The 72,089-nt window shown below is 41.6% G+C and overlaps 2 protein-coding genes across 3 annotated transcripts in view; both read left to right on the forward strand.

The window, feature by feature from the left end:
• Positions 1 to 17,792: 17,792 nt before the first annotated feature.
• Positions 17,793 to 50,751, forward strand: Znf131 (zinc finger protein 131). Its single transcript, XM_055595847.1, is given in 9 exon segments — positions 17,793 to 17,987; positions 18,887 to 19,025; positions 20,280 to 20,381; positions 30,383 to 30,527; positions 39,683 to 40,040; positions 40,143 to 40,365; positions 46,702 to 46,832; positions 48,961 to 49,581; positions 49,583 to 50,751. Coding segments are annotated over 8 exon segments (1,767 nt in total). The 5' UTR covers positions 17,793 to 17,987; positions 18,887 to 18,901; the 3' UTR covers positions 49,646 to 50,751.
• A 7,236-nt stretch (positions 50,752 to 57,987) lies between these two features.
• The window catches only part of Nim1k (NIM1 serine/threonine protein kinase), a 48,921-nt gene continuing 34,819 nt past the window's right edge, over positions 57,988 to 72,089 (forward strand). Inside the window, exon 1 of one of the 2 annotated variants that reach the window (XM_055595819.1) lies at positions 57,988 to 58,141. The gene's annotated coding sequence lies outside the window, so the exon portion shown is untranslated. Of the gene's footprint in view, positions 58,142 to 71,989; positions 72,050 to 72,089 lie in introns of those variants that run through there. The other variant, XM_055595820.1, reaches the window with a different exon arrangement.

Consider the following 72,089-nt stretch of genomic DNA (forward strand, 5'->3'; position numbering starts at 1 on the left):
CAGTAATCTATCTATCTATCTATCTATCTATCTATCTATCTATCTATCTATCTATCTATCTATATCTTTATTTAAAGACAGGGCCTTACTATGTACCCTTGGTTGGCCTGGAACTCAAACTCAGAGATATACCTCCGAAATCCTGGAATTAAAAGATGTATACTACTTTACCTAGATCTTTTTATTTTTTTTGAAACAGGATCTCATTCTGTAGCTCAGGCTGATCAGAGGTTCACCAAAATCCTCCTGCCACAGCCTCCCAAGTGCTGAAATTATAGGCATGAGCCATCATACCCTGACCTTTGTTTTCTTTAGTGTCTCTCTGTTTAGCCTTGACCCTGTTCTCAGATAGCAGGTGTGGTGGTGCACACCTTTGAACCTAGCCCTAGAGAGGCAGAGGCAGAGACAGGCAGATCTCTGTGATCTCAGCCAGCGTGGTCTACATACGGAATTCCAGGACAGCCAGGGCTACATAAGCAGTCTCTCTCAACCAGGTGTGGTGTCTCTGTGAGTTCAAGGCCAGCCTGATCTACAGAGTCCAGGACAGCCAGGGCTATACAGAGAAACCCTGTCTTGAAAACCCAAAAAAGAAAATAGATCTGTCTCTCTCTCTCTCTCTCAATGCTTTTTTTATATTTTGCACAGCAGATTCAAAACACTGTAGGTTGGTTTTGGAAGGGACCCTCACACTGTAGAGTGATACAAATGTTAAAAACTTGTATTGTTGTGTATGTATGTGTGTATGTGTATATATGTGTGTATGTATGTATGTGTGTATGTGTGTCTATGTATGTGTATATATGTGTGTATGTGTATATGTATGTGTGTATATGTGTATATGTGTGTCTATGTAATGTGTATATATGTGTGTGTATGTGTATATATATATGTGTGTAGGTATGTATATATGGTATGTGTATATGTGTGTATGTGTGTGTATATATGTGTATGTATGTGTGTATGTGTATATGTGTGTACTGAAGGCAGGTATGTACATGCCACAGCAAATGTGTGAAGATCAGAGGACTTCTAATAGTTGATCCTGTCCTTCACTTGAGTTCTAAGGACTGAAATGAGGTATCAGGCTTGCACAGCAAATGGCTTTACCCACCGTGCCACTTCTGGGCCCAAAATTTTATAAAGTACAAATGATACTAAATGGTACAGAAATACAATTAAAGATTTAATTAAATGTCCTCTCCTCTCCTTTGATCTTTTTCTCAGAAACAGGCTCTTGTAGAACTGCTCACACTGGGCTCAGACTTCAAACTCCCCATCCTCCTGCTTCAGCCTTCTAAATACCTAGGATTACATTACAGGCAAAGACCAGTTCGCTTGGCTTTACAATGCATGAATTCTTTTTGTTGTTGTTTTGTGTTTTCAAAACCCTGGAACTCACTCTATAGACCAGGCTGGCCTTGAACTCATAGATCCATCTGCCTCTACCTCCTGAGTGCTGGAGTAAAAGGCAAGTGCCCACACTGCCCAGCCAACGCATGCATTCTTGAAAGCCAATTTTAAAAATTGTTTATTTAATTATCATTTATAGTGTTCTGCTTGCATGTGTACCTGCATGCCAGAAGAGGGCACTAGATCTCACTATAGATAGTTGTGAGTCACCATGTGGTTGCTAGGAATTGAACTCAGGGCCTTTGGAAGAACATCCAGTGCTCTTAACCTCTGAGTCATCTCTCCAGTTCTTGAAAGCCAATAAAAAAAAAAACAAAACTTTTTATTGATTCTTTGTGAATTTTACATCATGTACCCTAGTCCCACAAATGTCCCTTACCCATCATATTTGCCCTTCACACTTGTAACCTCCTCTCGAAAATAAGAAACATATACACAAACAAAAACCAATAGAAAACTTCTCAATGTGGGAGCCTGAGTATGTCACAGTGTGTTCCACAGTATATCTCTCTGTGCACACTTCTTCACTTGCAATTGTTCACTGCAATACGTCCTTGATCTCTGGCTTCTGTGACCACATCAATATTGGATCCTCATCAGGACTCTTCCATGTTATCCTGTTCTTGACCCGTGTCCTGGAGATCCTGAGGCTTTAGATCATCAGGACTGACTTTTCACTTGTCTCAGATGATAGAATTTGAGATTGGCCGACTCAGAGCTCTTGCTTACCCAGCTCACCAGGGTGAGCTCTCCAGCACTGCTCAGGTTAGGCCGACCTGTGGAGGCCGGGTCAGTGCTCCTGTTCTCATGCCCTCTGGCTAGCTAAGCCACACCTACACCTCCAAAGCCAGCCCCCCCCAGGTTCCATTCCTAGCACCCACATGGCAGCTCATGGCTGTCTGTTAACTCCAATTTCAGTGTTTCTGACATCCTCATACAGACATACATGTAGGCAAAGCACCAACGCATAAAATGAAATAAAACCCTGTGTGTGCACTGGGACTCCAACCAAGGTCCTTTGGAAGAGAAGATACTGCTCTAAACTGCTGAACCATCTCTCTAGCCCTTGAAATAAATAATTAAAACATTTTTGTTTTGTGTGTGTGTGTGTGTGTGTGTGTGTGTGTGCGCGCGCGCGCGCATTTGCACAGGTACATGAAAGTACCTTTAGAGTCCAGAAGAGGGTATCATTGGATCTTTTGTAGTTTTAGGAGACTGTGAACCACCCAACATGGATGTTAGGAACTGAACTTGGGTTATCTGCAAGACCAACAAGAGCTCTTAACTACTGAGCTACCTTTCTAGCTCCTAAAGTAAGTAATTTTAAGTCCTGGTTGAGGGCTGGGCACATGGGAGGCAGAGGCAGTTAGATTTCTGTGTTCTAGGCTAGCCTGGTCTACAAAGAGGGTTTCAGGACAGCTTGGGCTACACAGAGTAACCTAACACACACGCACACACATGCGTGTGCGCGCGTGCACACACACACACACACACACACACACACACACACACGCCAGAGGAGGGTGTCAAGTTCCCTGGAAATGGGAAATTAGAGATGATTTCGAGGTACAGTCTGGAGTTACAGACAATTGTGAGTTGCCAGGTGGGTGCTATGCTGCTAATCACACCTAGGTCTTCTAGAAGAGCAGCCCGAAGATCCAGGTTATGAGCCATCTCCCTAGCCCCGAGATGTATATTGTTAAATCAAATTATGAAAAACAAAACTTGCTGTGTGCCACATGAACACAGATACTTGTACAAAGCAGCCTGGTTGGTGGTGGGCCCAGAAAGCGCATTTCTGCAGTCACTCAGGAGGCAGAAAGCCAGTGAGGGTTCAGATGTTGTCGTCACCTCTTCTGGGCCAGCCCCTGGCTCCTGCTGGGTCAAGCAGATGGTCGGGTGCAGGTGGCTCTCTGAACTTTGGGCACACAGTTTCTAGAGTGTGCTGAGAACACGCAGGGGACTAGAAAGCATGTCTCAGCCAGACTCTTGACTGTCCCAAGGGATTTTGCAGCAGGGGTGGAGTGGGGCTAGGGAGACAGAACAGGAGAGTTCAGAGTCAGAATCACCTGGGGTCTGTTTTGGTGAGTGTCATGCCCTGACACAGTCATCAGAATTCCAGGCCCTCAGCACACAGGGTAGAAAGGTCTGCTGGATTTCATTGATCTCCCACCAGATGACACTGGGATCTAGTCAGAAGGCTCTAGGTGCCATCTCGTCCCCTCCAGGTTGAGTAATAGACAAGGGCAAGCTGGGCACTAAGAGGAGCCTAGGAACTGAGTCCATCAGAAGAGGCACCACATTTCCCAAATCTGACCGATGTAGGTAAAATTTTTCCTGTGTGAATTCGTATTAACCCAATGAGATAGAATTAAGAGTGGGAAACCAAAATACCACCCTTTCTGAAGATGCCACTTTATATAACATTGACTATTGCCCTAAGCCACTATGTAGCACTGTAGTGGGGACTAATATCCAGATCTCTGGGGGAGGGAAGGGTGCCCCTAAAACACTGGAAAGTGGGGAATGCAGAGACACAGGTCACCTGCTTAGAATTAGACCCCCATTGTAATAGTGACTTTTATTTGCCTGTTGTAACTATCCTCTGGAGGCTTACTACCTGTTAACCTAGTCTTAGAAGCTTCTGGCCTCTGTACCATCTAACCTAGGCCTAGAATGTTTTCAGTCTCTGAGACTTACTGCTTAATAAACTCACCCTTTCTTGTTCATTTTGAACTCATAGCTGGCTGGTTCAACTCAGCTGTTCTGACTCAAACTCCTCTCTTAGTTGACTTATTCAATCTGGCTTCTCTCCCAGCCCCTAAATTGTTGTGATTGGCCTCAAACTATCTCAAGCAATCTGCCTTAATATTCTTGCTCCTTCTCATTCCCTGGCTAATTTTGCCTTCATCTGTGTCTAGCTTGTTCTCTCATTCAACTTCTCTCTGTAAAATTCTCCCAGGAAAACTGCTTCATCTCTCTCATTGTCCCTTAAGTAGCTTCCTTTTCCTCTCCTCCTGAGAGTTGGAAGTATCCCATTCTTTCAAATCTCTGATTTGTCATTTTTTTCTCTCTCTCAATTAGACAAACATGGATTATCCCTTCTACAAACTAACTTTACCTTCATTGTTTGAGATTAAAGGTGTGTACCTTTTCTTTGCCTGAAACTTGCTTTATAACAGGCTGGCCTTGAACTCAGATCTGCTTGCCTCTGTCTGCTGGATTAAAGGTATGTTTGTATTCCAGCCAGATCACACAGACCTAGGTCTTTGACTGTGATCTCTTGCCAGATTAGTCATGTTCTGAATTAAAATTCCTCCACACCCCATTGTCAAATTTTTGTTCTGGGAACTGCTCATTTCTGAAGGCTCTGTGTTCCCTGAGGAGCCAAGCTGTGGCAAGTAGCCCCAGTAGCTGTGGGGAATAAGACCAATTGGTGAAAATAAGAATGGGGACTGCAAAGTTGTGGCTCCAGTATACCACACAGGGTACAGGAGAGTCGGTTCATAATTAAAAGATAGATAACATTGACTGGCATACACCACATCAGTTTCACCAGTCCCAAGACTTTTTCTAGAAATCAGTTTCTTTTTCCTTAGGGAAAAAGTAGATAAAGAACTTCATGAAAGTAAAGACATTTCAGCTCCTCCCAAATTATGAGCTTTTTCTGAAATTCCATTTTAATAAAAATCAAAAATAAAAATTGGGAATCAGAGGAAAGAAAATACAGAAAGGGTTGAGGGCAAGATATAGCTCTCAAGGACAAGCCCCAGTGACATCTATGTCCCCAGTGACACACTTGGCCACTAGACACGTCTCCCTCCCACCCCAACCTTCTCAATAATGCCATCATACTGTGAATCTTTAGCCAGAGCCCTTGTGATCTAATTGTCTCTGGAAATACTGTCATTGACAGACAGGAGTCCTTAGGGACCATTTTGTTGTTGTTGTTGGTTTGTTTGCTTTGGTTTCAGTTTTTGGGGTTGTTTCATTGTTTTTTCAAGACAGGGTTTCTCTATGTAGCCTTGGCTATTCTGGACTCACTTTGTAGACCAGGGTGTCCGCAAACTCACAAACATCTGACTACTTCTGCCTCCCAGAGTGCTGGGATTACAGGCGTGCATCACCTCATCCAGCTCTTTTTGTTTTCTGGAGACAGGATTTGTCTGTGTAGTGCTGGCTGTCCTGGAACTTGGCTCTGTGGTCTTGAATTAATAGAGATCCATTTGCCTCTGCCTCTGCCTCTGCCTCTGGAATGCTAGAATTAAAGGCATATGCCACCACCTCTCAGTTCTTAGGGACCATCTTAAAGGCACTTTAAGGGAAGAAAAGTTACATTTTTTTTTTTTCTCATCAGTGACAGCTTCATGGCTGGGACCACTAAAAAATAAAGATTACAAACTGATTTTCTCTAAGTTCATGTGCCACAAGGTACCTTCAGAAATGAAGACCCACAGAAAAGGGGAAAGTGTGTGATGTATGTGCACTATCCAGAACACAAGGGGATGAACTAATGGTAACAAATGAAGCAGGACTTTGCAGTAGAAATTTGATCACACTCTTCTTGGTATTTTCCAGGTACAGTGGGGGTACCTGCTTCAGGAAGCAGAACTCTGTCATGGTTTCTCTCAGGGTAGAAAGGCGGGAAACATGCCAAGGTGCAATATTTTGGAATAGTGCCCTAAGCCCCATCATTACCACCCTAATAGGCCAGGTTCTGAGGCTAAGCAGTGTGGGAGAGGATATACAGAGACTGGTGCATCCAGGGCCAAGTGTTCCGACATGCAGGTAGATCTTCTCTCCTCACTGAGAACATTCCCCTGACGTGCCAAGAAGCATGTTTCCTAGATGATTCCAAACCAAGTTGAAAATGAGATTAAGCATCACAAATGGCACAGAACCTTGGTTATATATGGAGGGATTTGAAGATTTTTATTCAAAACCAGAGTGTGTCTTGGTGCTTAATAACACAGGACATGTAGATTCCATGTAGTGTAGATTGTCTTTAGCCAGCAAGTATACAATTGGTCCACTGGTTCATCTCTGATGAGGCATTTGTACCATAGACTCAAGAGTGTCTCTGGGAGAGAAGCCATGAGAAATACAAAACCGGAACCTCCTCCTAAGCATTGCTTGTTAACATCCCCTGAAGGCTATCTTAGTTTAAGGAGTAGAACCAGTAGCATGTAGGGCGGCCTGGGGTTGTATCCCAAGCACCAAAAGCAAACTACAAAACCCCGAAGATCTGAAGGCGAAGACCAGAGTGATGGCACATTCTACTGCTTGGATGTGTGTCCGGGGGCCAGAAGGCAGGCAGATCTCTGAGTTCAAGGCTAGTCTGGATTATACAGAGAATTCCTTAACACCAAGGGTGTACAATGAGACTGTCTAAAAATAAGGGCAAACCAAACTGCAACTAACCTGTATGTTTATTGTTGTTGTCTATTAAAGACATTACCGCCATCATAAAAAATTACCTTCATTTATAAAACTATAAAACGACTACGGCTTTGGGTCCCTGCTGGGAAACCCATTTTGTCCACATCCCTTTCTGTCTTCTTTTTGCATACCCACAGAGAACCAGACTATAAGTTTAGCACGCAGATTTTGCACCTCAGGTGAGGTCCTAATAATTTCTCCTTCCCATTTCCATGATATCTGAGCCTTGCAGGCCGGGCAGTGGACTTGGATGGTTTCAGCAGCCGTCATTTCAGCCGCCTCTTTCTTGGCTGTGATGTTTGCTGACACCTGCTGGCGGGAGAAAAGCGACAGTCCGCCGCTCTAGACAGTAGACCACTAGAGGGCAGCAGCGAGCCAGGCTCCTGAGCACATTGTGTGGCTCCGAAGGTACTGTGAAGACAGGTTCTAAATTCCGACGAATTTAGTGTGGAAAGTAGTGCTGCTTTCCACAACAGAAGAGGAGAAAATGCATTTGAATAGGCAGACCCAGTAAGGGCTGTTGGGAAACATGAAAGGAATGGCCAGAGCACAAAGCCTTTCAAGGTCTGGTAGGAAAACACCAACAGTTGGATAAATTCAGTAGGTGTGTCTACTGTGATTACTGTAACTCATAGGCAGTCCAACGGAAAGAATAAAGAATAAACAGTATGTTAAGGGGCTGGAGAGGTGGTTCAATGGTTAAGAGCAGTGGCTCCTCTTCCAGAGTAGGAGGATTCTATTCCCAGCACTCAAAATAGAGCTCACAACTCCAGTTCCAGGGTATTTGACACTCTTACACAGACACAATGCAGGCAGCATACCAATGCACACAAAATAAAAATGAACAAATCACTAAAAAAAACCTAAAAAGGCATTTAAAATATTTAATAATAAAAGTGTATGTTAAAATAAAATACCCAGCAGCTGCTACCATGGTGGCACATGCCTTTAGTCCCAGCACTGGGGAGGCAGAGGCAGGCGGATCAGTGAGTTCAAGGCCAGCCTGGTCTACAAAGCAAGTCCAGGACAAGGCAGAGAAACCCTGTCTGGAAAAACAAAACAAAACAAAACAAAAATCAGAATGGAAGAAATGTAACCTTAATGCGTATTTTACCTTCTTATTATTTGTATATTACGTAGATTCATTCCATCAGCAAATATTTACTGAGCAGGTACAATTATGTAGGAATCACGATTCCTTTATGGGGCTTGCATTTAGTGATAACGTGTGTCATGTACACATGTAACATCTGGAAAATGCAAAAGCTTTTAATGAAGGAAAATAAAACTATCATTTAAGCACCATAAGATGTCAAGTGTTAGCCAGGTCTGGCATCCCAGCACTGGGGAGGCCAAGGCAAGGGACTGCTAGGCTTTCAAGGACAGTCTGACTACACAACAAGACTGTGGTCTCAACAAACGAAGACAGAAATACAGAAAGGGAAAAGAAAGTGTTTAGATGTTGATGTTTTTCTGCCCGCTTAGTTTCGTCCCTGTGGTATTGAAGATTGAACCCAAGGCCTCCTGCATGCTAGGCAAGCACTCAACCACTTCTAAGCTATCACTTAACTTCTTCAGCTTTTTACTCTGAGGCAGGAGTATGACAGGTTGCTCAGGCAGGCTTTGAGGTCTGGATCCCCCTACCACTGCCTCTCTTGTATTTGGGATTACAGACTCGTACACCAGGACTTCTTGTATTTTCCTATTCATTCTCTGTTCCACCTGTACTCAGACATCTGTACAGTGCACCTTGTTTTATATACAGTTTGTGTCAGGCAACTGTTAGAGTTGTCTGCTCCTCTTCACAAAAATTGTCAAGCAGATTTAGACAAAGATTGTTAGTCGATCATTTTGAAGTTATTAAAAATTCCAAAACCAGACTTGGCAATACAGGCATATACCACTTAACAATTGGCAAAAAGTGATTCTGCAATTATACAAACATGGAATACACTTATACAAATCTAGATGATATACCACTCATGAACCAAGTTATATGATGCATTTGTGCATGTGTGGTATATTTCTGTGGTATAAAATGCCTTGCTCGTGGGGATTTAAGACACAAGGTTATTTTAAGCACAAGAGAAAATTGTGCAATCTGGGAACAAGATAGGCATGAGATATATGAGGATACTGCACAGTTTTATAATAAAATTTTAATATATTTGGGTATGTAAGTAGGCACACATAAAAAAAACCAACAGCAAGTACAATATAGTATATAAACCAGAAACAGTTGCTCACTACCAAGGATCACTGCTGGTAGAATGTTCTTGTGGAATGTATACAATTCACCCTTGTTCATTCATGTGCTGATTTCTCTATCCCAGCACCTGGTTTCAATCCTGGCATTGCCTTGTGATTTTGTATTCTAAGCATCACCTGTCTCAAGTTTGTGTAAACATGCCACCATTTGTTCTCTGTATTGCCAATGAAACAACCTGCCAATGCTGAGCAATGGAAAGAATAGGGTGGGACATCCTGGTCCAAAGGGGAGGAGAAGGAATTTAGTGGGAGGAAAGGCTGGGAGGAGAGGACCTGGAAACACCAGGAAAGATGAACCAGACCTAAGATATGACTAAAAAGCAAGTATAATGTGGGAAACCTGAATAGGAGGAAGCTATGCGGGCTTGGAGATTGAGGATGGAGTAACTATTGCCCAGCATTGTGCTCTAGGTTAATTAAATAAATCTCTGTGTGGTGATTTGGGTATACAGCTGGTTTATGAATAACCGCTATTTAACTAAGATAAATCAATAAGATATTAATAATCAACATATCACACAATAATATGCACTGTATCTTGATACTAGAATTGCAGGTTTGCAACAGCATAACCACAAACACGTAAGTTACATAGTACTCTAAAATGTTAAGAAAGCTATGACAGAACTGGACCATGGGAACTTTCCAGCTGCATTATAGTCTTCCTGGAGCAGAGCTTGTGAATGTGGCTATCCTGGACTACAATGTTATTTTGTAGGGTATGCGCATATGCTGGCTGGATGTATATGTGTGAGAGAAAACAGGAAAGGAAAAGGAGTTCTACAAATAAGCAAGTTTGGGAATCAAATGTATGACTTGGGTAGAGGATGTGAATTTGATATACTCACAAGATGGGGTGTTAAGGTGGCTGAGGTACCCAAGAGAGTAACAGGTCCAGACATCAATGTCTGAACTGGAATGATCAGGCTTGATGAAGTTTCCATTTTAAATGGCCCCCAAAGCCTAAAGGATCATGGAGCATGTTGGTGGGGATAATCTTTAAGAGGTTGCCCAGTAGGAGGCTCTAGGTCTTTGGGAATGAGCTTTTTAAGTTAACTGTGAAGTCCTGGCTTCCTCTTCCTATCCACCAGGTTTCTGGCCCACCCTCATGATGTATTGCCTCACCATACACCATAGCCCAAAAGCAATGGGGCCTATCAACCACGAGCTGGTACCTCCAAACTATGAACCAAAACAATCCTTTTCACAATATGTCAGTTATCATCGGTGTTTATTATAGTAAAATGCTGTAGAACACAAGGTCTCTATGTTATATCAGGCAAGAGCAAGGGGAGATTATACTATTGCAGTAAAGAGAAGAGATGCTGTGCTGCAGAAAACTTTCTCCCTTCCGAAGACCTGGCCTTTACCCTTCTGCCCTAGGGAAGCTTGGGATGGCTAAAATGTTCTGGATCTTCCTAGAGCTTCCATCTGCTTTAACTTGGGATGACTGGAGAGTCCTCTGTGGAGTTAGCTCCTTCTTTACCCCTGGTATAACAGTTCATGGCATCAAGAGTTGAGGTAGAGACTTCCCTGTTTCCTCGCGTGGCTGCCCCTACATACACACACATCCCTTTTACTTTACTTTTTTCCATATAAGAAGTTTGAATCATCTTACATAACTGTGAAGGAAAAACATGTACTGAAACCTGTACTGGAACTACAAAGTCTCAAAATCACGTGCAAAATATTCTGAGCTCCAGGAGTCCTAGCAACTGAACAGCAAACTAATTTTGGGGTGTATTTTTGACTCTCCGAAGTAAAATGAATCATTCTAAAAAGAGTCTATTTAAAAACAAATGTGAACAAAAACTTTCTGATTATCTGGTCTGACCCAGTCAGCATTCAGGGGCTGTAAGACAGAAATGAGTAAGATCAAACCTAGAATCCAAGAGAAAACAAGACATATATCGGACTCAAGATACATTAACCAGTCAATAGTTTCAGTCAAGAGCTACACTGACAGCAGTGGAAGACAGCATCTTGCACCTTGCTCTGCAAAGGATACTATTACACCCAGCATGTTTTAGAAATACTGAGCTTCAGCTATGAAAATTGTATTCTGATTTGTGGAAAAGCAGACATTAAATGTAAATATTTATTAAATGCTGAATCCATTACTATGTTTTTAAATGTATTAATGTATACATGTGTATATATACATGTTTGTGTGTGTGTGTCTTATTTCCGAGAATCAGCTTCAATTTATTGACCTTATGTAGTGAGTGCATAGCCCTCTGATTGGCTCTATTTTAAAATTTTCTGTCATTCAAATTCAGTTCTAAAACTTCTAGTTGGGAATTAGATTTTCTTCCTTTTTGTTTCTCTGTGCAGCCTTAGCTGTCCTCGAACTAGCTCTGTAAGCCAGGATGGCCTGAAAACCGTGACATCTGCCTGCCCCTGCCTCCTGAATGCTGGGGTTAAAGGCGTGCACTACCACCTCACAGTGGGAATTACACTTCAATCTTCTATTTGTCGAAGCTTCTATTTTTCATTGAATTTATTTGTTCTCTTTACATCCCTATCACAGCCTTTCTCCTCTTTTCCCAGTCCCACCTTCCCATTCCTCTCCCTCTCCCCTTCTCCTCAGAAAAGGACCCCCTTAATCCACCCAGCACATCAAGTAGCATCAGAATTAAGTGCTTCTTCCACGGAGGCCAGACAAGGCTAGCCCAGTTAGGGGAAAATGATCCCAAAGCAGACAACAGAGTCCATGTCCCTAGCTCCACTTGCTAGGGAACCCACATAAAGACCAAGCTGTCCATTAGTTACATATGGGTCAAAGCTTCTGTTTTTCTTGTTTAAATCTCACCCATGTTAATAGTTCTTAGAGTCATTTTACCATGGCTGATTTTTTTTTTTTTTTGGCTAATCCTAACATTTTTGTCATTTTGTTGTGGATGTATGTTTCTTTTCTTTGACAATTAGTTTGGGAATCTTGTACTCTTTTATGTCTATGAGTTTGGTTTTTTTTTTTTTTTTTTTCACCTGTTTGTATGTGCATGTCTGGTACCTACAGAAGTCACAAGATGCCATTTGGTTCCCTGGAATTACAGTTATAAACAGCTGTGAACTGACACGGGGGGGGGGGGATGGGAATAGAACCCAGATCTCCTGCATTTTTGAGCCATTTTTCCATTTATAACTTGTTCCTTGTTATAAAACCCAGTTTTATTTAAATCCCACATTTAACAGTCTTTTAGGACAGGGCTTCTGCAGAGGGAGCAGGACCCCACCTTATTACTGTCAGACAGATGTGGAAGCCCAGGTTCCTTAGCCTCTATGGACACCCAGGGAGAGGCCTTTCCTGAATACTGGGCAATAGCAGGTGTTCTGGATGCTCAGGTGGTCGACCCTGAACCCACAGGAAAGATGTTCTTTTTCTTGTTGGGCAAAGAATGTCCTGATTCCCACTGGACTTCTGTTGACATCACTCCCAGAGGAGAGGGTCCTACTCGGCTGTTCGGCAGTACCTGAGAAAACAGGTGGGAGTCTTGGCCCTGTTGCAACCCAGAGCTGAAGGCAGAAACTTCACTTTACACTCTGCATAGGTAGAGCCAAGTCTTTGTTTATTTTCATTTTTCTATGATGCTTGGCCTGAGCAATCTAGGTTTGTTTTTTTTTTTTCTGAAAGTTTTCAATCCTCCTTCCCTGCTCTTTTGGCCAGAGGGGCAGACTTTTTATTAGTTTTCTTTGTTTTGCTTTTTTTGGCTGTGCTCACTGGTACCTCTGGCTTAGTTGTTACATAGTCTGGATATGTGAAGCAAACAAGCAAGCAAGCAGGAAACCTAATTTCAGGTTCTGAGGTTCCTGGTATCACTTTCTTCTCCCTACTTGACAGCCCCTCTTTATGCTTACTTGTTTATTTTATACAACACCCCAGGTTTCCAGTTGTTTTTCCTGGGGTGGACAATAATCTACAATTCTCTAGAAGTTTTATATTATTTTTGCTCTTTGAAAATAATTCAGTAGGGGCTAGAAAGATGGCTCAGTGATTAAGAGTGTGGCTGCGCTCTCTAGGACCCACATTTTAACTCCGAGCACCTATGTCAGGTGGCTTTTAACTACATAGCTGCCCTTTTGTTTTTTTGTGGACAGAGGGACACACACACACATCACACACATAATACACACAGTATACACAGATACATGTACGTTAGAAAAACTATACTCTCTAAAAAGAAAAAGTACTGCATAAGAATAGTATTTATCTTGTATTCTAGATTTTTAGCAAACCAAGTAAACAACTCATCCACCCCATCTAAAGGTACTGTTTAGAAGACATGTTTAAGGCTACTATCGTAGACTTTTTTTTTTTTTTTACACAAAGTTTCCAGGAAAAAAAAAAAAACATGCAAAAGTTTGTCACTGTTACTTTTTTTTTTTTTTTTTTTTAAAGCCAGTGTCTTATTGTGCATACCCAGCTGACCCAGAACCCACTTACAGACCAGGCTAACCTTGAACTCACAGAAATCTGTCTGCATCTGCCTCCCAGGTGCCGAAATTAAAGATGTGCGCCACCTTGTTCAGCTCTAAAAACTATCCTAAAGGAAGTACTAAAAATAATTTTCACATAGAAGAAAAGCCATCAAATTTGAAATACAGATTGAGACCGAATGAAGAACCAAAAAGGTAAACTAGGAGCAAACTTTGAATCTGAAAAGAAATCTGATTGGGTAACTACCCACATGAAACAGTAAAATATTTATAATATTGAGATTCAAAAGTGAAAGACCTGGTTCAGAGGAGAGTAAGGAGTTAGAAGGTCCCTAGGTTATATGTAAAGACAGAAGTTACATGTAAAGACAGAAAAAGTTCCAAGTCATTTAGATGTTTTAAGTCATGGACTAGGTTTGTAGCTCAGTTGAAGGAGCATTTGCCTACAATGCATGAGGTCAGAGTTCAATGGCCAGTGCCACAGAAAACTGTAGTTACACGATAATGAATGCCTTTCAAAGCCATTTGGGAGTTGGAGGCAGGAGGCTCAGAAGCTCAAGGAGATCCTTGGGATGACAATAGAATGAACAATACACAGGCACACAACCTACTGAAAAGCTGGGGTCTGGTGGGTACTTCCAAGCAACCCAGACCTAAGCCTGTTTATTACGTACATGGAGTAGTGGAAAGTCGCTGTAAAGTGTTGCATAACAGATCCTGCCAAGACTGAAACATTTCATCTGGCTGGGAAGCTCCTTGAGCAGGAAGGTAAACAGTTCAAGATAGCGCCCTGAAACACAAGGCCCCTCCCTGCCACCGTAAATAATAAAAGCCAAGAGTCCTTCTCAGAGGAAACAGGCTGCAAAGAAGACTGTCAAAGCACTCCAGACCAGCTGCCTCAAAGAAGCAGAAACCAGCTGAGCGGCCTCCAAGACCAACTGAGGCACCTGGAAAGGACACAACCTGTTGAGCTGCCTGCAGGCTGTGCAATGTGCTCCAGGTTTCCCAGCTTCTGTGAGCTCTGTCCCACGCTGGAGGGAGCCTGGTAAGCGCTGTTTCTAAGTCATTCTGTCTTTGTCCTCACTCATACTCCTGTAAGCGACCCCCATAAAACTCATTGGTTAGCCAAGTTGGACTTTGCTGGTCTCTGTACTTTTGGTCTGTTGTGGGGTCCTTATCTGGGGTGAGTAGATATTCAGTGTTGTGTCCTCCCCCCAAAAAGTTTCATCACACAACATCAGGCAGCAGTATCTGACTGTAAACACCGGGAAGGAGAAAGATGCAGCTGCTAGTCTGTTCACACTCATCAGTCATTCAGAAACACTCATACTTGCACATACTGTCAACAATTACACTCAGAACTCAGGAAAGATTTGCCAAGTCCAAACCTGACCCATATAGGAGAAGGCTTTGCCAATTTCCCATGAGCCTCGGTCCCTAGCATGGCCAGTTCATGTCAAACAATACATTCACTCAGTCCTACAGTCTCTGTCCTGTCTGCTTCCCAAGCTCTCAATAAATTATCAGATACTCCACTAACTCGAAATTTCCAGTGTTGAAGACCAACACCCACAAGCTGAGGAGGTAACCCCACCATGAAGATTACCTCACTTCAGGACCCAAAGCAATGGGGCTAACCTGGATGTGAGTCAGCATAAACATTTCTCTTCCTAAGTTCATCTTCTTAGGTATTTCTTTACAGTGATAGACAGCTCACTGAACAGCTTTTAAGACAAGATTTGACATCTGTCTTGTTCCTTCTTGCTTTCTCTGCTGGGATCTAACTGTCATGTCTTTCAGAGAGCCTGAGATGAAGGGAAGCTGTGTAAAGAGCTGAAGTACTTAGTCTAAGTCGATAGGGGAAACTGAACTCTATAACGAAACTCTTGTATGACCTTAGACCTGTCCCAGGTGAGCCCTGGGATGATAGAATGGTTTGGATGTCAATAGCCCTCCAAGGCTTCCATGCTTGAACTCTTGGTCCTTGGGTGGTACTGTCTGAGGAAACTGGAAACTTTGGGATGAGAGGCATGCTTTTGCAGGCAGGTCACAGGATTGCATTCTGACCAGTTTCCAGCATAAGTGTTCTGTTTGCTGCTATGACTGGACCAGAAGCCTCATGTTCTTCCTGCTTTGGAAAGGAGCCAGTCCTACCTGACTCACCCCACCAAACCTGTAAGGCAAAATAAGCCTTGATTCCCTTACCTTTTCTGTTATGTTTCCATATGATAGAAACATAGTGACAACGAATGTTTAAGGAGCTGGAGCTGACACCTTGACTAAAGCCAGTGAGACATGATGAAAACCCAGCTAAATGACAGCCAGTTTTCTGATTCACAAAAAAACAGAGTTTCTCTGTGCAGCCTTGGCTCTTTCCTGGACTCACTTTGTAGATCAGACTAGCCCTGAATTTAGAGATCTGCCTGCATCTGCCTCTCTGAATGCTGGGATTACAGGCATAAGCCACCACACCCAGCTTTTGAGATTTATTTTTAATTAGTTAATAATTAATTTATTTTGAGACAGGTTTCTCTACAGAGCCCTAGCTGTCCTAGAACTAACTTGGTAGACCAGGCTGGCCTTGAACTGAAGAGATCTGCCTGCCTCTGCCTCCCAAGTGCCAGGATTAAAGGCCTAACCCTGAGGAATGTTAATTCAGAACGTGATTGTTCTGGCAAGAGATCACATCCAAAGACCTTCTAGGTCTGTGTGATCTGGCTGGAATACAGACCTAGGAGACAGAGGCAAGCAGAGCTGAACTCAAGGCCAGCCTGGCCAGCAAGTATCAGATAAAGAAGAACTGAAGTCCAGGTGTGGCGGTACTAGCCTTTAATCCCAAACAATGAAGGAAAAGTTTGGTTTGTAGAAGGAAGCACCCATGTTTGAAAGTGATATGGCCAACTTTCAAGAAAAGGGAGAGGAAAGGGAAGCTACTCAAGGGGACAATGCAGAGAGATGTTGCAGAAAGAGAACTCGGGTGAAGATCGAATGAGCCAAAGAATGAGAAGGAGCCAGGAGATTAGATTGCTTGAGTTAGTTGGAGGCCAAGCTGAGCAATTCAGGGGCTGAGAGAAAAGCCAAATTGAATAAGTCAACTGGGAGAGGAGTTTGAACCAGAACAGCTGAGTTGAACTATGAGCTATGAGCTCAGTAAGAACTAGAAAGGGTGAACTTATTAAGCAGTTAAGTCTCAGAGGCTGAAAATGTTCTAGGCCTAGGTTAGGTTGTACAGAGGTCAGACGCTTCCAGGACTAGACCTAGGTTAGTAGCAGTAAGCCTCCTAGACAACATCTGAACCAGACAAATAAAAGTTCCTTTTACAGTAGTAGACCAGTTTAATCTACAAGGCACAAAACGGTCACTCTTGCAGATTCTTCATAAACTATCATACATTTTCTGGTTTTTTTTGAGATAAGATTTCTCCCCTTGGCTGTCCTGAACTCAAACTATGTAGATCTGCCTGCCTCTGCCTCCCTGACTGCTCCGACTACAGGAATTCGCCAACACAGCTTGCACACTTCTGTCTTTAGTATCAATTGTGTGCCAACAATTTCCTAATCTCTAAAGCTAGCTCTTTCCCCCAAAGACACTCATACAGCTAAATACTTCCATATCATGTCCACTTAGTTGTCATATTCCTCTCATCGCCTTCTCTTCCTGTTGGACCTTCAAAGATTCCACTCCTAAAATGGTAAGAAAATCTTACCTCTTAAACACTTAAAAAGGCCGTTGTGTGCCTGTCCCAGCAAACAGGAACACTCGGAGCTGCAAGTCTGCATGTGCTATGTATGCATGGCGAAGAACACGCACCGCTTGGTTGGTTTTCCTGGACTCTCCAGATTGCTCCTGCTTAGTACTGAGCGATCAAGTTCACTGCTGTTCAGACTGAAGTCAGATCGGAGAAAGCACGTGTGCTCAGCCACCGAAGGCGTTTTTAAAACACAGCTGTCGCTGTGATTGTATCTACTCTCGCACACAGCTATTTGACCTTCCATTAACGACCACTACACCTCAACTATTACAGCATTACCCTCAACCGAGCTTTTCTTTGTATCAATGAAAGAGCCTGCCATACGCAACCCATTGGCAGTCTCCAGCCTTTTTAGGGCGAAGGAGGCAGGTGCGGAGAGCTCCGCTGAAGGAATCCCAACTGGATCTGGAGTTGACCGGATCTCAAGAGTCTGCGAACACGTGCTGCAGCTCGCAGGGCGGACCTTAGGGACAGGGATCCCGGCGCCCGAGCGTGCTCGCGCCCGCGGCCGCGGCCGCAGAGCCCGGGACGCACGTGCGTCGGCAGGACCCCTGCGGACCGAGCGCCAGGGCTGCGAGGAAGAAGATGGAGGGCTGGGCACCAGCAGCCTGGGCACCGGGCCGGCCGCGCCACGGGAGGGGAGGGCGTGGAGAGAGAGGCCCGAGGCCCTGGCGCTAGCTAGGTAAGGATAAGGGCCCACCTCGGCTCCGGAAAGGGGGCGGGACGGGGCGGGGCCGCGGAATATAAACGTCGCGGGCCGCCGGGCCAGTTTTCTCGGGAGTTCGCGGTCGGGAGTGCTGCTCCTTAGGCCCGGTGGGGGCGGACGGGCTGCAGGCGCGCCCGAGGGCCCGGAGCTTCTCAGTCCCGACCCTGCCGGCGCCATCGGGAGACGCCGCAGCAGCCTACGGGAACTTCTGCACGCGAGCGCGGCGGCTGGGACGCCGAATCCCAAGGCCCCCACCCCGGGGTCTCCCTCCCCTCCCGACGGGCGGCGGGGGCGTGGCCGGGCGTTGCGGGGATTGGCGCTCTGGGAGCGTCCGCGTCCGGCGCGGTGACGCAGCACGTCGACGTAAGTGACGCGCAGCCCGGGCCGCTCCTCCTTCCTTGAGTGAGTGCCGGCCGGGTCGGGGTGGGGGGGTGGGGGCGGAGAGGAGGGAAGACAGCGGAGGGAGAGGCGACCCGGGAGTCGTTGTGGGCCGCGGGCCGGACCGGGGTCGGGGCTGCGGGCGTCCGGGCCGGACGGGAGTCTTGGCGGGCCGTTGGGAGGCCGCCGAGGCCGGTCGGTGTCTTCCCCCGGCCGGACTTGCGCTCCCGGGCGCCCGGAGCCTCCAGCAGTGTGCCCACCCCGCTCCCGCTCGCGTCTCCAGACTCCAATTAGGTCAGGCTCAGAGTCCCGCGGCTGGGGCTCCGGCCCGCGACGCGCGGCGGCCCCTTGGCTCGCCTTTCTTCTTCCCCAGCCTTGCCCTCCGCCTCCCCCTCCCCCCTCTTCCCCCGTCCCTGGGTTGTGTTTTGTTTTCTGCTGGAGGGGTTTTGTGTCAGCCCGAGCTCATGGGTGTACATTATCATGCTCCTCTCTTGTAGAGCACCCCGACGGCCATGGAGGCTGAAGAAACGATGGAATGCCTTCAGGAGTTTCCTGAACATCATAAAATGATTTTGGACCGATTGAATGAACAACGGGAGCAGGACCGGTTTACAGACATCACCCTGATCGTCGACGGTGGGTAGGGGTAGTGGGCAGAGGAGAAAAATCGGAGCGTCAGTTTTCTCTCATTGCCCGCCTTTTTGTATCCACCCTCTCCGGGCTGTCTTCCAAAAGTCTGTGGAGGGCTTGCATCGGAACCGGGAGGGCGCTTGTCAGAGTTGCTCACGTAGACCATGCTGCAGAAAGCTGGTTGGCTAGTCTTGGTTTTAATCTAGTCTGCTCTGCACCCCGTTTTAACTTCTTGCAGCTTGTTCGTTTTCTAATTGCACACTCGAGATGGTTGGTAAGACAAGGGAGGCTGTCTCAACGTTTTGTTAATAAACTTCCTCTTAGCAAGCTGCTTTGAGGAGTCCAGTACAAGGATGGTTTGGGAAGTTTTCACTCTAGTTTTCCAAAATGGTGTGGGAAGGGAAAATGGAAGAGAGGCGTTGGCTACACTCGTACTACTCCCTTTAGGTGACTAAAAAGTAAGTTGGAGTCTTTACCAGTCTTGTAGAGGCAAATCCAGATTGGGACCCTTTTCTATTTAATGAACATTGGATTTCAAGACAACCTGTTCTTTACTATAAAAGTTTGTAGGTGTGTTGTGCCTACAAATATATTAAGCATATTGAAACATTGTCCATACTAGACAAATCAAGCTTTGTACTTAATTTTTTTTAACATCTCTTTCTAAATGGTACATGAACTCTTGCATTTTCATTACATTTAGCAGTTTCTTTTATGTGTATGAGTGTCTTGTATATATATATATATATATATATATATTTATCCATTACATGCCTGACTGGTGTTCCTAGAGATCAGAAGAGTGTGTCAAATCCCTTGGAACTGGAGTAGCAAACAGTTGTTAGTTGCCATGTGGGTGCTGGGAATTAAACCTGAGTCCCCTGGAAGAGCTGATGTTGTTCTTAAGCACTGAGCCATATCTCCAGCTCATATTTAGCAGTTTCAGTGGGATTAAGTATACCTTGTTATTTAATTACAGGGAACAGAAAGTGCTAGAAGAAATTTGTTACTTAGTGTAAAACTGACTTTTATAAATATCAACTTTTAAGCCTTTGAAGCAAAGATTTAGCTCCTTGTCTAATTAAACTTAAAAATTCCCAAGATAATTGACAGAAGTAGTTTGGCTTTCTTCTAATAATATATGTGGACATGTCTTTATATTATGAAGAAATGTTTTCTTGTTACATTTCATGGTTTTAACTTTGATCTTGACGCAAGTGTGTGATTTCTTTTTCTCCCCACCTCCCACCCTTTATTCAGGACACCATTTTAAGGCCCACAAGGCTGTTTTGGCTGCCTGCAGTAAGTTCTTCTACAAATTCTTTCAGGAGTTTACTCAAGAACCTTTGGTTGAAATAGAAGGTAAGTGGCATTTTCCATACAGTACTTAGCAAAAATAATTGGTTGATTTAGCAAGACATCCTGGATAATAAATACCAATAGTTGCTGGTAGATAACTAGACACATTGTTTTTTCTTACTTGAGAATTCTTTGAGTAAAGAGTAAGTGGTACATAGGTACTGGTTTCAAACTTATTCTGGCCCATTGCTGAAACCAGGGCCCACTGTTGTTTTCAAAGCATGCATAAATGGAGACTACCGCCTTTGTTCTAGTGACCTTATGATTTAGGGATATTAGAAATGGTAGTGATATTTTAAATTACTGGACAGACCTCTGTACTATCAGTAATAGTGTCACTAATGGGTACAAATGAAATGGACTACCATAATATAGGGAGTACTTGGGAAGATGAGCTAGTAAAGTAACATGCTGATGAAATTTGGTGATTATAAAAATGGTTAGGAGAGAAGGGATCATCAGTTAGGTATTGCTTTTAAAAAAAAGCAGTTGACATTTTTCCCCATAGAGCAGGCCAAATTTGTGCTATGTAGTTTGTGTATTATCTGAGGCTCATATTAATCTTTTGGAAAGTAAGTGGTGTTATTTCCATTTTGCATGTGGAGACCAGGCTCCTAAAGTTTACATAACCAAGGTTTGCCCAGCTAGGAAAAGATTTAGTTTGTACTATTAATTATCATGATTTTATCTGAATTTTCTTTCAGAGTTTCTAGGTCTTGGTTTTGTGTCTCTTTTACTTAGTACGTATTCTTTATTATGATTGGGTTGCCTAGAAACTTGTCTTGGGGAAAAATTGATACCTAGAGGGGAGTAAAGAAAATAACTATAACTATTCTTTAATTTTGTTAAATTTCAGTTAATGTATTAGCAGGTGAATTATTGACTGTGCATGTGCTTACTGGACATACACAGGAATTGCTAAATAAAACTCTGGCTTCCTAGATGGTACTGTTTTTGCTACAGGCCAAATCCACCACCTTGAGGCTTGATAAGTAGCTAACAAGTTACTTCTTCTCAGTTGCGCATTTGTCTTCTCATCTAGAAGCAGGGTAGTAGGCTTGTAATGATTAGTTAAAATAAAGCACATATTTGTCACCTGCCTGTCACCTGCCATATTTGGTGTATTGCCAAACTTAGGTGAGAGCTATTCATCGTATTGATTGCCAGTGGTATGTAGTGTGCTAGATCCAAGAGCTGAAGAATTTTTGAGGGGCTTGCAAATATAATGGCAACAGTCTAAGAGGAGTGCAAATTAGAGAGACCTTTAGTAAGGTTGATATTGCTGATGAGGAAGAATGGGGTTTGGTTTATTTCCGGCAGAAGTCGACTGTGCTAGGTGAAGGTTATCAAGAAAAGTGTATGTGTGTATTTGTGTATGGTGGTTACTCCTGTGCCAATGCACACTCAAGGCCAAAGGCCAACATGCATTGTCTTCACTGATGGCAGTCTACTCTTTGAGGCAGTGTTTCACAGTTGAACCCAGAGCTAGCTAGTCCTGCTAGCCCTGTCACTCTTCCCAAGCAGATCACACTGCAACTCCTCAGGATTTGCATGGGTGCTGGGGATATGCATGCCAGTGTGCATGCTTGCCACCTCCCCACACCTACCAGCTTAAAACCCTGGCCCAGGTTAGAATACTTTGTTACTGACTGAAAAAGCAGCACTGAAGAAAGGATTTTTCTTTCTAAAAATTGCAGTACAATTTTCTTTTGTTTAATCTCTCAGTACCTCTGACCTATACTCATTATAAAGTATTATAATGTATTATAAAGTGTTATAAAGTAGTACAATTTAAATGTTTAAATTGCAAAGTGGAAAATACTTTTTGTTAGTTGGCCAGGTTTGGGTTAAAAGTACGGGTTTTATTTATTATCATTTAACCCTTAACTCTGATATTGCTCTATTTTCTCCCAAGGTCACCTGGCTGTAAAGAAAGTCCTAGACATATTAGAACACCTGAGTTTTGGTCTTGGTTTTACTGTTTTAATAAACCTTGAATGTTTTTCAGACTATAAGTGGTTTTGGATTATGTCATAGACATTTGGTGTAGGAATAGGTGCTCTTATCTTTTAGAGAATGCTTTTCTTTTTGTTTGCTTCAGCACGAAGCCAACTTGTCTGGATTCAGACATCCTCTATGCATCCAACTTGAATTTAATTTCAAAATCTTTATAGTCCTGGCAAGGTGCTAATCACAGTTGTAATCCCATCAGTAGGGAGACAGGCAAGAAGATGGGAAATTTGAGGTCATCCTGGGCTACAGCAAGCTCTCACATGCATGAATATCGTACTGCCATCAAAGTACAGGACTTAGAATTACTACTTATTTTGCATGTTGCTGAGAGGGGGGAAAAAGCCTATCTACCCTCCACCCCATTCCCCATACCTTTTATTACCTTGCTTGGTTCTCTAGAAATTTCACTGGTAGCCTTTACTGTTTGTATCCATTGCTCAGCTGTGGGGTTTGAACTTTCCTTAAGTCTAAGCCAGGATATTTTGAAGGAAAAGTAAGAACCTTAATACTCAGTGCTGTTTGAGTTTGATTTAACTTTCTAGTCATCTCTTTTCAGAGTCCTGCTTAATTTCCTGTTTATTCTTTCCAGGAGCTTTAGTTTTAGTCAGTGGACAAAATAAGGTGGGGCATGCTTGTGCTTTCTGTTTCAGCTATAACTAGAATCTTCAACTGTAAATTGTGAACAGTGACTTGTGCTTTCCTGATGAAAATGTGAAATCCAGCCCCCTCCAGCTCCCCTTTGGCTTTGAGAACTATAAAAATTGTTGCTCCTATAGCTTTATGACTTGGATTTTAGCCATATATAATCTTCAGGAGACATCTAGTCCCTAATTCAAAACGAAGACTAATTTTCTAAGTTCATTCCTTTTCTGCTTCTGAAACTACAGATCTAAAATTGATTTCTCTTCTGACAATTCTTATCATGTCCAGAAAATTTCATCCCTAATTGTTAAGGACAAAAGAGCCAAGGGCCTGTTTTTTTTTTTCTCAAGACAGGGTTTCTCTGTATATCAAGCCCTGGCTGTCCTGGACTTGTTTTATAAACCGGGCTGGCCTCGAACTCACAGAGATCTGTCCTGTCTGTGACTTTCAAGTGCTGGGATTAATGGCATGCACCACCATACCCTTTTCAAGGACATGTTAAACATTAAACATTTTAGGGTTTTTTGTTGTTATTTGTTTGTTTAAAGACAGGCTCCCTATATACCTCTGCTGTCCTGACCTCAATTATAAGACCAGGCCTTCTGATTGCATTGCTAGGCATGTGCCACCATACCCAACTTTTGAGTATGGTTTTTTTAACCCAGACTAGAGGAATGTCAGAAAAGTGTCCCCAGGAGACCATTGAGGTTAAGTGCTCTTTAGCATTTTTCTTAGATAATCACTTAGAGAAAATTTGATTTTTTTTCCCCATCTGAATATTTCTACTATGAGAGGAGTAAAGCAGTGATGAGAATGTTTTAATCCTAAAATACCAGATTATATTTCTCACAACCATACTATCTGCCGCCGCCTCACTTACCTGGCAGGAGTTGCCAGGTTGATTTCTATTAGATAGTATTATCAGTGGTTTGTCCTAGAACATTACCAGGCTGGTTTCATAAAACAAACAATAAACAACGAATCCAGAAGTGCTTGTATTAAGTAAAACAAATAACATTCCTGGGTTTGAGTCAAAAGATCAGAGGACCTTACGTGCAGCCCATAGGCCAGGTGATTCTGATTAATCCAGATTAGGACCAGGCCTGGAGAAAGGGCTCAGCAAGAGTAATAAAAATGCAGAGGAAGCTCTAGAAACAGTAAACATTCCATTATATTTCTGAAACTGCATTTCCTAACTTTGATAAACAGGTTTGTTTTTCTGAATGTTAAATGTGTTAGTTGTTATGTGAGAAAAATGTTTGTAGGCTGTTTTTAATATTTTTTAATTTTAACTTTATTCACTTTGTATCCCCCTGTATCCCCCTCCTTCCTCCCCTCCCAATTCTACCCTCCCTCCCCCTTCTCCATGAATGCCCCTCCCCAAGTCCATTGATAGGGGAGTCTTCCTCTCCTTCTTCTGATCCTAGTCTATCAGGTCTCATCAGGAGTGGCTGCATTGTCTTCCTCTGTGGCCTAGTAAGGCTGCTCCCCCCTCAGAGGGAGGTGATCAAAGAGCAGGCCAATCAGTTCATGTCAGAGACAGTCCCTGTTCCCATTACAATGGAACCCACTTGGACACTGAACTGCCATGGGCTATATCTGTGCAGGGATTCTAGGTTATCTCCATCAATGGTCCTTGGTTGGAGTATCAGTCTTGGAAAGGACCCCTGGGCTCAGATTTTTTGGTTCTGTTGTTCTCCTTGTGGAGCTCCTGTCCTCTCCAGGTCTTAATATTTCCAACTTCTTTCATATGATTCCCTGCACTCTTGTAGGCCAGTTTTTAAGAGGGCAGTGTGCCAAGTTAATTTTGTAGGTCTTGATAACTTTTTCCGAAAGGATTTATTTTATTCATTTTTAATTATATGAATAGTTTGCTGTATCTATGTCTGTTAGCTCCATGTGTGCAGTGCCCACTGGAACCAGAAGGGGGTGTCCCCTGGAACTGAAATTATAAATAGTTGTGAGCTGCCACATGGGTGCTGGAAATTGAGTCAGGCCAGGTGGTCTAGAAACAGATAGTGCTCTGGAAACAGCTGAGCCAGCCCTCTTGACAGCTTTAAACAGCATATATGCCTTGCGGAGTTTCTTACAGATGGCCAGCCTTCTTAGCATAATGTTCTTGTGGACTGTGTACAGTTTTCCCTTCTTTATTCATATGCTGCTTTCTCTATCTACCCCACTGTGTAGTTTCAGTCTGGACATCATTGTGATGTTTAGTCTAAGCATTCCTGTCTGAGTGTGTAGCATGCCACCATTTGTTCTCTGTGTTGCCAATCAAAGCCAACTAACCAATGCTGAACGATACAGAGAATAGGGTGGGATATCCTGGGTCTGGTGAAGGGAGAACGAATAGGAAGTGAAGGATATAGGAGAGGACCGGGGAACCATCAGGAGAAATGAAGTGGACCTAGAATATGATTAAAAAGCAAGTATAATGTGGGAAATCTGAATGGGAGGAAGCAGTGGAGCTTTAGGATGGAGTAATTATTGCACAGCATTGTGCTTTAGGCTAATAAATCCCAGTCTCTGTGGTTACTTGGATATGTAGCCAGTTAGGGAGTAACCGCTGCTTTACTAAAATATAAATCAATATTAAATATTAATATCTTTCAACACAAGTCTGTGAAATTGTTCAGTAAAGCAAAAGAATAATTTAGTGATCTTACATATAGCTGGTGCATTTTTTTTTTTTTCTCTCTCGATCTTCCTTTCTTTCACGGAATCTTACAGGCTGGCCTAACACCTGAGTGCTAGTATTAAATGTGTTCACTACCAGGTCCAGTTTATTTGAGATTCTTACTGGTACTAAATATTTGTATTTGAAATAGTGCAAGTACCTAATATGTAAGAATCCTCAAGGGTTCAGTAAAACCTCTCTGATAAAAGCCATTAATAAAGGTCAAATTGTAAAGCTGAGACTGTAGTAGGTAGAATACTTCCCCAGCACATTCATACAAGGCTCTGAGTTTGATTGACATCATCTTCCACCCCCATATCTGTGACAGGGGGAAAAAAATCAAGATATTTAATTTGAGAGAATGAGTGATTCAGTTATCCTACTTCTGAAAGTAACATGGAGGGTGTTGATTTATGAATATGATAATGTAGACCTGCAGTGAATAAGACCAGGGATGTTCAGACTTTCAAACAACAGGAGAAATCTTTTAAATCTTTTTTTTTTTTTTTTTAATAGACTTAGGAGTCATACTGCTTAGGTTTGCTCCTAGTTGTTTGGTTTGTTTTGGTTTTTATCAAGACAGGGCGTCTCTGTGTAGCCTTGACTGTCCCAGACTTTGTAGACTGGGCTGGCCTTGAACTCATGGAAATCTGCTTGCATCTGCCTCCCTGAGTGTTGGGTTTACAGGTGTGTCCCACTGCAACCAGCTTTAGTTTGCTTACCTAGTAGCATATAACTCTGTTTTATAGTAGTGCTAATATTCAGATTGCTTTGAGACATTTTGAGGATGAGTCAAAATGAGTTCTAAAGGTCTGTCTTGCCCCAGATCATAGTTTCAGGAACAGCTGGGAATAAGACATAAAATTTTGAATCCCCTGAGTGATATACCCCCCCCATTTTTATAAAAAAATAAGTATTTTTGCTGCATTAAAAGTATGTGTTAAGTGGGTTTAAAATTATGTGTTATGTGCTTTTCTCTATGTGTGAATATATGCATGTGTATGTTTGTGGGGCCAGAGGCATCCAGTCCCTCTATCTGGAGCCACATGCAGTTTTGAGCCATCTGATATGGGTACTAGGAACTAAACCCAGTCTTTGGCCAAGAGCATTAATCAATCTTTACTGCTGAGCCATTTCTCCAGCCCCAATACCCTTTCTTTATACAAATAAAGATTACTGTTTTGAGCCAGGTGGTAATGTTGCCTTTAATCTCAGCACTTGGGAGGCAGAGGCAAGTGAATCTTGAGTTTGAGGCCAACCTGGTCTACAAAGCAAGGTCCAGGGCAGCCAGGACTGCACAAGAGACCCTATCTAAAAAACAAAAAGATTACTGTTGAATACTTGTGGCCAGGCCACATTTAGATGTGTAAAGTAAATGAAACAAACAACATTTTGTGATTAACAATTGTATACTGTTTACAGTTTAGACTTGGGCATTTCTTGGTCTGTAAATAGTTAAAAATTTGTTAAGTTTTTCTTTGTTCCTTTAAATAGCCTTTTATAGTTGTTTCTTACTTTGGCTGATTAAAACATTAACACCTAGCATTAAGAGGCATACAGAAATCGTGTCATTTTGTTATTAAATTTAAACACAAAACTTGAAAAGGAAAAATAAGATTCATAGAAACAGGGTTTTGTTTTGAGACAAGTCTCATGTCATGTAGTCCTTTGCTGGCCTGGAACTCACTTTGTTAGACTAGGTTGGCCTCTAGCTCATAGAGAGATCCTACTGCCTCCTGGGTGCTTGAATCAAGGGTGTGTGCCACCACACCTGGACTAGACACTTAGTTTCAAAAGTAACTTTATTCTTCTTGTATGTGCCTATATGTTGGAAAGCTCTGTTAGATACTCTGAGGTCAATGTACAGATGGAAAGTTATTTCTCTCAAGTAGGTTACAATGAAAAGAGTTCTACAAACTAAATTACCAGGACAGTTGCAGAATCCAGCCTGTGGGAAATACTAAAGGTTTTACTAAACAATGAAGAAACAGTATGAAGGACCTGCTGTAGAGATAGAATCAGTTGTCAGAAAACTTCACAGTAAAGAAAAGTGTAGGATCAGATGGCATTTAAAGAATTTATACCATTTAAAAAAAAATTGAATAAGGGCCTGGAGAGAGGGCTCAGCAGTCATGGGTACATAACTGCTCTTTCAGAGAATGTGAGTTTTCATTCCCAGCACCTGTGTCAAATGACTCAACTGTCTATACCTCCAGTTCTGGAGGATCTGATACCCTCCTTAGGTCTCTGCAGACACCTATTTGTGTATACATATACAGATACACATAAATGAAAATAATTGCTTAGAAACAATTTGAACGCTTCCAAATTCACTTGAGACCAAATTCACTTATGACTGATACAGTAGCAAGATGGGCAAATAATTTAAGAAGAAAACTTTATGAAAATAGATGTAAGAATTGCCAGTAAAGTATTAAGAAACTTGCCAAGCTTTGTAGTGGCACCTGTCAGCCCCTTGGGGGTTAAAGCATGAAGGCTGTCACAGGTTCAAGACTGGCTATAAAGTGAGACCTTATTTTTTTATGATGGCTCAGCAAGAAAAAACACCTTGAAAAAAAACCCTGACTTCCTCAGTTTTATCTCTGGAACCCACCAGATAGAGCAGCAAGCATTTGTAATCTCAGCACTCCAGTGGGGAATTGGCCAGCTAGCCTGGAGTGCCCAGAACAGTAACAGAGACAAAAGAATGTCTCCTTCAAAACAAGATGTAAGGAGAACAGCCTAAGAAATTGTCCTCTGGTTTCTGAACTTGTATGCTCTCTATACACAAACACATACAAAAACTAGGAAACCAAATCCAGTATCATATTAATTAAAAAATAATTTACTACAACCAAGTTTGATTTGTTCCTGTGATGCAAGGATACTTCTGTGCAAAAGTCAGTGTGGTACACCATGTTGACTCTCATGTAGAGTAAGACTATCTCAGTAGAGTAAGACTTAGGCGAAGGATTTCATGACTATGACATTAACGTGATAGGCAATAAAAAAGTAAAGGGAGCAGTGAGAACACAACCCTTGGAAAGGAGAAAGTGTTTGCAAATAGTATCTATCTGAAAGGGAACTCAGACAACTCGGAATTAAACATTTATAACTACATTATTTAAAAACAGCAAATTTAAGTAGAAATTGCTCCAAGAAAGAAATACCATTAAGTAAATGAAAAAAATGTTCCACATCATTACTTGTCAGACAGGTCAAATCTGGAAAGGATCACTGTACATTTGTGAAGAGGACTATCGGGAAAGCAGAAGGCAGGTGTGATGAGAGAAGTTGGAAATGAGTGCGGCAGCTGTGGAAGAAGGGAAGCAGTCCAAAAACTTAAAGTAGAAACAGCACATGTGCTGAACAGCTTTCCTAGGGAGAAGAGTTGCTTTGGCTGAGTTTCAGGGGTCCTTCAGAGGCTGGAGTACCTTGACACAGAGAGCAGGTGCTGAAGCAGAGGCCTGCAATATACTCGAGAAAGACTGAACTCTCACCAGCCCTTCCCCTTTAAAATAAGTTCAGCATGTATTTGAGTTCTTACTATGTAACTTAACTAAAACCTTGTTAATATATAAATGCTTCCTGTCTGTGAATAAGGTTATATTTTCATAGAGGCACCACATGGAGAGCAGTGTCAGGTGCTGTCAGTATACAGTTAAAAGCTGCACAAAGTCTGTACAGTACCTCAACTGAAGCCCCAGCTCTTTAATAGCTCATTCAGCTTTGAATAAGCATTCTCATAATCCAGCCTGAGTAACCTATCACCAACTGGGGTCCAAGATGTTAACACATGAGCCTTCGGGAGGGATATTTAAGCCATAACCCATAGAATCGGTAATCCCACACGTGAGCGTCCATGCAAAGGAATTGCATTCTTTGGGCAGCAAGATGGCTTTGTGAACCACAGCATTCAGTGTGCAAGCCTGAGTTCAGTTCCTGCAACCCACAGCCAACCTCCAGAATCACACTGGCACACATGTCCATGTACCATGAACACACAAAATTTTTCTGTAATTGCATGTGAATGTTTTTTCCCTCCAGCATATTCATGGTAGCCAACATGTGGAAATGACCTAAATGTTCATCAGCAGACTAATGAATAAAGGAAATTTGTGCACACATAAAATAGAATACTGACTAGCCTTTAAAAGGTCTGTCTGCCCTGGGCAACAATGTGTATAAATCTTGAAAACATATTGAAGCCAGTTAACGATCATGATAAAATAGCTTGCTTATATAACTATATGAAATTGTCAGATTCATAGTTAAGGGTGAGGGTTGGAGAGGTGGCTTGGCAGTTTAGGCTATTGTTTTTCCAGAGGACCTGAGATTGAACCCCCCCAACTCCTATATTAGGTGCCTCACAATCACCTATTATTCTAGCTCCAGGGGATCCAGTGCTTCTGGCTTTAGACATTCACACAGACATGTAATTTGAAGTAAATTAAGCCTTAAAGGGGGTATAGTGGGGGCTGGAGTGGGCTTATCAGGCTGGAAGGAGGACCATGAGATCTTAGCTTGATAAGTAGTACCAAAATGACTAGGATACTGTGATAAGTATTTTGGAAATTTTCAAAAATGAGAAGTAATCAAATCTCAACTATTTTTACTCTGCATTGTGAAGTTTGAATTATGAACTGATGATAATGTGCATGTTTTTTTGCAGGTGTTAGTAAAATGGCTTTTCGTCACTTAATTGAGTTCACATACACAGCAAAACTAATGATACAAGGGGAAGAAGAAGCCAATGATGTGTGGAAAGCGGCAGAGTTTCTACAGATGCTGGAAGCTATTAAAGCGCTTGAAGTCAGGTAACTTAAGATTATAGTATGTGCCATATCATTAACTAGGGGCATTATAAAACTAAGAAAATTCTGGATATTGATTTGTTTCCCCATTTGCATTTGGCATCTCAAGTAAAACTCAAGATTAAAGCAGCATCTCTGGTGTCTAGGCTGCTCTTCAGGGTGCTACCAGAATACATAAATTATTTTTGTGTTAACTATTATACTAAGAATGTTAATAAAAATAGGCCAGATGAGGGTAAAGCAATAAATGGCTGTTTTAGTCAAAGTTCTATTGCTGTGAAGAGGCACCATGACCATGGCAACTCTTAGAAAGGAAAACATTTAATTAGGGCTGGATTACGGTTTCAGAGGCCTAGTCCATTATCACAGCCAGGAGCATGGGGTCACACAGGCAAACATGGTACTGGAGGGGTAGCTGAGAGTTATACATCTGGATCTGCAGGCAACAGCATTTGAAAACCCAAAGCCCACTCCACTGACATACTTCCTCCAACAAGGCCACACCTAATTCCTGACAAGTAGTGCCACTTCCTAATGACCAAGCATTAAAATCCATGAGCGTATGGAAGCCAATTCTATTCAAACCACCATAATGGCCAAATTTCAGTTATCACAATCTAAATATATTTATATAAGCTTGATATATGCTCTGTGTACTTTCTGGGTGATGTAAATCTCTGCCTGAATACTAGAATACCAGCTGCAAAGATTCAGTGGTATTATAGCATGAGAAAAGATCCACTGCTAAGGAATTAGAACTTTGTAATATCCTTAGTCCCAGCTTGAGAGGCAGAGGCAGGTAGATCTCTGTGAGTGTGAGGCCAGACTGCTCATTCAGAAACTCTTACAGGATACAGTAAGCAAATCCCGTCAGCTTTTGCATGTGTGGAGCCATGTAAAAAATGAGCTGAGGGCTCTGGCATTGCTCATAGCTCAACCCCTATGACCTGTGTGAAGTTGCTCAGCTCCTAGATGGTATAATAGTTAGACTTCCTCATAGAATTGTTTGTGAGGTTCTATTAATGCCAGTAAAGTGTACATTATCTATCATACAGTATTCCAAACGTGTGAACTATTATTTCACTGCTACCTCCTTCCTTCCGTGTGTGTGTGTGTGTGTGTGTGTTTAATGATGATTCAGTATAGGCTATTAGCATGCCAACAAATAAAGTTTTGTAGATCATTTTCCTTGGAGAACAAAATAATTGACTCCTAGCCTGTAATTTCAGCACTCTTTTGGGATCTCTTTTGAGTTCAAGGCCAGCCTGGTCTACAGAGTGAGTCAGGGTAACCAAGGCTAAACAGAAACCTTGTCTCCAAAAACAAAACAAAACAAAACAAGATTTATCTTACTCACTGGTATGGGTTAGTTAAAAGATGTAATTTAGAATAAATCTAGGAGAAAAATTGAATTAAAATTGTCCATAAGTAGCATGTTTTGTTTTATCGAGACAGGGCTTCTCTGTGTATCCTTGGTTGTCCTGGACAGAGAAACCCTGTGTTGAAAAACCGAAAAAGAAACAAACAAACCAAAAAATAGTGATTTTATTCTAATTAGCTCACAAATAAGAACGTTCAAAAGGTAGTTTAAGGAAGCTACTCAAAGACTTGCCTGCTTCCAGAAGTCTCTTGTTTTCTCTGCTGCTCTTTGTGTTTGAGCCCACCTGGTCTGTGAGCTTGTAGGACTTTTCCTGTTCCTGTCTCCCATCTCCCTGCAGTGGGTGCTGGATTAAAAAAGCGTAGCACACGTGACTGTGTCTGGGACACATCACAGTGTTTCGTGCCTGTGTCAGAAACCTTCAAGCATTGCCTGTAAATACTGCATTTCCCAGGTCCATCTTAAGTCAGCCTCAAAGTATTCTTAGTTGGTACTGCTAAGTAATTACATTACAAATGTTCATTACTGATTGTTTAATAAGAGTCTTGTAATTAAGTATTTCAGAGTAAGTTTTAATGGTCAGTGAGGTGGCTCAAAGAGTGAAGGTGCTTCCTCCAGCCCTCACGACCTGAGGGCAGTTCTTCACACACATACACACGGTTCTGACCTCCACTGTATGTGCCATGACATGTATTCTTCACTCCCATTTATATACACGCACACAATCTCCAAATATTTTTATTCTTAGCTATATCTTTGTGTTCATATTTGTAAACCACTATTTTTCCCACGTGTTTGCATTAGACTTCAACCCCTTTGGGTTAGGGCATAAACATTTTACATCTTGAGGCATTTGTAAGTTTGAAAAGCTATCACAAAAATTATTCTTTGTGCTGTGCAATATTGTCTAATAGACTCAAATAAAGTCTTGCTTTGCCATTCAACCGTGAATACAAATCCAGTTAAGAAAGGCCTGATAGAAGCACTTGACCACCAACTTAATGTTCTATGCTCCTGCCACTATTGTAGTTCTTTCTATGCTTCTCAGTCATCATCTCAAAAGGAACACTCTAGAGTTATTTTTATTTTTGTGTATGTGAGAGTATATTTTGAGTATGTGAGAGTGTATGTGTGTGTCACGTGAGATGTCAGCAGAGACCTGAAGAAGGTGCAGGTATCCAAGCTGCTGGAGGTACAGGGAGTTGTGAGCTGCTGACCATGGGTGCTGGGACCTCAGCTTGGGTCCTTATGGAAGAACAGTAAGCTCTTAAGTGCAGATCTCTGTAGCTTGTTGAGTTTCATTTCGGTCATTCCTGTTTGGATCAGGGGTCTGAGTTTATCTGGTCATACTCATAATTAAATGAGCATTAGAAGCCTAGTTAAGAGTAATATAGGACACTGCAAGAACAACTGAGTCAATTAACCGAGACCCGTGGGGGCTTACAAGAGGGAAGCAAAAACCAAAGAGCATACATGAACTAGACCTAGGTCCCATACACAGATGTAGCAAATGGGCAGCTTGATCTTCATATGGGTTCCCTAGTAAGTTGAGCAGGTGGTGTCTATGACGTGGACTCTGTTGCCAGGCTGCCTTGCCTGGCCGTAGTGGATGAGGGGGGCCTCAAACCTGATGTGACCTGATGTGTTGGGGGGGGCCTCCCCTTTTCTTAGGACAAGTTGGAAAAGGGATAGGATGAAGAGGGTGGGAGGGAGGGACAGGGAGGAGAGAAGGGAGGGGCCTGTGATCGGGATGTAAAGTAAATATATAAATTAAAAATAAATTTAAAAAACAACACAAGTAATTTGCAATTTACCTCAAATACTTGGACTTCAACGTATTTGAGCAATAGTACTTCATTTCTTTCTTTTTAATAAAAATGGCTTTGACATCTTTCAAAATAGTTTTTGTTTTTTTAATAAATGGCTAGGCAGTATAACCTAGTTTAAGTAAAATTACTACTTAAGATATCTATTACTTAAGCTATCTGAAGTGATTACAGTGAGATGATAATTATTGTTATATAATTAAAACCATTAATAGAATAAGTGTTTGTCACCTGGAAGAATATAAATTAGTACCTAATGACTTTATAGTGACAGATTTGACAGGCAAGGCCCCAGTGCTTTAAACAGTAAATATATAAGTGTAGGGGACTAAATGGTTTAAGAGTGGATGTTTAGTTTTGGTTAAATTTACTGCTTAGAGGAACAGTTGGTAACTAGTTAGTTTGCTGCCAAAGATACAGGGCTCCTTTTAACATTTATAGGAAAGGAATTATTTTTGGAATATAGTGTAAACTTTGAATTATACTGAGAAGTAGACACAAAGGCCTTGTTTTACAAAATTAGAATACTTCCTTGCTTATTTAAAACCTAAGGCTGTAGTTGTCATCTGGAGTTTTCATTCTTCCCTCTTTGCATGTAATTTACATAGAGTGCCTATATGCCTATAACACAGTGGGTTTTTTGATGGTGGTGTTTGTTCATTTGTTTTGTGGTTTCTTTTTAAATTTTTGTCCTTGGTATTTTTGAGACAGTCTTTCTATGTGGCTCTGACTGTCCTAAAACTCACTGTATAAACCAGGCTGCCTTTAAACTCATAGAGATCTGCCTGCCTCTGCCTCCTGAGTGCTGGAAATAAAGGTTCGTGCCCCACACCTGGCCAGAGTTTAAATTTTTAGCAACAAGATATAGTGGTATAGCCATTGTCACAATCAGGATCAAGAAGCATTTCTATCATTCCAGAAGGCCTCATGACTCTTGTTGATCTCAGTTCTTACCTCTAGGCAACCACTGATCTGGTAGTTATCACTTAAATTATTATTATGAGATGGTATTGCATTCATTTTCATTGCCTAGCAGTAATTCATAGAGTAAAAGATAGCTTGGTATTTGATTTATTTTTCCAGTGTTTCTCTGTTAGAGCAATGGTGTTACATACAAGTTAGTGGGCGTGATAACATTTCTCAGTAAACACTTAAAGTTTAGTTCATGTACCTTTAACTTTGGAAACAGTGGCTCTGCTGGTACAAGGGACTGCAGTTTCACCAGTATACTGAGTATTGTTAATTATTTTTAAAACTTTGCGAACATCTAAAAATACTCATTATTGGGGGGGCACACATGCCACCGAGTAGACTCCCAGAATCAAATATAAGCCATGTAGCCTGTTGGGTACCTTTAACTACTGACCTATCTTTCTGGCCTGGGTGGGAAGTCAGAGGGTAGCTTCCAGGGATCTGTTTTCTGCTTTACCATGTACTTTCTCAGGATAAAACTCAGCACTGGTTGTTCTTCCAGAAGTCCTGAGTTCAGTTCCACGTGGTGGCTCACAACCATCTATAGTGAAATCTGGTGTCCTCTTATGGTGTGCAGGAGTACGTGCAGATAGAACATTGCATACATAATAAACAAGCCTAAAAATAAATAAATAAAACTCAGCTGTTAATTTTGATGGCAAGGTCTCTTAACCCTCTGAGGCACTGATGTCTCAGGATAGCTCTGTGGAGCTGGCTGTCTTCCTCCACCTTCACATGGGGGTTCTGGAGGTCAAACTGAGGTCCTCAGCTTACCCAGCAAGCCTTTATCCACTGAGCCATCTTGCTAGCCCAGCAAACGTGTTAAAAGAAAAGGAGTTAGTATCTTATACTTGTTCTATATATACAATATGTATACAGTGTTTTATTAAAGCTTTGCTTATAGAAGATGCTCTTAGGTCAGAGTTGGCAAATTCCTCTGCAATGAGCATATATTTACTCTGATAAGAGTATAGATACTTGTGTAAGTCATTGGGGCTTGGGTGTTTTTTAAACTTTTTACTTGCTACATTTACTTGTATGTAAGTATGTGGGTATGCATGTGCCACAGCACAAATGCCAGAAGTCAGAGGACAGATTGGAGTAGCTAGTTATTTCTTTTCACTGTGGGTTCTAAGGCTCAAACTCAGGTCATGGAGCAAACACGTTAACTAGTTGAGCCATGTCATCAGCCCTGTTTTTGAAGTTTAATATGGCAAATATATGCTACTTTTGCCATAATAGACCTTATTTAAACGATATGGTTTGAGGGGCTAGAGAGGTGCTTAAGTGTTAAGAGCATTGACTGCTTTTCCAGAGGACTCAGATTTGATTCCTAGCACCCACATAGTGATTCACACTTCTTCGTAACTCTAGTTCCAGGGGATCTGATGCCCTCTTCTGGTTTCTGTGGGCACGCAGGCATGTGGTGTGTAAACATAAATGAAGGCAACATATAAAATATAGAAAGTAAAGATTGAAGGGCTGGAGAGATTGGCTCAGCAGTTAAGACCTCTTGCAGAGGATCTGGGTTCAGTTCCCAATACCCATGTGGTGGTTCACAATCACCTCCAGTTCCTGGAACTCTGTTTGCCCTTCTGACCTCTGCAGGCACTGTGTGTGCCTGTGGCACACATATATACATGTAGGCAAAAAGCTCACATAAAATAAATACATCTAATAAAAAGTAAAGATTTACAAATTATGCAGTTTTAACATATCCATAAAGCCATTACCTCTATTAAGTTATTGAATTAGCATTTTCTGTTGTTTCTTCATTTTGTAATCCAGTCCTTTTTTCCCAGTCTTAATTACCATACCAATGTACTGTTACCATAAGTTATTCACATTTTCTAGAATTTTACATACATGTGTGGTAGGTACATGCTTTCCTAATTTCATCAATGGTTTGAAATTCATTGATACTGTTGTTGGATATTATCTGCCTTCCACTCTGAATCAGGGCATACTTCGTTTTCAAGCTGTTGTGTATGTAAACAACCTTGAAAACAGATCCAAAATAAAGATTTGTCTGTGTCTTTGTTTATATATCCTGCAACAACATGAGACATTAATAAAAAGGTGTTTTTCAGCAATATTCTTATTTTTATATTATTTTGGCTTCTGGTAAGTTTTCTCATAATTTCCTCTTGTCATTAGTCACTGATACATGTTTCAACAGGGACTGTGACCTAATCCATTCACTTTTTCTCATATTGGCTTTACTTAAAACTGCTATTAACAAAACGTGAGTAAATGTCATCTGTGTACCTTGTATCTACAAATGAAAGGCCTCCTTCACTAGGGACACAAGTTGACATTGCGTATAGTTCAGAATGGTTGCATCTAGTCCTAGTTTTTGGAGGGCCGTCTAAAGGTAGTCAGTTCAGTCTTATTTATCACAGGCACCTGAACACCAACTGAGTGGCACTTGTTTCTCCCTCCCACATACCTCCTGGGATGAAAAATACTGTCTCTAGCTCCCAGGGTTGTTGCCTTCCTTGTACGCACCCACCCCCAAAATTAATGTGTTAGTTTAGCAGCTATATAACTTAGTCTTTCTAGTCATTAGTCATCTACTTCTGCCCAGAACTTACATAGGAAATGTCAGAGCATTTTTATAAAATTTAGAGACCCATTAAGTTTCCCATTTGGCCTCATGTGTGTCATTATAAACATGTTGCTTGGACCAGTGGTTTTTATTCCTCTCATATATAAGATGGTGTCATTCTAATAAGAGAATCCAGATGACTAAAGAAAAGTTAAGTTTGAGCCCTTGCCCATATTTGACTATCTCTTGAAAGTGATACCAACTTTATTAGGGAAAACAAAGTCAAAAAGGGCAGAATCCTAAATTTTCTAACTAAATTTATATAAACTTCCCATTCTTTTTGTCTTCATCATTACTTAGGAAACAGCTGAGAAGAGGTGATCCCTTTATGGGGACAGCTGAACTTGATGACCAACATGGTTTACTCAGATTTTTAGACAAGGAGAAGGTGAGGGAAGTAGAGTGGGAAATCATTTTGAGTCAGTGTTTGAAGAGGTTATTGTGATAATCAGTATATGTGGAAGGTAGGACGCATAAAAAAACAATACCTTCCTATTAACCAGTTATTATATTGAGTGTGTGATATATTAAAATTAAAAAAAAAAAAAAGATGCACCCTTTTCAGACTGTAGATCCAGGAAGCCAAACATGTTTTCATGGATCACAGCCCTGAGGCCTGAAGCAGCTGTTCAGACTGGAGCAGCACATGCATAACCTGAAAAGATCATCAGGGTAAAGCCCTGGTTCACAGCTGAGTGTCAGTGTGTGAGTAACAACATTCTGTAGCTGCCACTTCTGCACTGTAAGACAGGGAATCTCTTAGGTATCGGAAGTCAGGCCTGAAGTTTACACTTCAAGACCAGTTTGTGATTGTGAATGTATTAACACATTCAGAATGTTGGCTCTTGGCATTAAAATGCCAGTCTGGGTATTTAATAGGCTGCTTCTACTAACTTGCAGTTAGTCTTATTAGAAAATGGCCATTTATCATGAACATCTAAATGAATGACTCTGTCTTCCCCAGTGATTATGGCTTTGGAAGTAGGTGTGCCTTTCAAGTTAGCTCACCAAATAGTTAAGCCACTGGCAACAGCCCATGTGTCAGTAAAAGTATAATAAGATAAATCATGAGGAATGTTGGCCAGAGCTCTGAGGACAGTCTAGGCATCTGCCTACCAAGCATCGGCGCTATATCTGTTTTGGCTTTCATAGATGCTGTTGAGGCTCAGTACCTGCAGCAGAAGGCCAGAAGTACTTTCTCAATTTAAGCATTTCTTCTTGACTGACCAAAGAAAGATACTTGTTGGACACCTCTTAACCATATTAGTCACAAAGTCTGGTTGACTCCCATACAAAATGGGACTTTGAGACTGGAAGACTTCCACAGGTTGGCTATCAATGTCAGTATGTGAACAGCTGCAGCTATTTGTTTCCTTTCAGAGTTGTGCCTTGTAGCTATGACTAAGGGTCAAGACTAAAACCCAAAATCTTTGACTAGACCCTGCCTCCCTTTGCCCGAGTTCCTTCCCACACAACTGGATTGTTCCTAGTCCCCATGTGTGTGATAAGATTGTGGCTCCTCCTCAAAATTTGTTTTCCTTCAAGCAGCTTAAGTCAGGAAGGTAGAGATAGATGAGGAGGTGACAGACTCAATAACCAAGGCACATTTTTCTTTCGGTTTCAAGCAGCTTAGAAACTGCATGTTTCTTGCCCCAAACTGTGGTGTTTTCAGCCCACCCAACACTTTAGTTGATAGCAGGGTAAAAACTGGTGAAATCATCTGTTTCAAGTTGTAGGCCTTCTTGATTTAGTATCTCTCTCCATATTGCTTTCTAGATGAGGGTAACAGATCTGTGCCTGTTGGCTTGGTTTGCAGTACACACCCTGGGCATCTGATGCCCTGTTGTCACAATACTGTATCTTAGGCTTTCGTGTGATTTTAATGAAAGGATTGGCAGTGAGGAGGCGGAGGTTGGTGGTCCTGTGGCTAAGACTTTTTCCTCTGTTTCCTAGAAATTCAAGAATTTTAGTTCTCATTTTATTCTGTGATCCATTTAGTTATTATTAGTTATAAATGTATGCGTTTAAAGGTTGAAGCTTATTTTCTAGTATAAATACCAGATACTCCAGCACCACCACTTTTAAAAGTGTCCTTTCTCCATTGAGAAATCCTGGATGGTTTTTTTCTTCCAGAAGTTAATTTATAAGTATTGGTCTGTTTTTTGGACTTTGTTCAGTTCTATTAACTTTCATATATCTATGCTTTGACCAGTTTTGCCTAATTGTTACAACTTTTAGGAAATCTTAAGATTGATCAGTAGAGGCTACCCAGTTTTGTTTTCTGTCCTCCATATAAATTTATTGATTTTTTTCCAAAGAACTCTTCTGTGATTTTATAGATTTTTTTTTTTAAACCTATACTTTATATTTTCAGAAACAAAGAAAACTCTGCTCCATTAGAGGAAAATACCACAGGAAAAAATGAGGCAAAAAAAAGAAAAATTGCAGAAACTTCCAATGTTATCACTGAATCATTGCCGTCTGCAGAATCAGAACCTGTGGAAATTGAGGTGGAGATTGCTGAAGGCACAATTGAAGTAGAAGATGAGAGCATTGAAACTTTGGAGGAGATGGCTTCTGCCAGGCAGTCTATAAAGTATATCCAGAGCACAGGTTCCTCCGATGATTCCGCTCTAGCACTATTGGCGGATATTACCAGCAAGTATCGTCAAGGTGAAAGCAAAGGACAGATTAGCGAAGATGACTGTGCATCTGACCCCATAAGCAAACAGGTAGAAGGTATTGAAATTGTGGAACTTCAGCTGTCACATGTGAAGGACTTGTTCCATTGTGAGAAATGTAACCGTTCGTTTAAATTGTTTTACCATTTTAAGGAACACATGAAATCACACTCCACTGAGAGTTTCAAGTGTGACATATGCAATAAAAGGTATCTTCGAGAGAGTGCATGGAAACAACACCTGAACTGTTACCACCTTGAAGAAGGTGGAGTGAGTAAGAAGCAAAGAACTGGGAAAAAAATACACATATGCCAGTACTGTGAGAAACAGTTTGACCACTTTGGGCACTTTAAAGAACACCTTCGAAAACATACAGGTAATCAGCAAATACTTTGTTTCAAGTATAAATTTTTCTATATACATTCACTTGAAGTCTTAAATCCCACTCCCCACCCATGTTTACTGATAAGCAGGGTACATGCGTACTCATTTCTTGAAATATTTGATGCTTTAAATGCAAACAGTGTCAGCCTTAAAACTGATTGTCACTTTTATGTCTTTCCCTTTTTTATATTCTTTAAAGAAATATGTAAAATAGTTTATAGGTTATTTGCTAAGTACTATGAATTATTAAATTCCAATTATATTGTGACTTTATTCTTCTAATTTTGTTTCCCATGTTAACATGTTACATAGATACACATGTATTTTGAGGGAGCAGACATTTAATAATCTTTTGGGAGTGTGCTGCATTTTGTGGGTGTTGAGTGGATATGGTATGTGCATGCCTCATGTGCACCTCTGTGTGTGCAGGCCAGAGATGATGGCCTTTCCTTGGTATTCATTTTCAGCTTTACTTTTGGAGGCAGAGTCTCAGTGAGCTTGAAGGTCATCAGTTGAGCAAAGCTGCCTGGTCAAGGAGCTTTAAGGATCTACCCTCACTGCCTTCCTAGTTTCTTACATGGTGTCTAGGGTACAACTCGTGTCTTGTCAGTGAGCAGGCACTTAGCTTCCAGTAGGATTTGTAGATAAAGTTTGTTTGTTTTTTGAGACAGGGTTTCATTGTGTAGCTGTGGCTATCCTGGGCTCACTTTGTAGACCAGGATGGCCTCAAACAAAGAGATCCATCTGCCTCTACCTTCCTGAGTGCTGGGATTACAGGTGTGCACTACCACACCCAGCTGGAATAATATATTTTTGAACCAGAAAAAGAAATCATCTGTCTGTCTCCCTCCAACTCTCTTACTGGCAAATGTTTCAGGACTAGTAGACAGCCAAGGGAGCTGAGGGATAATACTCTGTTCTAAAAGCTATCCCACTCTTAAAGATATTCCAGGAGGTCTTTCTTTGGTCACAGTAGTTTTGTGTCATTCTCACCCAACACACACACACACACACACACACACACACACACACACACACAGGATTCCTTTTCCTTGCTTTTATTCCCCAAGTATTTCTTGTTAGATTTCCTAAGTCAAGCACAGGACCTGTTGGCAGTAACTTAAATTTTTGCCAAGCTCTAAGCCCCCAATGATAAGAGTATGGAGAAAGCACTTACCATGAGTTGCTAAATGTTAGATTCCGGGATAGTTGTGCCTGAGTCTTGTAACATGTAAGTTACAAGAGTACTTACATACTTACATACTTACAGATGACTAAGGCTATTTGGATTGTTGATATTGGAAATAAAACATAGGTACATAAACCATTCAGAATCTTTCTCTTTGATACTAGAATTTGGACAGCTACTACTGTTGATCTTTTTTTTTTTTTTTTTTTTTAATAGCTGTCTCACTGCCCAGAGTGTTGCTTATACACTAATTGAAATTGAGTCAGATAGATTCAGAAATGTGTTATTCCTCAAGTTCCAGCCCCAGTGATGATGACTCACAGGAAAAGAAGTTAGCCTGGAAACAGGTTTTCAAGCAAGAGGCAAGACACAGTCATAGAGGAAAGCATGAAAGCAAGTCGTTTTGCATGCCTTGTAGAAGGGTGGATGATGACAGAGTTGGGTCAGAGTAGAGGAGTACCAGGCAGTTGCTAGAGCAGACCCCCTGTAGCATGTGGGGGTCCCTGTGAGTCATTTATGGTTGAAAGTGGGGGGGGGGGAGTGCGTGAAGAGGTGTATTTAGCAGAGTGAATGTAGGGTAAAAGTACTTTGTTGTATGTCTGTTTTTTGCTCAAAGAGTGTGCGATAACTTAAGTAACTTAATTAGCTTTGCTAGCTATAAATTCTAGAGTCATCTGCTCACTGTAGGGTCCATTAGCACCGACGCAAACTGAATTTTGGCGTAAATGTGGAAGCAAAGTGGTCAGATTTCTATTTTAGAGACGTGACTGGCAAAATAGATTGATATGGAATAAAACCTTCTGGCTATAATGAGGGCATCTTTTGGAGTTATCTAAAAGGAGAGGTTAGGTAATGGCAGCAGGAGGGGGTAGATAGAGTAGGGCAGGATCCACAGGATTTGGTGATCTCTGAGACCTGAAAGTGAAAGACTGTGAAATCTAACTTTGTATTGAAATGACTCTATTAACTTAAGAAACTACCAAAGGAAAGTCAGCAAGGGATAAAGGAGAATAACCAGATCCACTTGACATCTGTATTTGAAAAAAAAAAAAAAAAAAAAAAAAAACTCTGAGGTGAGTTCAACATGTTTTTAAGTAGTTGCTTGCTACTTTCAAGGAGAGGTGCAGGAAATAAAAATCACAGTTTTGGCTCCAGTCCTGACAATTGCCACTTTGACAAATATGGTGGATCACTTTGTATTGACACCCCTTTATTTGCATTGAGGATAATGGCACCTATCTCACAGATAAGACAAATAAGAAAAGGATGGAACCTCTCTAGAGAATTAACAGCCCACACATATAAAAAAAAAAAAGTCATCTGCCTATTTCTAGATTTCACCAGTCTTAGTAAGCTAATTGTTTAATAGATACACAGCTCAAGTGCCATGCAGTGGGAAGTGAGCCTTTCTTACTTCAGTAGATCTCTTCACAGCAGCTCAAGGGGATAACCTTTTCAGAGAACATTACTTCAGTACACAAAACACCTAACAATTACCACTGTGTCAGGGTAGCCAGTAGGTCACTGGGAGAGTATTTGCCTCCAATCTTCAGGTGTATTATTTGCATTTTGGTTGGTTGGTTGGTTTGTTGGTTTATCGGTTTATCCAAACAGGGTTCCTCTGTATAGTCTTGGATGTCCTGGAATTCACTCCATAGACCAGGGTGCCCTTGAACTCAGATCCTCCTGCTTCTGATTGCTGAGTGCTTAAAGTCATGTGCAACCATTAAGTAGCCAGCTGATCCTTTTGGTTCAGCTTCCCAAGTGCTAGGAGTACAGACATGTACTATGATGCTCTGCTCACACTCTTTTAAATGAACCACTTAGTATGGCTTAATTTTCTTTTACTGTGGCAACTAAACTGTTACACTAAAACTACTACTTTAGTGCATGAGTATGTCATTGTTGCTCTGAGTAAACACAGTTTAGTTAGAATTTGCTAAGCGTGACATTGTAAGCATCCTTGTACATTTAAGTTTTTAAGATGCACATGCTACACACACACACACACACACACACACACACACACACACACACACAAGCTAAAAGGATTTGTCTTTTGTTTTCTTTTATTATTTTGGTTTTTCAAGACAGGGTTTCTCTGTATGGCCCTGACTGTCCTAGAATCTACTCTGTAGATGAGGCTGACCTTGAACTCACAGAGATCCACCTGCCTCTGCCTTCCCTAGAGTGCTAGGATTAAAGGCATGCACCACCACTGCCTGGCTGATTTGTTGTTTTTGTTTTGTTTTGTTTGTTTGGTTTTTGTTTTTAATTAATGTTATGTGCATTGGTGTTTTGTCTGCCTTTATGTATGTCTGTGTGAGGGTGTCAGATCTTGGAGTTACAGACAGATCTTGTGAGCTGCCATGTGGGTGTTGGGAATTGAACCTGACACTCTTTAACTGCTCAGCCATCTCTCCAGCCCCATGTTAATACTTTTACGGCTTTTTATTGCATGTTTTGTGTGTGTGCACTTGGCCAACACCTTAGTGTGGAGATCAGAGAACAATTTCCAAGAGTTGGTTTCTTCCACTGTCCCAAGTTGTAGGAGTTAAAGCCAAGTTCATCAGTCTTATCAGCAAGTGCTGAGCCATTTTGACATAGCCGGAGACATGGCTTATGTCATTTAATTTTTTAAGAAAATAATTGCTATGTTAAATCTTACAAATATGAAATTCCTTTTTATTCTTTTCCTTTGTTTCTCTTTCCTCCCTCCCTCCTTGTGTCTGTCTGACTGTATACATATGTGTATAGCATATGTATGTATCTGTGTAGAGTGTGTATGCCAGTGTGTATGTGAGCCTGTGTTGTATGCAAGATCCTTATAAGCTCTTGTTAGCGACATCTCCAGCAGCTTGCTTTTTCTTCAAAGACCAGTCCAGAGCCTTCTAACTTAATAATCTTCCAGAATCATGCCCATCTTTATTAACTCTCCTCTTATCTCTTCCCTTGCCTTGTTCTCTCACAGAAAGTCAACAAATAGTTGATTTCTTGTTGATTAGGGATCTCTTCAGTCTTTTTTTTTCTTTTTTCCCCACCTCCTTTTCAATGAGTGGGTTCTGTGGGCTGTAGAGATGGCTCAGCATTAGGAGCGCTACCTGTTTGTTCTTCCAGAGATCAAGGTTCCCCTCCCAGCACCCACACGGCCGCTCACATCTGCTTGTTACTCCAGTTCCAGGGGGTCTGACACCCTCACACATACATGCATGCAGGCAAAACACCAACGCACACGAAATAAAAATAAACGTTGAAAAAAGATTAAAAAGCGGAGTGCTTACATGTGTGTCTGTGTTTCTAAAAGCTGAACCTGGGGCCTTACATGCCAGACAAGCACTCTGCCATTGAGCCACGTCTTTAATCCTATTCCCAAGCCCTATTAAAAGACTTCTGTTTTTACTGCTGTGCTTCTCATTAACTCCTCCATTCTGGCCAACCCTGGCTCCTGACCCCACTGTACTGTTCTGATTTCCTTGGTATCATTTGGCAATTACACATCTGTTTGTACTGTCAGCTCTTCTACTTGGTGCTTCACCAGATTCTACTCAGGATTTTGTAATTCTATAACACTTGAGAATTTTGATCCATCTTGGAAGTATTCATTGCCTCTGAAAATAACCTCTTTATCTGTATATCATTCCATTCTGTATTTGGCTCCATAATTGTCTATAAAATTATCTCTTGGGCATCTCTACTCTGCTTTGAATTTCTCTTAAAATTCATTAACCTCGTTTTTTGTTTTGTTTTGCTTTTTAAATTTTATTATTTTATATATATGGGTGTTTGCCTGCATCTAAGTCTGTACAGAGAGGCTAGAAGGCATCAGATCCCTTGGAAATAGAGTTTATAGGTAGCTGTGACCTTCCTTGTGTGTACTGGGATTCAAATTTGGGTCCTCTGGAAGAGCAGCCACTGAGCCGTCTCCAGCCTCTCATTTATTATTTTGAGACAATTTTATGTTGCCCAAGTGGCCTGGAATTTAGTAAATACATTGTCTAGGAAGACCCTGAACTGCCCCCACCTTATGAGTACTGAGATTACAGGTGTGCACCACCACATCCAGCTTATATGGTGCCAAGGATTAAACCCGGGGCTTTGTGCTATTTTGCAAAAACAAAAAACTAAATCCATGGTCTTTGCCAGCATGCCCACTACAAACTTCATTTGAACTCTTGGTTCTGGGTACTAGGGGGCAAGCTAAGCCAGAGATCTGGGAGTCACAATTAGTTACTTCCTCATCACTCATTTCTTGTGCCTCTGACTGGATCTTTCTGTTCCAGGCAGAGTTGCCCTGCTGCACAATACTGCAGCATTATCCCAGAGCTCTCTCATTTTTACAGGTGCTTTCATTTTCGTGAAAATGTTCAAAGTAGCTTAATTTGCCTGTTTGGTTTTTTTTGTTTGTTTTTGCTTTGTTAGAGGCAGTCTCACTCTGTGACCCTGATTAGCCTGGAACTTGCCATCTCGGGCCTCCCTGGTTCTAGGATTAAATAAAGGCGTTTTCCACCATGCCCCAGTGCTTTTTATTTTTTGAGACAGGATCTTGCTGTGTTGTCCAAATTTGCTTCAGCGTTTCCTAATACTGAGATTATGGATGTAGTTAAGTCAGGCACGTAGTTCATGCCTGTAGCTGTACCACTTGGGAGGCTAAGGCATGAAGATTTTAAGTTTAATTTCCAGCCTGGGGAACATAGCAAGACCATTTACAAAAGGAGACTAGAAAGCCTTATATTGCGGCACATGCACTGGAGAGGCAGAGGTGCTCAGAATGACCCTGAGAGGCCAGCCTAGTATTCACAGCAAGTCCTACCCACTACCATAAACACACACTCAATACTCACTCAAAAGAAGATGAATATGAGCTGGGTGTTAAGGGTACACACCTTTAATCCTAGAACTTGTCAGCAGAGGCAGGTAGATCTCTGAATTAGAGGCCAGCCTGATCTATATACTAACTTACAGGATAGCCAGAGCTAAAAGTTAAGTTAGGCAAGAATATGCCTCAGTAGTAGGTCATTGTCCTCGAATGCATGAAGCCTGTTTTTCAATCCCCAACACTACAAAAGAAAAAAAAAATTAACTCATAGTTGCCTTTACTGATGTTCTCAACTTGTCAATGTATTTTTTTTCTTACAATAGGTGAAAAACCTTTTGAATGTTCAAATTGTCATGAGCGGTTTGCTAGAAATAGCACTCTCAAATGTCACCTCACTGCATGCCAAACTGGAGTAGGGGCAAAAAAAGGAAGGAAGAAGCTTTACGAATGCCAGGTATGTGTTGGTGTATCTGTTTCACAAGAGGACGTCCTTGTAGTCATTGAAGTGCAGAATAAATAATCCTTGACTTATGGACTTGACTTAGGTCTTGACTGGACAGTAGTGCACAAAGTGTAATGTGTTCACTAGAAACCATTCTTGGAATTTTGAAATCCGACCTTGTCCTGATTTAGTGATGCCCAGTAGGACTTTCTCTTGTGACACTGGGCAGCAGCAAGCCTCAAGTCCCTAGTAACGGTGCATTCACATAGTAAACAAAGCCCAGAAGAGCCATGAATGTGGGCCAAAACAAGATGGTGACATTCCTTAAACATTGAGGGGTTTTTGTTCGTTTTTAAGTGTGTACAGCTCTGGAATGTGAACTTTGTAGATGACAGTGTCCTGTTGCAGTGTTAAAGAGTTGGACATGCCTTTAGTTCTTATAGTGTGGTTTGCTTAGGAGCAGTAAATGCACTTTTAAGACAACATTGCGGTGATGTATCAGCATCTCAAGTAAACTAGAACCTCAAAGAGTTGGAAATAAAGCAAAAATGTTTATTTTATGAGGGTTATTACAATGCTTGTTGCTTGTTTTTACTCAACCCTACCTAGATGATCAATGTTGATACAGAATTGCCCTAAGTACTAGTATAAACTGAAGTGTAGGTCTGCTGGATGGTTTTCTTTCTTTCTTTCTTTCTTTCTTTCTTTCTTTCTTTCTTTCTTTCTTTCTTTCCTTTTCCTTCTTTCTTTCTTTCTTTCTTTCTTTTTTCCCTCCCTCCCTCCTTCCTTCCTTTTTTCCTTCCTTCCTTCCTTCTTTCCTTCCTTCCTTCCTCTTTCTTTCTTTCTTTCTTTCTTTCTTTCTTTCTTTCTTTCTTTCTTTCTTTCTTTCTTTCTTTCTTTTCCTTCTTTTCCTTGTTTCCTTTCTTTCTCTCTCTCTCTTCCCTCCCTCCCTTCCTTCCATCCTTCCTTCTTCCCTCCCTCTCTGTCTGTCTGTCTTATCCCAGGCTGGCCTCAAACTCACCTTGTAGCTGAAGATGACCGTGAATTGTAATTATGATCTTGTCCTGTATCTATCACCCAAGTGGTGAGGTGTGCACCACCACACCTGGTTTTGGGAAATAATAGGTTTGGATATGTATTTATATCTATTTATTTATTTATTGGCTATGTGTGTATAGGGTCGTGGGGAAGCAGGGAGGGTGTGTTTTTGTTTGTGTGTGTGTGTGTGTGTGTGTGTGTGTGTGTGTGTGTGTGCGCGTGTGTGCGCGCGCGTGCGTGCGCACGCACATGTGTGCGTGTGTGCACGTACAATTTGCAGGAGTTTGTTCTCTTCATGAGGAAGGTTCCCAGGGATTGAACTTAGGTGCCCAGATTTGGTGGCAGTGCCTTTACCCATTGAGCCATCTTACCTACCCACAATTAGTTATTAACCATAGGAACAATCATTACCTTCCAGGAGAGGGACAAAGAAGGCAGATAAAAGGTACAATTACATGTGTCTTCTAGGATTGGTGGTTTTTTGGTTTTGGAGGGTTTGGTTTTTTTGGTTTTTTGGTTGTTTTTTTTGGTTTTTGTCCTAAATAATGTAGTGGTTCTAAATATTGAAACTGTGGGATAAACTATGACATTGTTACTTTGTATTTGATACTTAAACAGGAGCAGTGCTGAAATGTTCCCAGAATCCAGTAAACTGTTAGGTGTATGGGCTGAAAAATCAAATATAGCCAAATGTGTGAAATAGCTTTGTGCTAGGTACCCTGGAAACTATGTTTAGAATACTTTTGTAATAATCAACTTAAACAGTGTAGGTGGTAGTGTTTTGTGGTTTGATTGGTTGTTTTCCAGCACTGGGGATTAAACACAGGGCCTCCAATATGCTAGGCAAATGCCCTCACCTTTAAGTAATACATTCAGCCCTTATTAGTGGATTTTTTATTTTTTTGTTTTGGGGGTTCTCTTTTGTTTTTGTGTCATTGTTTGTCGATGCTCAGGGTTATATCCACTACAGTGCCTTGTGCACACTAGGCAGCTACTACTGAGCTAACCTCAACCCCTTAGTATAGTTTCTGGAGAATAAATGTATTCACCTTTCCTTCAGTATGATAATAATTATTATTAACACTATGTTTGGTGATTTCAGGTCTGTAACAGTGTGTTTAACAGCTGGGACCAGTTCAAAGATCACCTGGTAATACACACTGGGGATAAACCCAATCATTGTACGCTGTGTGACTTGTGGTTTATGCAAGGAAATGAATTAAGGAGGCATCTTAGTGATGCTCACAATATTTCAGAGCGTATAGTAACGGAAGAAGTCCTTTCAGTAGAAACACATTTACAAACTGAGCCAGTGACATCAATGACTATTATAGAACAAGTTGGGAAGGTGCATGTCTTACCACTGCTTCAGGTCCAGGTGGATTCTGCACAAGTGACTGTGGAGCAGGTCCATCCAGATGTTCTCCAGGACAGCCATGCACACGACTCGCATCTGAGCGAGCTTCCAGAGCAGGTCCAAGTCAGTTATCTGGAAGTGGGTCGAATTCAGACCGAAGAAGGCACTGAAGTACATGTGGAAGAGCTTCATGTTGAACGGGTAAATCAGATGCCAGTTGAAGTACAAACTGAACTTCTAGAGGCTGACTTGGATCACATGGCCCCGGAAATCATGCAGCAAGAAGAGAGAGAGCCTACCCATGAAGATGCTGCTGAGGCTGACATGGAAGAACATGCAGATGCTGAGGAGTTAGAGAGCAAACCAAGAAGAGTATTCCCAAGCTGTAAAAGCAGAGAATGACAGAACATCTGTGCCTGTCTTAGAATGAAACACTAGTTATATTTTTAATTTTACATTTGGGGTAAACTGATGGGCAGTGTGACCTTAAGCTGTCAGATAAGTGGACCAAAGTTAAACTATTTCCTGTTATGCTGAACTGTTTCTATGGAAACAGACTGATGTCCTTCCAGTTAATGCCACAGAGTGAGAATATTCCTCATAATGAGTGGGAGCTTTGAGAAGTATATTTCTGGTAACTTAAATGAATTATATTCTTATTATATGGTTGGGTACGAATGCATCTATTTTCATTGTGGTAAGGGTCTCCATATTCTCTTCCCCAGGTCATGTTCTTCCTTAAATTCTCTGCATATTATAAAGTCATTCTTAAAACCATTAGAATACATCCGTTTGTATTCTAATGCATGTTAGAAAATTGAGTATGTAGGCAAAACAAGGCTGCATGAAGAAGTGCATTCATTGTTCCTGTGCAGTTAACAGTTGGGGGCTGGCTTTATTTTGAACAACATTCTCTTCTATCCAGTGGTTACAAATGCTGTCTCCGCAACAGAAATGGTAGTGGCCGAATTTCTAGAATGTTAAAAAAACAACCACCCTTGTGCCTTTTCAAAACCAACAAACTTCAGTAAAACATCTGATTCTTTCAAAGTTTGTATATTAAAGAGCAGTGTAAACTGCTCTGGTACTGGTGTTTTGGCTTATAATGACAGCTACCAATTCTTTTTTCTTTAAGTTACATTAAAATTTTTTAATTAAACGGCAGCTGAAGGGCCATTTTCAATTGGAAAAATTTATTTACATCTGTGGTAAACTTTATTTTGATGAGAAGTTGCACTAGTATTTTACCACCAGATGAAAAAAATTAGATGAGCATCATTTTAAAATTAATGTATTTAAAATAAAGTACAGAGGAAAAGTATGTATATAATATATCAGGCTTTGTTTTGAATGGAATCTTTTCCCCCCAATCCTTAATGTAAAGATTTTGTGCTATAACTTTTAAAGCCATACAAATAAGAGTGCTAAACTGTGGACTTAAAAGTAGGTGTGTAAATATTTTTAATCAGTATTACTTGGAAAATAAAAATATAACAACCACATAAATCAATATGCTATTTTCTTTACCTATTAAATACTGGGAGATATATACATTTTAAAGTAAACTTTAAAATTATGTGTTTATGACTCGTTTTTAACTTTGTGTGGTTGTTTGGCTTGTATGTATGTCTGCATACCATGTATGTGTCTGATGTCCCCCAGAAGCCAGAAAATTCTGGGAACTGGAGTTAGAGACAGTTGTAAGGTACCACATAGGAAACAAACCTGGATCACTGGAAGAACAGCCAGTGTTCTTAACTGATGAGCCATCACTTCAGCCATCTTGTTTTTTTTAATTATTAGTTTGGTTGGAGATACTTCATGTATCTTTGTGACTGCAGCAACATGGCTCATTAGTGAATTAAGGGTTAATACATCTAACCTAAGAATTACCCAAAAAGCCAAGGACACAAGATACAAGTTATTTGTATTTTTTGTCGATCTTATTAACATGACAAGAAACAGTACTTTTTTTAGTAGTGGCTTATTTATTTCAAACAGATCTCTTCACCTCTTAAAAAGAGATCAGCTCAAGTAATACTTTTGGTAATCCTGGCACTAAATGGTAACAGATCACAAAGTATACTGAAGAGGTGTTTGTGTCCGTCACTAGACTGTACATTTTATTGTACATTGAATAAGCCAACAACAAATGAGGCCTAAATGTAGAGTCCTCACTTAGAAAGGGGATTTTTTTTTTTTTTCATTTATTTCTCCAGTTTAGCATGAGCTGTCTTCAGTGAGAATGTGGTCATTAAGGAGTTCACTTGAAAGTTTTATAACTGATGTAGAAACAAGAGGCAAGCCTTTGATGTCACCAGTGAGTGCTAACCTGTGTTAATTACTTGTGGAGAAGGAGACCTAGGTAAAATGTGTTTCATGTGTAATGTGCCGAACTGCTGTAACTCTTGACAAAACTTGTCATAGAGAATTCAAGTGAGAATCAGTGCCAGACCAAACTTCTGCTTGACAACAGTTAATGAAATCCTTTAGTCAGAGGCCTAGAAGTGTGTTGCTCTAAAACCATAAATAAAGAGGCCATTATCACACAGTCAGAACTTAAAGGACATCTTAACCTTCCACTCTCCTGATGGTAAGTACAAAGGCACCATATTTCTCCCTGACATCATTTATTGCCACCTAGCAAGAGGTTAGCAATTTAGCTAACCTCCACCCTGGTATTTCTACCAAAATGTAACTTGGGAAAGAAAAGTTTTATTGTAATGATAGCTGTCAGTCACGAATCACCTATTATACATCTGCACACTTGTACCTCAGTGACCTCTTGAATTTATTATATCAAATGTGAGAAAACGAGTGGAGCTAGTTACATTGTTCAAGTACCAACTTTAAGAGATACCCCTTTGCTTCAGATTGCACAGAGAAGATACTCATTTTCTTTCTGGAATTGGCTCCAGCTGTTGATGGGGCTAGACGTGGAGAAGATATGAGATCGGTAAAGCTGTCAAATTGCCTCATTTCCTTGCCTTGACGCTGTACCATCGGTCAGTGGTGGCTGTCCCATTTGTGAATTCAAATTCTAAGAAAACTTGGATTTATCAAAAATTATTCTGTCTTTAAATGTACATAACACAGATTATCTGGTGGTGGTTAGCTTATTTCAAATGTGTAAGATGATGCTTAGCTTGGAGAAAAGTAATTCATTTGTCTAAAGAATTTATGGGAACTACCCCAAGAAGTCAAAGTTGTTTGCTTGACACTGATTAAAAAAAAAAAAAAACATGCCCTGGATGATACAGGCCACTCGGCATGTAGCCTTTCTGTCCATGGTCCCACTGTTACTTTCCTCAGGATTACTTGTACCTAGTTTCTTAAGGTGACATTTTGTTGTGGGGGGGGGCTGCTCCAGAGGTAGCCTGATTTCTTTCCCATCAGCATTTCTCTGAGGTACAGGCAGATGAGGTCAGTAAGGTGTAGGCAGTGGCCAGAATCTTGTTGAAAAACACATTAGGCTCCATATCCAGACTTGAATACTGTGTTGGTCTGGGATAGTTTGGGGAATTTGCATTACTAAACAAATTCCTAGATACCACTGGCTGTTGGTCTGGGGACCGCTTGGTGAACGCTTGACATAAGTGACAGAGGACACTTCTAGGAAGCAGTTGATTAGCCACTGGAATGAAGTGTGTGTGTGTTGGGAATTGTAACCAGATGACTTTTTTGTATCCACTCATGTTCTGAATAATGACACGGAGACTTAATTTTATTATAAACATTAGGCATTATTGCTGGGCAGATACTTAGCTATTAATCCAACAATACTGACCTGATTTACATTCTGCCATGCCGCCTGTTAACCTGCCATCTTCATCTCCTTCTGGCACCTGCTTTCATCTCTGTCCCTATGACAACTGTCTCCTTACTGATCCCCGCCTGATAACCTCATTGGGCTCCGGGAAGTCCTTCCTGTCCTGTCCAGCTATTGGCTGTTAAGCTCTTTGTTTAACCAGTCAGAACAATGTTTACAAACTGCTGAGCCTGGAGATGCTTCATAATAATTACAATACCAAAGTCTGGCCTATAATTCGACTTCTGCTGGCACGGAATCTGCATTTGAATCATACAGACAACCTTTACACTAATACAATCTTTACACAGCACATAAAGGCATCACTCCAACAGGATCAAACCCAACGCCTTGGCTATGCTAGAGACATGCTGTGCTAACTGAGCTTTATCTTCAGCCCTGGACTGACTGAGAGGCTCTTTATAGGGCAGCCACAAGCTACTACAGATTATTCATGGGAGCTTTTGATTGTAATGACCGGACCAAGACATTTTTTTTTCATTTTATGTTCTTGAAATGCAAATGCCACAAAGACCAGTAACACTGTTGTTGCTAAGTAACTCAGGTGCAATAGATGCAGAATGTTAATACCTGTCAAGAACCAAATGCCAATGTGTGGATTTACATAAAAGAATAGCTGATCATTAACTGGTGTGGGTGCCTGGTAAACACCAGTATTAGACAAGTAACTTGTGTGAAGCTGTAACTATCTAGGGAGTGCTGTGGGAGAAGTAATATGAATTCATAGCCATACTTCAAATGAAGCAGTGCTTATTAAGACTAAAATCAAGCAAAATTAATTTTACATAGTAGGTGATTGTATTAAGTCTCATTGAATCTAGAGCCTCTTGCTATTCACTGTTCAGTTGTAAATGATATCCAATGTCACCTATAAGAAAGTACCTCGGGCTGGAGAGATGGCTCAGAGATTAAGAGCACTGACTGCTCTTCCAGAGGTCCTGAGTTCAATTTCCAGCAACCACATACAACCATTGTTATGAGATCTGGTGCTCTCTTCTGGCATGTAGGTGTACATGCAGACTGAACATTGTATACATAGTAAATAAACAAATCTTTAAAAAAAAAAAAGTATCACACTTATGACAGGAAGTGGGTTGGGCAGGTTTAGGGAAAAGCTAACAGTTCTAATTCTTGATGGCCAGAAGCCAGAAATGTTCTTGGTTCTGTCCTTACCGAGGCGAAGATTACAGGAAGGAGCTCTGGTTATCACTTTCTTAAATGAGCCCCTCCTGGAAGCTGTGCTTGAGTGTGGACTAAAACCCCCATGTGCCAGACACTTCAGTCCTGCTGGCAAACAACTTTGGAACTGGATATCTGGATTTCATGATGAAAATTGGTTATGCCATTTCCCAATTTCTGCCTGTCCCCAAAGGATGTTAAGGCCTTAACAGGACTGAAAACTCAAAAAGGAAGCTTGATTTCCCTGCAATTCTAATCGGTATATTTGGCTTCTTATTGTAGAAAAGTTCTTGAGGTTTAGAATACAACCAGTGATAGAGTGCTTGCCTAGTATGCTGAAAAGTCCTGAGTTCAATCCCCCAGTACTGAAATAAAAAGTTTGGAATACAGTTCTTACTACAGTGAGAATGGAAGCAATTCAGATTGTAGAATGAGAATTAGCCCCTTTTCAGCATCAGTTTTTATCTCTATTTTTTTACTTGTATTTTAATTTCTGTAAGAAATGTTATTGTTAAACATTAAGAAGTAAATTAAAACTAAAAATCAGAACAGTGCAGTAAACCCCCAGGGGTTGGGGAACTTACTCTGTAGCCGGACTTTTGGCTACTTTATTGGGTTCTTTTTCCTACCTCCCTACACCACCCTTATTCCTTCCAACATCAGATGGGAAAGGATGTTAGAAGGAAAAGAGGGCATCAATATTGTTAGACTACTTCTTGCTGATTAGGGGTCTCAAGTTCCTGGGGGAGAATTTGGTCTTCATCATCATCATCAGGATATCTCCAACCAGCAAATAGCATGGGGTTAGGAAATCACGTTCTTGCTAAAAGATGAGGCAAATCATAGCTATGGACAATCTGAAGCAGCCCCAAATCCCAAACCTGAGATTATATATATCCCCATAACATTTCTGTGTTTTTAAAGAAACAAAAATAATAATAATAATCTCACTACATCACTCAACTTCCCAAGCTTTATGACCATATTAATTGAGTTTACTTGTTGCTGGAAACGTAATCTCATCCTCCCAACAACTCTTGAGATTATAGACAGGGAAAATGGAAGCTAAGAGATATTTGATATCAAAGGTGCCACCAGCTAGTAAAGAGTAGAGCTAAATGACAATAGACAGTTAATGACCCCAAGACTAACCTTTTAGTCATTATCAGTATTTCCTAAAGCAAGGCCCAAGTGTCTTGTGCATTAACATCACCCATGTACAAGCTGACAAAGGGAAGTAAGAGTTAGGAACCACATTTCATTGAACTTCCCAAGAATTATGGACCTGCCTGCACCGAGAATGGGGCCTTAGTATCATAAATTCTTTTGAAAAGTATTTTACCATCAAATACTTTTATGAAGTATATGCCCATTGTAGGAAAAGAGAAAAAATCCTGGAGGGGTTAAAAAGGACTTCCAGGTCCCAGTGATTCCACCCACAGTAAGGTACATTTCCAGACATGCATCACAGATCTGTATTTTCTCATTCAAACTTCTCACTCAATATGTACAAAGTCTTTCCTTACACTTGGGTCAAGAGTTTGTGTAAAGCCTGGCTGTGGTGGCACATGTCTGTAATCCCAAATCTTTAGAATGCTAAGGCTAGAGGACTACCTGGAATTCAAATCCAGCCTGTATTACACACCAAGACCCTGGTTTTTGTTTGTTTGGTTTTGGTTTGTTTTTTTAAGTCAGACCTCTGCATATTGTTATACTGCAATCACTCTACTACTGAATGGACTTTGTAGGAGAAAACTTTTTTTTTTTTTTCAAGTGAAGGGAATCAAATGTATTCCACTCTTATATAGCTAAGGAGTCCCAAAAAAAAAAAAAAAAAAAAAAAAAAAGATGAGTCTCATTTGGAAGGAGAATTAGCACAGTGGTTCTCAACCTGTGAGTTGTGACTCCTGAAGTCAAATGACCCTTTCATAGGGGTCACCTAAAGCCATTGGAAAACACAGATATTTACATTACAGTTCATAACAGTAGCAAAATTACAGTTATGAAGTAACAACACAATAATTTTATGGTCAAGAGATTCACCTCAACATGAGGAACTGTATTAAAGGGTCAAAGCTTTAGGAAAATTGAAGACCACTGCTCTGGTATGACAGTTCAAAATAAATTGAGACTTCAAGGAGCTAGTGAAACATGATCTGGTAAGTACACCTGAGAAACAATTTCTGACCTACATTTTCCTTGCTCTGTGGACGCCTGGTTGTGAAGAGTTTTGCCACTGTGGCTGTATGTCTGGTCTGGGATGTGAGGGTCTAGGTTTCTGCACAATTTTCCTATAAAATCTTATCCCATGTACTGTCATGTTTCAAGACTCAAAGGGCCTTTTAAATATTTTTAAATATGATACCTTTTTATTTTATTGTTTTAGAAAGAAGACAGGATGGTGGCATGCACTACTTTAAGATTACTTTTTTTTTTTTAAGATGGAGAACCCTTATCATCAACTGACCAGGTTGGGGAAGCAATCTTTTCAGAGTGTGAAAGGCTTCCCGCTTGTGGTCAGTGCATAGAGCTGTCGAGGTTTTTTGTCTTGCCCTTGCTGCTCCTAAACCCTTAAAGGAGACCTCAGGAGGCAGCAGTAAGGTCTTGTCTAAATCTGGGATCCCCACTTCTTGGGTTGCAGTTCCAGTCCCAGCCCCAGCATTCCACAGCTTGTGGACCTCAAGCGAATCAAGTCTGTCTCTGCTTGTTTTCTTATCTGCTAAAACAGAGATGGTAACATCAGAGCCTACTCAGATTGCTATGAGGAGTTAGTCTGTGTAAGAGTATTTAATACAGTGTCTGGCAAGTAAGAAAAAAGAATCTTCCAGTCCCCCAATTTCTGCCTCATAACAATTTTGGATACAGAATATTTTTATTTCCGTAATTTTGTTCTGTCGTTCAAGGATACATGGGTAGGCCATTGAGAGAAAGTAGGCTCTTAGATCTAGCTCAGCTGTTAAACCATCCTTGAGACTTGCTAAATTAGCTGATTGATCTCTCTGAACTCGGCTTCCTCCGCTATTAAATAAAGCACGCTAACTCCAGGAATTATCTAATACGTTCTGTGGCATCTGAATCAAGTTTCCAGCCCCACACTCAATCCAGTGACTTGGCTTCCTAGTTTGTAAACTAGAAAAACAGTATTTGGCACCTACCAGCAGCCAAAGCATCACAGCAGAGAGTAGGCTGGCAACAAGGGGCTCACGACTACGCTGCACCACGGGGACTAGGCCCGCCATGTGCAAGGGATGCAGGCAGAGGGTGACAGGAGCCCTTCTTTCTGCAGCGCTTAAGCCCTGCCAGACTCACCCGGAGGAAGCTGTCGCGGTGCTCTGTCAAGTGCGAGCTCTGTTGGAAGGATTACAGGATGGTGTCACGATCACTTGGAGGGAGGGAGTGGGAAGGCTGCGTCCAGAGTGCACAGGGGCTGTTCCGGCAAGGTGTTAAGCTGACTGTGCTGTGTCTCTGCTTCCCATCCTCGCTCTAGGAGGGATCCTCTGTGCAGGAGGCCCAAACCCCCTCCCGGAAACTCTGCAGTGGGTGTCCCCCCTGCCACACAACTACACACTCCTCTCTCTTCCGCTCCTCCCTCCTGGCTGCCATAGAAACCGGGCTGCCAGATCCAGGCCCACGTCGCATCGCGGTGGCCATCCAGTCTCCTCTCCCTGCTCCCTAGAGCCGGCCTCCCGCTCGGGATTGGTCCTGTTCAGGACGCTGCTGGCACTCGGCTCTAGTGGCGGAGCCAGGCGCAGACAGGCAGCAGGGTTTGCCACAGCCCTGTGGGTCAGCTCAGCTGCCCGTCACAGATCTCAAAGCCACAGGAGGGACCCAGCCGTCTGCGCCCGGGACAGCCACGAGCCTGCCACTCTGCGCGCGTTGCCCGGCGCAGCGAGCTCCCCAGGCGGCCTGTCCACCGAGGTAAGCGGGGTATGTCTCCAGCGCCTGGGTCGCCTCAGCCTTGCCACCTCCAAGCTGCGATGTCCGTGGCTAGAAAGAGGCCCTTCTCCACGACCACAGGGAAGAAAGGGAGACCTAAGCTCTGGTCAGCGGTAGCCAAAAAGTGGGTTAGGAGAAGGTCAAGCGCTCCCAGGAACGTCCACCGGGTCGGTCAGCCCGTTGCCCCTGTGTGCGGTGCCTCGGTTGGGGTGCGGGTGCGCGCGTGCACCCCTTTTACCCTGTGCACTCACCCGTGTCTGTGTGCGCTTCCACACGTGAGCCGGAGGGCAGCCTGGCGTCCTACGTGCACACTCGGATTCTCTGAAGCACAGGAGCGAGGCACTAGCCCAAATCTGTTAGTTTGTAACTGAGGGCTGAGCACCTGCTTGACCTGGATTAGGAATGGACGTAATTTCTCACCGCTATGGCCCCGGGGAGTGGGTGGCATGAACCCTCAATGACACCACACACCAGAATCTTCCCAAGAAAAAGATGCTTCTTTGGGAAGACCCAACAAAGCAAGGAGAAACCTCATTTCTCTTCCCTGTTATCTCTGGGATTGTTATAATGGAGGTAGAGAGAGGACTTGGAGATATAACCAGGAAGAGACTTCAACAGGGACTTTAAAACGCCTTTTGCAGGCAGAACGCATTGGTCCCAATGGATAGTCCAAGAGATCCACTTTCCCTTTTCCCTCTCTTCCTCTTCTCCCTTGTTCCCTCCCTTCCCTTTCCAGCGCCCCCCAGCATGGTAGACAAGAGTGTTCTATGTTAAACCCCCCTCCCCCACCTCACTTCAAAATAAGGGCAAATGAATCACATCCTAAATGCTGCTCACCGAGTAACTCAGACAAGTTTGGAAGTTAAACAAATCGCGTTTGCACTTTGGGGCCTGGGGTACGAAAAGAGAACAAACAAAACCAGTCGAACTAAAATGTGTTCCAAGTTACGATTTCAAAACGGTATTTGTTTATTGTAATAGAGAGTTTTTTCAAAAAAATGTTTGAAAATCTGTATACACAAGTTTGCATCATCAGCATTCAGTGTGATTCACAGAAGCACTTCAGGAGATGGTTTCTGTTAGTGTTGCAAAAGCCCTTCTAATTTTTGGTTGTCATGGTAACTAAAGAGGCGCTCTGCTTTTAGAGAGACTGCCTGGCTGGAACCAGGAACTGTTGCTGAAGGGAACTCCCTTCAGATGTGCCGTCCCATCCCCACGGCAATAAACGAATTCACAAAAAAGATACGCTTCTTTTCCTTAGAGTAGCTAAACTCTAAGCCATGTCTCTGTGGGTTTTCCCCTCGTTTGCAGTCTGTTCTTCAGACCTTCCCTCTCGGACAAATGAGAGTAAGCACTGCTGCCCTCCAGCAAGTCAAATGGCCATCAGTCCTGAGGACTCAGCTCCCTTCCACACTCATTACACAAAGGACAGAGGGGCTGTGTGATGTTCAAGGAGTCCTGGCCTGGGACCAGACTGCCCTCTCCCTTAGCAGTTAAATTTGGAATTCTAATTAGCTTTCTAATTAGGAGCTGGAAAATGTAGGTGGGGGCCTGGCAGAGGCTACAGGGGAGAAAGCTGAGCCCAGCTCTCCACGATCGCGGTTTGGTGGGCTGTTGAATGTGCTTAGTAAAGCCTCATGCATTTATTTTTGGACTGACCACTGTTAAGTGGTCAGCCTGGGAAAGCCTTCAAGAAAGGCCTTTTTCTGTTAGGGAGAAATGTGTCTGGGATTTGGGGTTGAAGTTCGTGCTTTTTTTTATTTAAGCTGCATTTAAAATAAAGACAGGTTTGTATGAGTCTAAATTTCTCAGTCATGACTGCAAATAGGTTATAGAACTCCCTGCTATCTCACGTAGTCTTAGGGTTTTAGTTTTAAAAACTTAATTTGGGACACACAGTGGTACCACATTTTAAACACTTTCATCAGCAACTGTTGGTGCCTTTAAAAATATAATTCTTCAACAGTCACACTTTCTTTATTTCTAGATGTTGATCTCATGCATTGATAGCAAATGAACGGGAAATTTGAAATTTTGACACTTATCAAAAGGGGAAACACAAAGATGTTGTCTAAGTAGAATTGTAGTTTGTAGCAATATACAGAGCTTCATTTGGGGGGCTCTTAAAAACTAAACGACTTATATTCAGCCTCAAACTGTACCACTCTAGGATTAAAGAACCTTCGTGCATTGACTGATTTTCTAGAATTTGTTTTAAATCTCCAAAGAAAACATTCAAGTCACTTAATGATATAACAGCGCACAGCTGGAATAACCCTATTCTAGTTTTCAAGTTACTTTGAATAGCTTGAAGGATAGCTCAGCCACTGTGATACAGTCAAATAGGTGGGTAAGTTGCAGTCCAAAGACAAATGATTTCAGCTAACCACATGGATAATTAGAACAAAAATATAAGCCACCTGGCATGTTTGTGAAGCTGAGTATCAGTCAAAACCTAGAGAAAATCAGGGTGAGAAAGGGGACAGAGTACAGGTGGAGGTGGCAGAGTTTAGGACAGAGGGAAGAATAAAGCTGTAAAGAAAGTCTCAAGCTTTCTTTCATCTCACTTCATTAAGATGAAGTGAATGGGGATGAAGAGGGTTACAGAGAAGGAAGGCCAAGTTGATAACCGGAATCTGAAAAGGATTCTACTAGCTCTGTAGACCAGAGTGGCCTCAAAGAATCAAGAAGCTTGTCTCCTAAGATTGTTGGTTTTCCTAGTTTTTGTTTGTTTGGTTTTGTGTGTGTGTGTGTGTGTGTGTGTGTGTGTGTGTGTTTTCTTTTTTTTGAGACATGGTTTCTCTGTGTAACAACCCTAGCTGTCCATAGACCAGGCTGGCCTCAAACTCAGAGATACACTTGCCCCTACCTGTCGAGTACTGGGGTTAAAGCAGTAGGCCACCACTGCCCTGCAAGACTGTAATAATAGCAACACTCACACTCCCCATATATAACCACTGTCTGCTTTTAGCAGTTTGATCAGTTGCCATCCCTGTATTCTAACAACTATCTTATGCTGCTGGCTTTTTATTTATCTATTTTAGAAATAGCCTACTGAGCTACTCTTGGGTAAGGATTTAACTCTCTTGTTCCACTCCTTCCAACTTGCTTCCTCCATTTTTGTTTTCTTTGTTTGTTTGTTTTGCTATATAGTTTGTAGATGAAATTCAACTACATCCTCATTAGTAAAACCCTTTATCTAATGTCGATAAGGCATTAGACCAGGGAGATGGCTCAGTGGGCAAAAACTTGACAGCTAAGCCTGAGGACTTCAGTTCCAATTCCCAGAACTCACCTAAAAACCAGAACTGAGTATATACCCTGTGTGTCTTTCTGCTTCTGGGATACCTCACTCAGGATGATCTTTTCTAATTCCCACCATTTGCCTGCAAATTTCATGACTTCCTTGTTTTTAATTGCTGTGTAGTATTCCACTATGTAAATGTACCACAATTTCTGTATCCATTCCTCTGTTGAGGGACATCTGGGTTGTTTCCAGATTCTGGCTATTACAAATAAAGCTGCTGTGAACATGATTGAGCAAATTTGGGATATATGCCTCTACCAGCAATGAAGGAGGGTTCCCCTTTCTCCACATCCTCTCCAGCAGGTGTTGTCACTTGAGTTTTTGGTCTTAGCCATTCTGATGGGTGTAAGGTGAAATCTCAGGGTCGTTTTGATTTGGATTTCCCTGATGGCTAAGGATGTTGAGCATTTCTTTAAGTGTTTCTCTGCCATTCAGTATTCCTCTACAGAGAATTCTCTGTTTAGCTCTATTCCACATTTTTTTAATTGGATTACTTGATTTGTTGCTGTTTAACTTAACTCATAAGTAGATATTAGACATACAATATAAGATAAACATACTAAAATCTGTCTACCTAAAGAAGTTAAGCAAGAAGGAGGACCCTGGGTAAGATGTTCAAACCTCATTCAAAACAGCAAACAGGATAGACATCGGAAGATGGAGAAAACAGGGAACAAGACCAGAGTCTACCACAGAGGGCTTCTGAAAGACTCTATCCTTCAGGGTATCAAAGCAGATGCTGAGACTATAGCCAAACTTTGGGCAGAGTACAGGGAATCTTATGGAAGCAGGGGGAGATAGAAAGACCTGGACGGGACTAGAACCACAAGGAGAACAACAAAACCAAAAAATCTGAGCCCAGGGGTCTTTTCTGAGACTGATATTCCAACCAAGGACCATTATGGAGATAACCTAGAACCCCTGCACAGATGTAGCCCATGGCAGCCCAGTGTCCAAATGGGTTCCCTACTAAGGGGAACAGAGGCTGTCTCTGACATGAACTCAGTGACCAGCTCTTTGATCACTTCCCCCTCAGGGATGTAGCCTTGCCAGGTCACAGAGGAAGATGATACAGCCAGCCTTGATGAGACCTGATAGGCTAGGGCCAGATGGAAGGGGAGAAGGACCTCCCCTATCAGCAGACTGGGGATGGGGCATGGGAGTAGAAGAGGGAGGGGGCTACACTTGGATACAAAGTGAATAAATTGTAATAAATAAATAAGTGAAAAATAAAAGCCAGGACTGGTGGTATTCATGTTAGCAACCCCAGCAGTCCTAATGATGTGGAAGGCAGAATTTCCAGAAAGTTCTAAGTTCAGCTAGTCTACAACACACAGCACAATGGCAAAACAAGAGGCCTTGGAAGGTTCTCGAGAAACAACTGATTTAGTAGTCCCTTGACTTTCACAGATGCTTTGTGGCATGTTCTCTCTCTCTCTCTCTCTCTCTCTCTCTCTCTCAGCATGAAAGCTTCTATCAGCATCTAGTCTGGTGAAAAATAACTAAGCGTTTTATAGGACATTAGTCAAAGTAGCTAAAGCAGTCTTCAGATGTAGTTCAAGGATGGCTTTTAGAAGACAGGAATTGTTCTCAAAGATCACCAGCTATTGCTTGGGCAACCCGGATTTTAAGCAGGAGGATGGGAGACTGGAGAGAAAGAATTAGGGGTAAAGTCATGGTCTAGGACTGTGAAGAGAAATAGCTGTGGGGAGCAAAGGTCTTACCTAGACCATACTAAAGAATTCTGTCCTCAACATCTTTCATAAATTAAATCACAATTACATTAACTCTATTATTGAGCTTACATAGTTATGACTATGCAATAACTATTCACTGCCCATCCAAGTTGTGAACTGTGATTGTATTTTTTTTAGGACTTTTCCTCTCTATTTTGTATGATTTTTGGAGAAAACATTTAATTTTGTCATTTCTTTAGTTTTCAGGAACACATTACTACTTCTTGCCAAATATTCTACTGGCTGTGAAAACACCTCTTTTTGGTATGTTCCTCACGTTCAAATGCATCTGGCAAGCAATAGTTCTCTCCTGGCTTCCTCTCAGCCATGCAACACAGGGCTGTCAGTTCTTCAGGCCCAACCAGTTATTTAGCAGTTCCCATGCATGCTGGTGTTAGGAGAGATTCCCTATTCTCTCATCTCATTTTTCCCATTCTTAGTTTAGTGCCTGCTTTCTTGAAGCACTTGTTCTAATAGCTTAATTTAAAAACAACAACAACAACAAAACAGGTGGTGGTGGTGGACGCCTTTAATTCCAGCACTCAGGAGGCAAAAGCAGGCAAGTCTCTGAATTTGAGGACAGCCTGTACTACAGAGCAAGTTCTAGGACAGCCAGGGCTACACAGAGAAACCCTGTCTCAAAACAAAACAAACAAACAAAAAGACAAGTAAAACATTTTTATGTATATGAGTATTTTCCTGAATGTATGTCAGCACTATGTTCTTGTGTGCTGCCTGTGGAGGTCAGAAGGGTGCATCAGATCCCCTGAAAATGAGGTTACAGATGTTCAGAGCCACTATGTGGATGCTGGGAATCAAACCCAGGTCCTCTAGGAAAACAGACAGTATTTTTAATTCTGAGCCATCTCTCCAGTCCCTCTGTTGGTGGTTTCTTCTTCTTCTTCTTCTTCTTCTTCTTCTTCTTCTTCTTCTTCTTCTCCTCCTCCTCCTCCTCCTCCTCCTCCTCCTCCTCCTCCTTTTTCTTCTTCCTCCTCTTTCTGCTCTTCTTCTTTTCTTCTTTCTTCTTCCTCCTCTTCTTTTTCTTCTTCCTCTTCCTGATCCTCCTCCTCCTCTTCTTCTTCAAGGTTTATTTTTCTTGCTGATCTGTCTACTCACAAAGAAAAAGGACAAATTAAATTATTCTGATTTCAACTTCTAAAAGTCCAGGAATATACTTGGGTTATAAGAAACCATTATTCAGATAGTCTGCCTGGATCCTCACTCAGATTAATTTTGTATAGAGAAATTAAGATGACTCCAGAGAAAAACATGAAGGGACCACAAAGTAAATGCCTTTAGTCCAGCTGAGAAAAATTGCCATATGCTTTCTGCAGTAGGAAGACATTTCCTTAGTGATGAGGAAGGAAGGCCAGTGTGAAGAACATGGGCTAGGGATGAACTCAGTGGTGGAAAGCATCTGTCTGGTGTCCATGAGGCTTTGGATTTGATCCCCAGATTCACAGATAGACAGACAGACACACACACACACACACACACACACACACACACACACTACCACCATCACCACCACCAATAACAACAAAACAAAACACAACATATGCTGCATGGTCTTGTGGGAGGAAAGACTGACAAAGAGACTTATTTTAGCTACTGCAGTTGCAGTTTTCTGTGATCGTAGCTACCTAGGAAGCTAATGTATGAGATATCTTGCACCCAAGAGTTCAAGGTCAGCCTGGACAAAATTAAAAATGACACACTAAAGATTCTGAGCTCTTTTGCAGTGTTCAATGACCTAACAACATAGCTGGTCTAAAGACCAGAAATGCCATCTTCAGAGAGCCAAGGACCAGTTGTGTCCTCTTCAGAGAACCAAAGGTCAAGTTAACTGATCTGTTGCTAGGTTGTACCCTGAGATTTCCTTTACTGTTGTTTATAGCTATTATTATTTTGTTCATAAGGATGTTAGAAATTTTAAAAATTTATTATACTTTGTTTTAATTCATTCCCTTCCCCTTCCTCTTTCAAGTTCTCTGCTTACCACATAGGCATAGACAAAGCATTCAAGGAGAATGGCCTCACTTATTAGTTCTCTGGGGCTGCAACAGAGTTCTCAATCTCTTTAAACTGCTTATTTCAGCACAGTGGACAGTACAATCTCTGTGGTAGCTTGAATGAGAATGGTCCCTGCAAGTTTATATGTGTGACTGTTTGGTCCCTAGTTGATGGAACTGTTTTAGGAAGGATTAAGAGGTGTGGCCTTACTGGAGAAAGTGTGTCACTAAAGCATAGGCTTTGAGTTTCAAAGGCCAACCTCAAACCTAGTCTTTTTTTACTCTCTCTCTCTCTCTCTCTCTCTCTCTCATGTGTCTCCCTCTTTCTTTCCCTCTCTCCCTCCTTCTCCCATCCTCTCTCTGACCCCAACTTGTGGATAAGATGTAAGCTCTCAGCTACTGCACCAGAATCATGCTCCCTGCCATGATGGTCATGGACTACCCCTCTGAAACTGTAGGCAAGTCTCCAACTGGATGCATTCTTTCATAAGTCAGCTTGGTCATGGTGTCCTTTTGAGCAATAGGAGAATAACTTAGTCTCCATATTACAGAATTTGTTACAATGACTAGATCAATGGTATAAGAATATTTAACACAGTGTTTGGTATATAGAAAGTAATTAATAAAATATTAATTATTTACTTTCAATATTCACCACTCTTATAATGAATAAAAGGCTATCAATACCAACTTAGCCCCAGGTAATAGAATAACTACATCCAAATATTTACTCAAAAGTGCTAGTAATGTACATTCCTTTATAGAACCTCATATAGTATGCTTTATTTTTCTGTTAATTTTACTAGAATTCACTTGGCACTTACTATGTTTTTGCTTTCCTTAGATGCTAGAAAGTATTGAAGATATGAAACAGAGGGCTGGTTTTAGGCAGGTTGCACATAATTTATATGTGAATGTGTTCAGTGGGAGTATAGATAACTTAGCAATTAACATCAAATGAATAGAGTGGAGAAAATAATAAGAAAGTACTACCCCTGAGAGTTTGGAATAGTTTTTTTTTTTTTTAATGTTTAGAATCATCTAACTTACAAATAAGGATGCTTTGACTTCTTTCTTTCTTGTATCCCCTTGATGTCTTTTATCTGTCTTTTTGCCCTAGCATAGACTTTAAGCAGTAAACTGAACAGAAATGGAAAGAGAAATTCTTGTCTTGTTCCTAAAAGTAGTGGAAATGCTCTTGGTTTCTCTATATTTAGCATGATGTGGCTTCTTGTAAATTGCCTTTATTATACTGAGATATGTCTCCATATTCCTAGTCTCTGCAGGACTTTTATTATGAAGAGATGGATGTTAAATTGTGTCAAAGGTTTTTTTTTTTTCCTGCACCTAACAAAATGGTCATGTAATTTCTGTATGTGGTGGATTACATTTATTAATTTAAATATGTCGAACCATCTCTGCAAGTCTGGAATGAAGCTGATTTGATCATGGTGAGTAATCTTTTTGATGTGCTGTTGAATTTGTTTTGCAAGTATTTTATTGAGAATCTTAGCATATATGTTCATTAGAGAGGTTGGACTATAACTTTGTTTTTATTGGATCTTTGTTTTTTATATCAGATAATATTAGATATTGGCTTCATAAAAAAAAGTCTGGTAGAATTCTGTGCTATCTCCATCTGGTCCTGAGCTTTTTTTAGTTAGTGATTCTTAATTATTGCTTCTATCTCATTTGTTGTTATGAATCAAGAATCTCAACATAAGAGCTGATATGCTGAATCTGACAGAAGAGGAAGTAGGGAATACACTTGAATTTATATATTTGAACCAAATAGCACAGACCAACAATTGACAAACAGGACCACATGCTACTACAAATCTTCTGAATGGGAAAGGATACCTTATTCAATTGAAGAGGGAGCCTATAGAGTGGGAAAAAAATCTTTGTTAGTTAAACATCTGACAGAAGGCTAATATCTAGAACATAAAAAAAAACTAAAAAACTAAACACAAAGAAAATAATTCAATTACAAAATTAGGTATGGAAATAAACGGAGTTCTCAAAAGATGAAATAAAAATTGCTGAGAAACATTTTTTTTAATGTTAACATTTTTTTTTAAATGCTAGCATCCTTAATCATCAGGAAAGGGCAAATTAAGACCACTTTGAGATTTCACCACCACCACCCTTCCCGCCACAGTCAGAAGAGCTAATAGCCATAAAACAAATGACAACAAATGCTTCTCGAATGTGGGGAAATGGGAATATTTATTCACTGCTGACGGGAATGCAAACTAGTGTAGCCACTACAGAAATCAGTGTGCAGTTTCCTCAAAGAACTAGGAATAGATCTGCCATAAGATTCAACTACATCGTTCTTGATCTCTACATCCTACTATAGAGGTAGTCGCTCATCCATGTTCATTGCTGCTTGGTTCACAAAAGCCAGGAAATAAAAGCTCCAGTGCTAAGAATGGGTTATCTCTTTTTAAGTAGTTGGCCAGTGGGGTCCCACAGACCCCCAAATATTACAGGCAATTGCCACTGCTTTTGGCTACTCTTCAGAACTTGTAGGTAAGACTATTGCTGAAGGTACCACAGACTTGAGTCATAAAACACGGAGAACTAGGTGGGTATTGATCTGGAAGCTTCATCCTTACTGGGAAGCTTTCATAAAGCTGAAATGTGCTATGAACACTACAGAGGAGAAAAATAGTCAGTCCTACCCATCTGCAGATGTATGAGCTCTAGTAACAACTGTTCTGGTAGGAGAGGCCCTTAGGTGCAAGAGTGGCATGGGTGTTACCAGAGTAACATGGTTGGACTTGAGGCCTGCACGACGAGACAGAACCCATACATGGCACTGTTGTCAGGGCCAAGAGTCTGTGACTAGACAGCTCAGAGAACCCAATACTATTACTCTGCTAAATGAACATAGTCCTGAACAATCAGCCCTAACAATGTATTGCTATACCCACAAATTAGTACATCTCTCCACCCTCATCAGAGACGCTTCTCCTTGCATTAGGTGATGATTCACATTCAGGCCCACAAGTGTGTAACATGCAGAGAATAAGAGATTGTAGAATGCTCACTTCCAAAAGGGATGTCTATGTCGTATCCCTCCCCCAAGGTTCAGGGGAAATTCATGGAAGAGGTGGCAAAAAGACTGTAAGAGACAAAGGTGATGGAACAGTGTTTCCTGGACACAACAGGGCAGTTGCTGAACTCACAGTGATTGTGACAGGACCTGTGTACGCTCAAGCTGGATCAAATCCCAGCAAGGAGGTGGGGAGGTGGGAACAAATTCCCACCCCTGGCTGAAAAGCGATCGGCATTTGATAGCTGCTGGGAGAGCAATAGTCAGCTGGTTTTCTCAAAGAGGGTTGACCCACTAGGTCAACCAGGTCGCTCCTACTAGGTCACTCCAGGGCAGACTCCACACCCAGGCAGCAAATTTCATCAGAGATTTTTTTCGGAAGGGATGAATCCAGGGTTTGGGGGGAATGAATCCAGGGGTAGCTGCCTCTGCTCCTGGGAGGAGACAGCAGAGAACTGAACTGTAGGCAGGGCTTATATAGGATTTCTTAGAGGGCAGGGCTTTCCAGGGCGGGAGATGTCCAGAGTGAAGACTGGCGAATTTCAAGTTCTGAGCTCTGGGGAGCTCAGGGATTGGTGGGTTCTCCTGTTTAGGGACTGATGGGATTTTTCTTGTAGGGCAGGGTCTAAGCCTCTTCCAAGCCAGGGCTGGGAATGACAAATGACCCTTAGGACCATTAGGGAAGTCTGTGTGGGGACAGGGCTTGGTTGCTGGAGCTCCTCAGGAGTGGGGTCCATCTTCTTGCCTTGCTGTTTAAAGAGTTTACATGGTATACAATGTTTACAAAAGAAGTCCACAGCAGTGGAGGCTTTCCCTGCACTTGAGGTGAGGTGAATAGCCAAAGGAGGGGGGGCGGGTGGATTTAAAGGCTAAAAAAAGCAAGTGTGTTCCAGTTAGGAAAACTGAATTTGTAAAGGGGTCTGGCATGAAACCTTTGGAAACATTTTAGATAATGGAAGCAGATTTCAGAGCATTCTTTCAGACTAGGTATTTAAATAACAGTCTTTGGTCTTTGGAAAAAACAGATCGGGGATTCCTTGGGATCCTGGGCAGACACTGAGCTACTAGTGCTGTAGGAGTGGAACTTAACACACTGCTACTTTGTGTTGCTTTTGGCTCATCAGGAAAATATAAAACCAGAGACTTTAAGGAGCAGGAGGAAGGCCCAGACAAGTTCATGGGGGTGTGTGTTTGCAGAGCTGTTTGGAGAAGCTAAGAAGGGCAGAGAAGGTCTTTAAAACAGAGTGAAAATTATTTTATTTGTGCTTTAAAAATAGAGTTAAATCTGCTGGAAGTAACTAACATAGCACACCCTAAAAATAGAACCTAGCAAGAACTGAGACCTTTTCTTCTGTTAGTGCGGTGCAGTTGCTCTCCTCGGCAGCCCTCCACATGCTGGTTTGCAACACACTCTGATGCTCCAGCCTAAACGGTCCCTTAGGAACTCCCCACATGCAGTGTGCTTCCCAGGAAACCTTAGCCAGAGGACAGGCAGACATCTCAACCAACCCACAGTGCTTCAGAAAATTTCCACTAGACATGAGCTGCCCAGGGGCACTTCTAGCAAACATTCCCTTTTTTTTAGAGAAAGGCATAAAAGCGTTTAAAAATAGTTGGATGTTTTACAATTTGTTTTACCTTTTATTTTTTATTTTCGTCATAAAATAGTTCAGATAATAAAAATATTCTTATGAGAGAAATATCTATTTTCATACCTTCTGGGGGAGTCATGCCAACTTTAAACATACCAGTCCAACTCAAGTCAATTCAGTCAGCATCTAAGGACCCTTCCTGGAGCCTAGGTGCTCAGAAGCCGGAAAGAACTAAGCTAGAGCACCAGCTGGGCAGAAACCCATGTGCATCAGGAAGGTGAAGAGTGGAAAGAAAACAGCATCGTGGAGACAACAGAGGCAGCACTGACTTCTCCTTAGGTCATCCAGAAGAGCTGAGGAAAGTAAGAATGAGAAGAAAAGGGGGAGGAACATTAAAACAGATGTCAACACTTGAAGGCCAACCACTAGATGGTTAAGAAAGATAACTTGCAAAACTAGGATTTACAAGAAAATTTGTGCTTAGCATAGAACTAAAAGTGTAATAAACCACTTAATCTATCAGCTCTAGAAACAAGTTTCAAGCTCCTCTGATAGGCCAGGCATGTTTAGATAAAGGATAAGATGTCATTCCTGCTCACACCCCTGAATCAATGTAAAAATGTCCATACAGAAATCACACCACAGACAATTGTTGAGAAGGGGCACAGCGAGCACTCTGGGAACACCCCAGAGTTATGCGGTCTAAGAAGTAAATGATATAAAAGTCTACAAATTGGACCTGCTGAAGTGGTTCTATGTGTAAGGCCACCAAGCCTGAAGACCCCACTTCAATCCCGAGACCCATATGTTGTCTTCTGACCTCCATTTGCACATACTGGCATGTGTGTCTCCCCAACACATACACAGCGAGCTAGTAAACATAAAAAGAATTTTAAAAAAATCTGCATTTTGTAATGATCATATAGGTAGTTTTCTGCGGAATAAACTTAAAATGAGTGCAATAAGAAGGAGGCAGCTGTTTTAGCAGCTGTTTTGACCAACTAGATGCAGCGTAGGTTTAAGCCTGACAGGCTTTCATGGTCTCTGGAAAAACAGCCCAGTAGGAGAATGTGTGTTTATTGTACATGAAGCTGTGGCATCCCTCAATCCTTGCTATCTCAAAGAAAGAAAGAAAAAAAAAGCGTATAGATGCCGTCGTCCTTACCATACCTCACATGCAATCAACAATTCAAATAAAGCTAATGCATAGCACTGCTTTCTTTCACTGTAACAAAGAGCAAGACAATCAAGTCAGAAGATGAATGGTTTACAGTGGCTCACAGTTTTAGTGGTTCTAATATTCATGATCTCCTGGCCTTAGCGGTTTTGAACCCGTGGTGAGCAGCAGCACATCATAGTGAGAAAAGTGTAGTGCAGCAAAACCACTTGCTCTTGATCAGGGAACAAAGAGAGGAAGAGAAAAGGGCTGAAGTTTTGCAATCCTCTTTGGAGACACACCACGAACTGTATCACTAGCCGTAAAACAAATTAATGAACCCAGTTATATTTCTACGGTTATTTAAAAGCACTGAAGCTATCCATCAAGTGTCAGAAAATCTTAAGACTTTTCTCTCTCCACTTAAAGTCCTCAGAGCCTACTGATACGTTCATATGAATGAGTCTCCATCTGTTGTAGAATCTAGCCCTGCCCTGTGAAGGCAGCTAGTTGGGGCGTGGCTATATAATAGGACCAGGGGATGAAAAGCTTTGGGATTTGCAGGACCAGGTGAGAGGAAAAGACAAGCGCAGGGCAGCATCTGGGTCTCCTGTTTCTCCCTCTCATCACTCCTGTGGCAGGAGCTCCTCACTGCAGACAACTTGCCATTCTCTGACAAAACTACAGGGACTCCCCATCCTTTGCACTCCAAAACAGCCTTTTCTCAGGAGCCCAGAATAAGCCCCCATAGTTCCTAGAGCCCTAAAGCACATGGGTGGCACAACAGTGACACAGTGACATCAGCACAGCCCCAGCCAAGGCTTCCCTCAGACATGACTCAGAATAGAACAGCCAGCGGGTCCACACTTTATATCCTCTGTTTCTTTTCTTCCTTCTTTTAGTGACCCCCCCCCCATGCAAAAGTAAAGGAAAGTTTTGTGGCCACCCCACCCTGGGATAATGAGTCAGAGACAAAGAGGAGAGTCCACAGCCTGATGGAGACACAGCTTTTTCCCACTGGTTAATGTAAGTGAGACACTTGCTATCTCTCGACCTAACTTCTGGG

This window comes from Psammomys obesus, unplaced genomic scaffold, assembly GCF_907164565.1.
Source record: "Psammomys obesus unplaced genomic scaffold, mPsaObe1.curated_primary_1811, whole genome shotgun sequence".
In the NCBI taxonomy this organism is placed as follows: Eukaryota; Metazoa; Chordata; class Mammalia; order Rodentia; family Muridae; genus Psammomys; species Psammomys obesus.